The 58,619-nt window shown below is 34.5% G+C and overlaps 3 protein-coding genes across 3 annotated transcripts; 1 reads left to right on the top strand and 2 right to left on the bottom strand.

Annotated features, from left to right (window-relative positions):
• Positions 1-22,218: 22,218 nt before the first annotated feature.
• On the bottom strand, positions 22,219-29,328 carry LOC145594510 (uncharacterized). The gene is made up of 7 exons (XM_081650819.1): positions 28,726-29,328; positions 24,172-24,503; positions 23,751-24,090; positions 23,224-23,372; positions 23,050-23,143; positions 22,581-22,652; positions 22,219-22,478 (listed from the first exon to the last, which is right to left on the bottom strand). The coding sequence occupies exons 1-7, from the start codon at positions 29,257-29,259 to the stop codon at positions 22,434-22,436; spliced, it is 1,566 nt and encodes a 521-aa protein (XP_081506945.1). The 5' UTR covers positions 29,260-29,328; the 3' UTR covers positions 22,219-22,433.
• Positions 29,329-30,837: 1,509 nt separating this feature from the next.
• On the bottom strand, positions 30,838-36,303 carry LOC145595111 (uncharacterized). The gene is made up of 3 exons (XM_081651473.1): positions 35,806-36,303; positions 32,506-32,586; positions 30,838-31,800 (listed from the first exon to the last, which is right to left on the bottom strand). The coding sequence occupies exons 1-3, from the start codon at positions 36,182-36,184 to the stop codon at positions 31,379-31,381; spliced, it is 882 nt and encodes a 293-aa protein (XP_081507599.1). The 5' UTR covers positions 36,185-36,303; the 3' UTR covers positions 30,838-31,378.
• A 10,854-nt stretch (positions 36,304-47,157) lies between these two features.
• Positions 47,158-50,327, top strand: LOC145594641 (D-amino-acid transaminase, chloroplastic-like). The gene is made up of 5 exons (XM_081650967.1): positions 47,158-47,811; positions 48,027-48,073; positions 48,255-48,433; positions 49,120-49,793; positions 50,010-50,327. Exons 1-5 carry the CDS (start codon positions 47,616-47,618, stop codon positions 50,102-50,104), a joined length of 1,191 nt encoding a protein of 396 aa, XP_081507093.1. The 5' UTR covers positions 47,158-47,615; the 3' UTR covers positions 50,105-50,327.
• Positions 50,328-58,619: the final 8,292 nt, after the last annotated feature.

Genomic DNA, 58,619 nt, shown 5'->3' on the forward strand with positions numbered 1-58,619 from the left:
GTATGTCAATGAATTTGAGTATTGGTTTGTGACTATAAGTAGTGTTTTACGACTCATTATTATGCACATTGAGGAGGACGAAGGCGTTCATTCTATTAGGTGGCCTTCAGACGATATTAGATATATTTGTTCCCTTCTTGCTACCCATGTTGTTGCTTGTACCTTTTTATTGTTTATTTAGCCACATTACAAGCTGATTCTGCCCCATTGGTTACTAGTCCCAAGCTTAGCTTGGGGGAGCTATTAGTGAGTGAGGTAAGGGAGTTTGTAGTGTGCTTATTTTTTGCACAATTTGGGTGGTTATGAGAAGTTGTTTATTCTTGATTGTGGTTTATTTTTGATGATTATGGAAGTTAAATCTTTTGAGAAAAAATAAAGCATGATGTTGATAAAAAAAAACAAAGTTCAAGAAAAAAAAGTGAAAAAATGAGAAATTTGAGTAAGAAAAAATTTGAGTTTCAATGAAAAATTTCAAATTTGAGAGTTAAAGTTTGTTATTCGTTCAAGTGTTACATTATTATATTTTTATGAGTGAAATTTGTAAGTGTTGGGATTGTTTGATATGTTTGGAGTTATATATTTGGTGGATTTTTGGTGGAGTTGAGTATGTTGGAGATGATTGGTCATTATTTATTTTTGACTTTGATTTTGTTAGGATTTGGCTCCCTTTTAGCATAGCTTTTCTCTCACATTTTCCCAAATATTTCCTACCCATTACCCTAACCTTACATTACAAGCTTTAAAGACCTTCCGACCTTTGTGCATAGAGTTGTGTGAATGTGAAGGTAGTTACTTATCAATGCAAGGAATGACTTGACATATTCCGAGTCGACTATTAGGTTGAGTGTATGTCTTTTTAAACACACGAGTGCGTGAGTTGGGAGGGCATCGTTCACATGATGGGATTGGGATGGAGAGCGATCGAGTACATCTTTTACTCGCCACATAAATGAGAGTCAAGTGTGTGAGCACTAGTCTTGAATTCTATATGCTCTTGTGGTTTGCTCTATTTGACAATTGTTAGGGAGGATGAGTGATTGGATGGATGAGATTGGTTGATTTTGAAGCATAATTGTTAGATTTACCTTGAATTGGTTGTTCTTGATTTTGATTAATTTTGGGGTGAAGTATTGATTTATTTATTCATTGCTTTACTCGAGGACGAGCAAAGGTTTAGCTTGGGGGAATTTGATAACACGATATTATACATGATTTTATATGTGATATTTGGTCATATTTTATTGTGTTTTCTTCATTTTCCTAATCTTTTTGAGCTATTATTCTTCCTATTTCGATATTGCTCTTCTCGGTATGTTTGCTTTTGTTTTTATAGGATTAGGGCTCGATTTGCGTGGAATTTATTCTGAGCGTGAGATAGTTCTTCATATGGAGCGTTTCTAGCACCAATGGAGCATCGATGGAGCATTTTGGCAGCCTGCTCCACAGCTCGGTTGTGGCGTGCAATATGTTGGCCACAACCTGGTTGTGGGCGTCGATATTGGAGCAAGGAAGAGGCAAGGACAGCCCGTTCCACAGCCTGGTTGTGGCCGTTTTCCTCGTGCCACAACCCACTTGTGGCAGCTCGTTTTGGTGGCGTTTGAGAGTCCTATTTAGATAAAAATACCTAGTTTTATGCTAGGATATAAATAGGTTTTAGATAGTCTTTTATTTGATCACTTTTTATTCATTGTTCAGATATTATTTTTAGACTTCTTTTTGGGTATTACGTTCTTCCATATTATTTCCTAGGGTTTGTTTTCAAGATTCAAGATTTCATAATTAATTCCAAGTATTGATTTCTTCTCTCAATTCTCTTATTTTATTATTGTTAATTATGTTTTCTTTATTGATTATCATTATTGTTTTCATTAATATGCGTGAGTAGTTTCCTTGTTCCAAGATCTAGCGGAACCCGAATATGATTAATGCATGATTTAATTCTTTAAATTCTTTAATGATAATTGCAATTGATATGCTTAATTGATTGTGCTCATGCCAATATTAGATTAGGGATAATTAGTATTGTTATTAATCCATTGTTTTAATCACAACGGGAGTTGGGTTTTGACGGGTTTGAATAAATCAATTAAGGGTTTGAAGTTCATCACGGAAGTAGGTGAACGGATGATTAGGAAGTTAGAGTAATGTGCTCAAAGTCTTTAATTTGCATGATTCCACGGAAGTAGGCTTGATTGTGATTAGAGAAGCCATTGGTAACTCGGGAGAGACCATTGGTATTATATAGGGATTACTTTTCCTCATTAATCAATTGAATTATATGTTAGGGGTAGAACGACTATTGCATTAATTGTATTCGTGGTGATGCTTGATCTTGGATGTTTGTAGCATTGATTTATCATATTATTTAGTTTAATCGCTTTAATTAGTTCTTTAGTTATTGATCCTCATTTGTTTGATTTGGTTACTTGCTTAGTATTTGCTTGAGTCTATTTAATTAGTTAAACCATAGTCTCTTGGGATCCGACCCTTGCTTGCCCTTCTACATAGTAGTGGTCTTGTTAGGTTATCTTTGTTAGGTACGCGACACGCCTATCATTATTTTCGGGCGAAATAAAAGTAAAACAATTCCAAAATTGAAGGCTAATATCATGCTTTTTAAGAAATTTCAAAGGTTTAAAGACCAGTGTAGAAAAGTCTTGATATTTTAGGGGATACATGTTGGGGTCATATAAGGCCGTTTGGAACCATATGTGATCATTATATGTTGTCATAAATGTTCGTAGTATGCTTAAGTTAATGAAATTTGTCCAAGTTGTAAACCGATAAATTGGTCGTTTAAAGGGAAATTGGATGGTTCCACAGACCCAATTGGACTCTCGGAGGATATTACAGACCGTGGTAAACATTTTGAAAATTTTTATTTCCGGGCGAAAAAATCAAAAAATTCCAAAATTAAAGACTAATATCCACGTTTTTTGAGAAATTTCGGAGATTTCGCGACCCGAGGTCGAAAATATTGAAATTTTAGTGGATACATATCCGGGTCATATATTGCCATTTGGAACCATATATGATCATTATTCGTTGTCATAAATGTTCGTCGTAGGCTTGAGTTAATGAAATTGGTGCAAGTTGTAAACCGGTTAATTGGTCGTTTAATGGCAAATTGGATGGTTCTACCCACCCAATGGGACTCCCGGACGGTGTTAGCTAGGGATCACGGTAAACATTTTGGCAATTTTTATTCACGGGCAAAAAAAGTTAAAAATTACAAAATTGAAGGCTAATATCCACGCTTTTTGAGAAATTTTGGAGGTTTCGGGGCCCGTTATCGAAAAGCCTTGAGATTTTAGGGAAAACATCTCAAGGTCATATAATGCCGTTTGAAACCATAAATGATCATTATATGTTGTCATAAATGTTCGTGGTAGGCTCTAGTGATGAAATCGGTGCAAGTTGTAAACCGGTAAATTGGTCGTTTTAAAGCAAATTGGATGATTCCACCCGCCTAATTGGACTCCCGAAGGATATAAAGGACCATGGTATACATTTCGGCAATTTTTATTTTCGGGCAAATTGATGAATCACATTTATATAGAGTTTATAGGCACATTTATGCTAGTTTTATAGTTGCTTTTTAAGTCTTTTAGTCGTTTTTTAGGTCGCAAATGCATAAGTTGTTTGTTTTGTGCTCTATTACGCTTCGTTTGTGTTTTTCTTAATGTTTCAGGTGATTTCATAATCATTTGAATGCTTTCGGAGTGGTTTTGGAAGAATCGGACAATGAAAGGATGAAAAGTCGATGAATCGAGGTCGCTCAATGAAGGATATGTGTTTGTGGAAGCTTAGGTTGAGGTTTATATGAATGAGTAATGAATATAGCATCCACAAGGGTTGTTATGCACTTTACGGAAATGAATTTGAGTTAGAAATGAAGAAAAACGAAGTTCTACAAAGTGGCAAAACTAACCTTTGTCCACTCTTTTGATCATAACTTGAGTTCTACAGATCGGAATGAAGCGATTCAAAGTGCATTGGAAACTAGACGTGAAGAGCTTTCCAACGATAGGTCGCACTCCCCTACACGCTTCCTAGATCTCGAGTTACAGCCTCTGCAAATCTGCCCTGAGAACCAGCGGACGACCAGCGCCCGAAGTTCGTTTCTTGCAGCCACGAGTGAGCCTCTGCCTGGCCCGATGGATACCCAGCGGGCGCTGGTTTGGGCGTGGCTGGCAGCTCGTCATGGCCCTCGTTTTCCGACCCTTGCAAGCTTTCTTGACTACGATTCCACTTGTCGCCTTAGTCGGCCAATCATAATATGACTTATGTAGTTTTATCTTATTTTATTTCTTTAGATTAGTTTTAGGATAATATGAATACTCAAGGGATATTATTTTCCCTTATGCCTTTTACATCTTTTTTTTATTTTACGTTCTTTTAAGTTTTCTCTCTAGAACCCTAGTTTCTCATGGCATCTCCACGGATTCTTCCATGGATGATTCTTGGGTTTATGATTTTAATTCATTGAGGTATTTTATTTCTATTTTCTTGCTTTTAATTATGTTTTATTCCTTAGATCTAGTTTTATTTATTTATTTCATGCTTGAGTAGTTTTATTTCTAGGGTTTGGAAATCCATGTTTATATTATGAATTTTGATTGATAATTTTAATATTTTGATTATTGATTTCTCTAATTGATAGTGTTTTATTGTTAATCTTGCAACCTGATCAATTGTATGATTAATTCATGTTAATAAGAGTTTGAATCGAAAGATCTTACTTTTAGAGGCTTCCCTACAATTAGGAATTCTGATTATGTTAGCGACCGAACTACATATGTTGAATTGAGAGCGTTAAGACCCGACCGTAGGCTTAGCAATTGCTCTAGATAATTGATTGATTGAATTGTTATTGATTTTTGATAGATTTAGAACTATAAACATGGTGAACCATAACCCTAGGTCTTTTTATTATTTGTTTTATTCCTATTTTTATTTAGACTACTTCTCTTTCCCAATTTCGTGACATAGGTTAGTTTCTCCAATTTCTTAGAGGTTAGATTGAATACCATCTCTCTGTGGATTCGACCCTACTTACCCTACTACATTGTTAGTTGGATTCGTTAGGAATTTATTTTTGACAGGTGTACGACAACCTATCACAAATAAAAGTAAAAAATTTCCAAAATTAAAGGCAATATCCATGCTTTTTTTACAAATTTTTGAAATTTCGAGACCCGGTGTTGAAAAGGCTTGAGATTTGGGGGATACATCTCGAGGTCATATAATGTCGTTTGGATCCATATATGATCATTATATGTTGTCATAAATGTTCATGGTAAGCTTTAATTAAAGAAATCGATGCAAGTTGTAATTCGGTAAATTGGCCGTTAAAAGACATTTTGGCAATTTTTATTTCCGGACAAAAAATTTTTAGGGGGGATACATCACGTCATGTCATACTACATGTTGGGTTTGGGTCGGTTTAATAATAGGTCGGGTTACATTTGGGTTTGGTGAACATTAGGTTGGGTTTAATTCGGGTTTTCACGGGTTAAAACGGGTTAGGGTAATTCTCGGGTTCGAGTTAGGTTCGGTTCAAGTCAATAATTTGCGGGTTATAATCAGTTCGAGTCATTCTTGGGTATATGTCGGGATCGGTTCAAGTCAATAATTTGCGGGTTATAATCAGGTCGGGTCATTTCAAGTCGGGTCTTTCTCGGGTTCAAGTCGGGTTCGGTTCTAGTTAATAATGTGCGGGTTATAATCAGGTTGGGTCATTTCCAAGTGACGTCATCATATTCGGGTTCAACTAACTATAAATAGATAATTATTATTTTTATCAAGCTTATTATTTCCTTTGACTATAATATATGGCAATATACTAGGGAACTATAGTCTATAATTTAGGAAGATAATTATCTCCTTTGACCATACAACAAAAAAATACTAGGGAAATTCTACATAATACCCCTGAGGTATTGACTATTCCACGTTGTGCCCCTCCCTTTGAAAAGTTTCACGCTGTAACCTCAAGGTTCCAAAAGTGATTAAGCTATACCCCTGTCGTTATCCTTCCGTTACATGTTGCCGTTAGTGGGGTCCACTTTACACCTATTTAATTTTTTTCTCGATTTTCATGCTAAAAAAATGACCCATTGAAGGTTTTAGGGGTCATTTTAGTCCTAAAGGACCCAAATTGAGCTCGGATTATGCAAAAAAAAAATAATGTAAAAGCCTCGTTTTGTGAATTTGAATTCCCACAGTTAAATTTAAAATTCATAAAACGGGGCTTTTATGTTATTTTTTTTTTTTTTTGCAAATCCGAGTTCAATTTGGACCCTTTAGAACTAAAATGACCCCTAAAACCTTTAATGGGACATTTTTTAGCACGAAAATCGAGAGAAAAAAAATTAATTGGTGTGAAGTGGACTTCGCTAAGTCACTAACGACAACATGTAACAGAGGAATAACGACAGAGGTGCAGCTTAATCACTTTTGGGACCTTGAGGTTACAGCGTGAAAATTTTCAAAAGGGAGGGGCACAACGTGGAATAGTCAATACCTCAGGGGTATTACATAGAATTTCCCTAAATACTATATTTAACTCTTAAATTTGAGGATGATGCTCCTTTCTTTTGCTGGCATGGACCGACTTGGTCTCCCTAGACATAATGCTTTGATTAACAATAATAAGGTGGTCTAAATTGCATTTAATTTGTAAACCATAAAAATTCAAACCTGCAATATACAAATAAAGAGTCAGAAAAATATACGGGAACTATTATTTCATTGATAATTTGTGGGGTTACAACTCTCCTAAATCTCTTGATTCCTCTCTCCAAAAGGCTAGGTTTTGATATGTGTTTATAGAACGGGCCTTGTCGGTTTATTCCATACTATGTACCTACAATGTTTGGTAGTAGGGAGGAGATGGGGTCTTTGTAACTTGTTCCATCTAAGCCTCATTAAACCCTAGATACGACCCTCTTTATATAGAGTGTCGCAGAGTAAAAGATAATAATCTATGAGATTCTGAAGATAAAAATCTTATATTTTTTGATATTATCTCCTTATTTACATATATCTGACACCTAATAATTAACAAAATTTCATTGATAATTTGTGGGGTTACAACTCTCGTAGATCTCTTGATTCCTCTCTCCAAAGGGCTAGGGTTTTGATATGTGTTTATAGTACGGGCCTTGTCGGCTTATTCCATACTATGTACCTACAATGTTTGGTAGTAGGGAGGAGATGGGGTCTTTGTAACTTGTTCCATCTAAGCCTCATTAAACCTAGAAACAACAATCTCTTTATATAGAGAGTCGTAGAATAGTAAACAAGATAGCTATCTAAATATTTTACGAGATCTTGAAGATAAATATCTTATATTTTTCGATATTATCTCCTTATTTACATATATTTGACACCTAATAGTTAACAAAATTTCGGTGTCAACAAGGTGATTTGAAATCGGGTCAGAACAATTCGGGTTGAATTTATAGGTTGGGTCAATAACAAGTCGTTTGATTATTTCGAGTCGGGTTAGTAACAGATTGGGTTGAATTTTAGGGTCGGCTTAGTAATAGGTCTTGTAAAATTCGGGTCGGGTCAATAACAAGTCGGGTTGAATTTGGGTCAGGTCAATAACAAGTCGGGTTGATTTCGGGTCTGTTTGTAACAGGTTGGGTTAAATACGGGTCGGGTTAGGAACGAGTCGGGTTAAATTCAGGTTAGGTAAGTAACAAGTCGGGTTAAATTCGGGTTTTGACGGGTTAAAACAGGTTTGGGTCCATTTCGGTTCAATTCAAGTCGGGATCAGTTCAGGTTAATAATTTACAAGTTACATTCGGGTCGGGTTATCTCCAGGTCAGTTCATGTTCGGGTTCGGGTCTCACATATTCGAGTCAACTCGGGTTAGGATTGGTTTCAGGTCAGGTTTGGGTCACCATTTCTTGGGGTTCTGATGGGTCGGTTAATAATCGGGTTTGAGTAAGCATTTTGGGTCAACTTTTGACAGCTCTACTAATTATATACTTGTCCCATTTTCCCAAGTATCTAGTGTTTTCTTAATTTGATTGTGTTTTGGCATGTTAGTTTATTCACCCCATGATTTGCCAACCAAAAGTTGCGTTTTACTTTGATTATAATCTTCATTGTAATAATGATAGAAACAAATGGTGATACGCTTGATGATTTACCATTGCACGCACGAGACTTCCAGCTTACCACTCATATATCCTTCCTTAATAGTTGCTCTCAAATAAGTACTACGTACATACAATTACAAGGTTGACTTAGTCCAAGTACATACACTTATCATATCCACAAGGTTATCTAGTATCAACTTATCTATCTGGTTTGTTAATTTGCTTGGTTGTTGTTCTTCCGAACGAGTTTATATAGATAAGACTTTTGCGCTCTAGCTTAATCCTCATCAATAGTTTTAATCATTGGCTCAACAACTCTTGATCTTTCCACGATCATTCAAGGCTAAGCAGCAACAACAAAAGCTGTTCGTCGTCCTAGTAGTAAGAGATGGAAGAAAACTTTGAAAGAATAAATCGAAATTTTAAGTGATGCATCACCTATACTCGAGAAAAGTTTGAAGGACGATGATGCCCTACCACCCGAGACTATTGCAAATCCACCACCTACTTTAAATGCTGAAATGTTTGTGTTTCAGAATCAAACCCCACCCAAGATACTTTATAATTGTATGTTGATATAACAAAAAATCTAATTATTCCGAGGGCAACAAGATTTCTTTATATTTTTTTTCCTCATTTTCATTTTTATTAACCTAGCTTCAAAAAAGTACCCTTCAAAAATATTTATTTTCTTAATATTATTCTTAAATCAAAATATAAACGTAGCTTCCAATTAACGAAACTAATTTTCTTTGAACTACTCCCTCCGTGTTTTTATAAGTGTTACAGTTTGACCGGCACATAGTTTTAGGCAATTTAATTGACTTAAATAAAATAAGAGGTTTATGGGCCGGGGTTGTTGGGGTATTAAAAAATTATAAAAGAAAGATATTGGGGTTAATAGTTTATTGAAAAGTAATGAATGTGAGAGGGAAAATATAATTAAAAAAAAAAAAAAGTAGTAGTAGTGGGTTTAGGCCGGTGGGACCATGAGAGTACAGAGATATATTATTTTAATGTAGCTTTTTGCCAAAAAAGGAAGGGTAACACTTAAAAAAAACACGGCCGGAAATGGGAAGTGTAACACTTAAAAAAACACGGAGGGAGTATAGCTATAAGGGTTTTATTTCTCTCCGAATATTGTTGTTAAGTGTTAAACTGGAGAAATGACAATATATCTCAATATGCTTCGGACGTTCATGAAACACCGGATTCTTAGCTATATGCAAGGCCGACTGACTATCACAAAACAACTGCATAGGCTTTCAATGATTGCACCAAGAACAAATAACAACTGCTTCAACCATTTCAACTCACGAGCACTACTAAAATTCGGCCAAATTGAGACCGTATAACGGTAGTTGAAAATAGCAAAAACGATCGCTGAAAATAATTGTGACCGTCAACAGTCGTAACGTGGTGGTTGTTATTTAAGTGGACATAAAAAAAAAATTACGACCGTTTGACGGGCACAGATTTTTTTGTGACCGTTTTTAATTTTTTCAATGACAGTAAGGGAAACAGTTGCAAATATTAATAATTGCGGCCGTTTTAAGTGGAGATCGCAAATTTAGATATTAGCGAACGTCTTAAGGGGAAATTCCCTGTTTCTCATGGTGATCAGAAACGATATTTGTTTCTCATGAGGGCATTTTCGTGAATAAATCAACAACTTTTTCAATATTGTGGGCTCTATAGTTGAATAAAGTTGTTGATTTATTCACAAAAATGCCCCCATGAGAAACGAATTCATTTCTCACCGTGATAAGCTAGGGCATCCTCCGTCTTAAGCCGTCGCAAAAAGTTTAAAAAAAAAAACAAAAAAAAAAGCACCACCTTCCTGTACATCACAGCCAGCACCACCTCCACTACCAACCCAAACCACCAACAGCCACCCAGAATACATCACCAGCCACCCCAAATACACCACCTTCACCCCCGGTAACTCCACCAGCCACCACGGAAATTACAGCCACCCTATTATTCACCCAACCACCACGGATTTCCATCGCTTAACCATGAAAACCCAAATCAAAAAAACGAAACATAATTCAACCACAATTAAACCCACTTAAATTAACAAATTCAAATCCAAAATTAACAAAACCAACAAAAAAAAATAAAAATTGGAATTTCAAAGAAAAACAAAAATTAACTAAAAAAACAACCAAAATTAAGCTGAAAAATAAAAACAAACCCAAAAATTAGACATCAAATCAAACCCAAAAACAAATGAAAAACAAAACACGAAAAAAATTAACAATAAGCAACCAAACGAAACATAAATCAAACAAAACAAAGTACGACATTAAAACAAGATTATTGAACAAGACGATACACATATATATTTATATATAGTTCCACAGAAAAAACACAGGACATAAACGATTACAACTTACATTTTGTTAAATTTCGAAAAAATATGAAATGGGCCTGGGCAACCCGAACAAGGAGGAGGAGAGTTTGGGCCACAAACAAGGCTTTGGAGCTTCCATACTAAAACCAATTGGCAATAGTAGGAGGTACTCCTCTACCAATAGTGAAACCATCTATCCTCTTTCTCCAATGTGGGACACTTATAAGTGGGCTACAATGGGATTCAACACTACCCCTCACTTATGAGTGTCCGATTAAATACCTAGTTTAGAAGAGACCCGCAACCCAGGCTCTAATACCATGTTAAATTTCGAAACAATATGAAATGGGTCTGGCAACCCGAACAAGGAGGAGGAAAGTTTAGGCAACAAACAAGGCTTTGGAGCTTCCATACTAAAACCAATTGGCAATAGTAGGAGGTACTCCTCTACAAGTGAAACCATCTCTCCACTTTTTCCAATGTGGGACACTTATAAGTGGGCTACAATGAGATTCAACACATTTTCCCAACTTAATTTGAACAACCAACATTAGTACCTTATGTACTAAATTACAACATTAGAATTGAAGATAGACAACTTATATTAAAACCTCACTTTAGGCTCAGCAATAAAATACACGTATATATATATATACGAGTAGTATTTTATCGCATGCAATAAGGTATATAAGCTAAGCGAGCAAATGAAATGATACGGTTTTAAGGTGCAATTGATGGCGGAAGCGGCTTCACTACAGATGGCTTGTCATTATCACCTTCATTACTTTTAGTTTCGGTATTCTTGTAGTAATCAAGACTAGCAAGTAATGGGTGAGGATTGAGTTAGAGCAAATGCCTTATTTATAGCCTCATTGAATTGGGAAAGCTAGCAAGTAGCAACCATACATTCAAGTTAAGATACGTAGATGAAATGGATTACTTGGATAAATACAAATTAATACTTGTGCTACGATATATACTTGGTCCATCTTGTAAGAGCAAGTGTGTAGTGACGTGGTTTTTGTTTAAGTGTGCAACTTGCTAGAGATTTTTAGGTGCAACTTGCAAGCGATTTTTAAAATGACGATATGCCATATGCATCACATATATGATGTCACTTGGCTTACATATATATGTATGACGTTCACCGGCTTTGTATTTCCATATAAATTAGTTTAATGATCGCTAGCTCAATCTTATTAGTTGCATATATATCAACCCAATCTTAGACTTAGGGTCTGCTTACATACATTTACTGAATTGAGTTGAACTAAACTGAACTGAACTGAACTAAATTGAATTGAATTGATTGGAGCTGAGCTGAACTGAACTGAACTAAAATGAAATGAAATGAATATTTTATGAAAGAAGGAAATTAGGAGCTGAACTGAAATGAACTAAAATTAAGCGAAAGTGAACATGCCCTTAATAAGCTAATCATGTATTAGTTTGACAAATATTCTTTCTTTTAGCACCTATGGATTGAGTAATGAAGTAAAGAGTGGTCGTGGAGACTAGGCAATACAACCCTATCACATTCGCCAATAATAATAATTGAAGGAATTATAAGATTAAAATAAGTAAATTATTTTATTTTGGCTGGTTATATGTAGTTAGTAATTTGTATATATAGCTCTTTTTTTTTATCAAGGAGCAAAGGTAAATACGAGTATTAATATTGTGGGTGCACTTAATTGGTGTGTATAAGTTAATAAGGGGCCGTTTGGTTGGGGGTAATCAGGAAAGGGAATGGGAATCAGCTGGCCTGATTCCCTTTGTTGATGTTTGTTTACCACTTTCTTTCATTCCCTTTCCTTTCTTCATTACCCCAAATCCCTCTAAGTTCATTCCCCACCCCCCCTAGACTTTTCCATTCCATTCCCTAGCCACCACCACATCACCACCTTCCTACCTCCACATACCACCGAGAAACCCAACCACCGCACCACCCATTGCTTCGTCGCCTCTCCGACGACGTTCGTCGTGTCTCCGACGACCTTTGCCGCGTCTCCCCCTCCCCGTAAAACTCTCTTTTCCTCACGCAAACTCTAACCCAGCCCCTAGAAATCCCTCCCTCTCCCCGTAAAACCGTCGTCCGACCCTCCCCTCTAGCCGCGCTAGGGTTTCGAGGGTAGGAGAGGGTCGGACGGCGGTTTTGCGGAGAGAGGGAGGGATTTCTAGGGGCTGGGTTAGTTTCTAGGGTTTCGGGGTTGATTCTCGGGGAAGAGAGTGTTGCGTGCGCGGTGGAGGGCGGCGAATGTGTGGCAGAGGGCGGCGAAGGTGCGGCTGGTGGTTTGGTGGACGGATGGTGGCTACAAAAGGTGGAAAGTGGATGAATTAGGTGGTTGTGTGGTGGTTGTGGGGTGATTGTGTGGTGGTGGGTTGATGGGATTGTTTCCCTTTGTTTCTAAAACAAACAATATAGAGAATATTAGGTATTTTCATTCCATTCACTTCCATTCCCTTTGTTCATTCCATTCCGTTTACCCCGAGTGAACCAAACGGCCCCTAAAGATATTGAGGCTAATCAAAACGGAAAAAAGAGGTAATGCAATCCAGTGGGCTTCTCATATTAGTCACCTATTTGTGACTTGACTTTATATATCCCGTAGGGCTTTTTATTTTATTTTAGTTTTTGATGCAAGAAAAGTAGTCTTTGGTCTTATGCATGGTGTGAGATTGTTAGAGATATTGAAAAATACATGTGTTATATTTTTCGATATTTCAAATCTCTAACTATATTTTCCAATATCTATAGTTTGTTATGTTAGACTTTGAAGACCAGCAAATTGAGCTAGATAGGGGATATGACTGGGCCCAAAATTGGTAAATTATTACAAAATTATAGTTTGAAACATGTTTCTCCCTTCCCTTCTACTCGTAGAAGTTTTTTTTTCTTAGGTAAAATTAAAATAATTATCAACTCTGTCCTAGTTTGTGTCCTAGTTAATGTTTAGACATTGCTCAACTTTAATCTTCTTAATTATGAGCCGTATTAGTTTGACAAACATTCTTTCTTATAGCAAGTATGGATTTAGTAATAAAGTAAAGAGAGGTTGTAGAGACTAGACAAAGTGACAGACCCGGCCCTATCAAATTCGCTAATAATTGAAGGATTATAAGAATAAAATTAATAAATTGTACATAAATTACTTTATTTTGGTTGGTTATAAACCCTTGTTGCCCCACTTGACACTTGTTACAACTATGTAAGTGTATGTAATACGTAGCATTTTGGCATGATACTAGCAGATTTTTATTTAATTTATTTTGTTTTCATTTGGAAAACCAAAGGAAGATCAGATAGAGAACCCGGCGGCTAAGCATGTACCTCCAACGAACATGCTACGCATCTACCCTTGAAACAATTCTTGCAATTTGCAACCACACAATTAATACATTTTATTTCAATAGTTACATAATTTGATTAATATCTTCCATTATAAATACAACACTTCACTAGCTAGCTAAGTATACTCAAATAATAATCAAACCTCCATAATTCAATTAAAGAAAAATGAAGAGCTATTGTTGCAAAAACAACAACTTGGTGGCCATGGGATGGTTTCTTGTTATCCTAGGCCTGGTGATCACTAGCGGGGTTGATGGTGCGGCGTTCAACATGGAGGGCCTTGAGGGCCTTGAGGGATTGAGGTTTGGTAGTGAAAATGCGGCACAAGACGCAAAAAACGCCGCAGCCCTTAAAGAGTTTCTTAAGACTCAGGAGACGAAAGACCATGCTGAAGATATTCCTGATTTAATGAATCCGGAAGAATATTGTGAATTGCCTAAATTAATAGAGGAAAGGTACCCCGCAGCAATGAAGAGTGCTAAGTACCAGACCTTCCGCAGCTATGTCCAAAAGATCTGCAACAAGGATGATTAGTGGCAGCGATCCAGGCCACCATCAACGTATAACTGAAGCTGTCGCGGTCATTCATAATTAAGTTTTACTCTCTGTCTGTGTGGAATTAATTGTCACGTTAATTAATATAAGTCATCCTAATGAACAATGGGTGTATTAGGTTGATGTTATGTTTTTCAATTTCTAATAAGCTAGCATAATAAGCTAGTGTAAGTCATTATTATTGCTCTTCAATAAAACACAAATTATTATTATTAATCTTTTATTTTTTTGGGAAATTCTCTCTGGTAACCACAAACTTTAATTTTTTCTCAATGGTAAATTCTGTAACTTTTGATTATCAATGGTAATCACGAATTAATATTACTAAACAAATGGTAATATTTATGATAATAAAACATCACTGAACTATTAACCTGGGTTAATCTTGAGTTAAGTAACAATAGATTTACATAAATACCCTTCAAATTATTAAAAAAATTAAAAAAAAAAATCCAAACCCCTCCCACCAACCTCCAGCCCCCCTCCCCTCCCCTTGCGGCGCTCACCTCAGCCCGACTGATGGCGTCACAACACCTTCACCCGCCGGAGACCCTACCACCGACATCCCAATTCCAAAACAAACACCCTCTCTCTCCTCTCATCACCATCAAAACCGGCTTTTTAGGGACGCACCATCCTTTGCCTGATTCCCTCTGATATCCTTCCCCAATTCACTTTCCTTCCCCGATTCCATCTCCTTCACCGATTCCCTCTCCTTCCCCTGATTTCAATCGAAATTTCTAGTGTTTTTGGGGTGAAATTATCAGTTATTTGAATCATTATTTGTTCAATACAGAGTATTTTAAGGGGGTTTTGGGTCGATTTTGTTCGAAATTAAGGGGTTTTAGCTTGGATTTGCTCGAATATGGGGGGTTTAGGCTTAGATTTGCTCAAACAATGCAAGTGCTCCAACTACAAGCTAAGATTGACCTAGATTTAATCTACCCATATTGTCTTTGTTGTGAGCCTTCCCAAGGAGACTATAAATAAGGCTTTTCCTCTAGCTTAATCCTCAGTCCTCACCCATCACCCACATATTAAGCAAATCATACAATACTCAGCATTGTAAACACCTAATTTCCTCCACACCAAAAAAAAACCTTGAAAATGGATGCTAAGATCCATTTCTCAACCTTTGCATGGGTTTTCATCCTTGCCATAATGTCCTCAATTATCATGAGCTCGGTCTTTGTCTTGGGTGCCCGATCACTACGATCGGAGTCTGAGCATAAGACCGGTCTTCCTTTAACCCCTTCTACCACGACTACTAACCAACATGATATGCCTATGATCTCTCCGAGTAAAGTGGTGCTAGGTGGGTATGTTGGATATTCACCTCCCGGTAGCACTCATCACCGCAAGAATTCCAAAACTTCTATTAATGATCAACAAGCTTTCAGCAAGCCAACTGTAGTAAACCAAATGTCGCCATCAACTACACCTTAAAAACACATGATTTCGCTACTATAACGTACTATTGCTCGCCTTGCTTATAGTAGTATGTATCAGAATAAAACAAGTTACTCTAAAATGATGTTGTACTGTATTTTGTTGGTGAGGGTTTAAACCGAAAGCCCTTAACGTATTAATATGTTTGTTGTAACTAGTAAGTGAAATTAGATATGTCCTGTGTTTTTTCTATGGAGCTATATAATGTGATATTCCATGAAATTTGATCCTTATCACTTCATACTTCATCTTAATAACATCTAGATTAAAAAAAAAAAAAAAAAATAGAATAACTAGCTAATATAGCTTGTGTTATTCAAAATAGGCTAAAAATGTTCGTTCCTAATATGATGGTGTTTTTAGTCTTCTTGCTCTAGCTACGATGAATGAAAACTAAGCTCAACTATGATTTCCAGATTTTGGTTGAGTCTATCAAATCACCATTAAAGATGTTATGTACCAATTCTCAATAATTCGATCAAAAGCCGACTTAAAATATAGTCACGTTCAACATACAACACGGCTTGCCTACTAGAAGGTCCTAAATAAAAGTAAATAAAAATAAAGTCTTCTTCTACTTCCTTTCGACTTTCCTCTGAATTTCCATAACATGTCCATTATCTTCTGTCAAACAGCTTACTCCCGATCCTTAACGTACTTGGAATAAACATGGTTTCGTTATTGATACTCTCTTCAACCCTTTTTGTTAGTCCAATTAAACATAAATGTTTGAGGATGGACCAACTCAACAAAAAACTTAAGCTTAATTCCACTTTAATTTGAATGAGGGGCGGATGAGATTCGAACCCATGACCTTTGTGTCACGCTGGCTCTTGATACCATGTTATTAGACCAACTCAACCAAAAGTTTAAACTTATAATTGAGGCACAGAAATATGTTTTATACTCGATCAATAACGAATAAGCCAAGACAATAAAATGGCATGTGTAACCCTTCTCTAGCTTGACCACATGAAATGATGAAATTTTTTGTCGCTTCCTGACTGTTTTGATCTTTTTTTTTTTTTTTTTTTTGACATCCCTGACTGTTTTGATCACAGTATATAGATCTAGGCTCTTTTTGGTTCATTTTCTATTATCTGAAATTTTTTCATCTTAATTTTAATATTTTATATGAGCTTATTTATTTATATATGAACTTTTTTTATTTTATCTAAACTTATGTAAAATAATATTGCTTATTCTAAATTTATTTTACCTAAAAATATTTCATTCCATTTTTTAATAAAAATGTTATATTTACCAAATGCGACCATTTTTTAAGTGTTATACTTTTAATTTTTGGAAAACTTTCCCATTTTAATTTTATCAAATACCCCTCTCTTCCCATGTTCCCCAGTCAAACCCACCATTATTTTTTTTATTAGGAGTTTTTCTTTTCCTCTCACGAGCTCCCTTACTTTTCAATTAATTAATGGCCTCACCATCTTTTTTTTTATATAATTTTTTAATACCCGACCCCAACTACATAGCCACTTATATCTTATTATATTAGAGTTAATTAGTTCACCTAAAATGATGTGACATTCAAAGTGCAACACTTAAAATAAAGGGATGGAGTAGCTAAATTTATATTTTTTTTTCGTTAAGGTAGCTAAATTTATATTACATAAACATACTTGATTTGAAAATATTCAAAAAAAAAAATCTGAAATAAGATTTTAATAAAAATTACAAAATATAGATGTTACAAAACATACCCTTATTTAATTTTCTCTCGCTCAAACCATTATTTTTTAACGAACTATTATGCCTTGTTCACTTTACCTTTTTTTTTTTTTTTTTGAAGAATTGTTCACTTTACCTTAAAATAATAATATTCAGTAAATATTAATTTAGTTCAATCACAATAAAGTCAAGTCTAATATTTTCAGTTCAATAAAGTTAATTTCAATTCAATCAGTAACTATAAAGAAAAATTATACTCACTCCGTTTTTAAATACTTGCTCCACTTTCCATTTCCGATTGATTTTTTAATACTTGCTCCATTTCCTTATTTGGAAAGTTTTTACAATATTTAATTAATTTCACTCACCTAGCGGACCCAACATAAATCATATTTTATTAATTTCACATTCTCTCTATTCCAATTCTCTCTACTACTTTTGATTTTTACAATTTTTTTTATTCTTCCACCAACTATCCCCACTACCTCCATATTTTATTACTTTCTCCAATTTCTCCTAAAACTCCGCGCATGGAGAAATTGAAAAATTATTTAAGATCGGAGGATGTAATAGAGAATTAGTAAAAATAATTTCTGTTCATAAAAATATGGTGAAGAGAGCAAGACCTGGCCTTAATCCATCCTTTTCTACATGTATAATTTGAATCCCAACAAACCCAATCATCAATATATTAACACATTTAAATTCACCACCTAAAATACGGGAGAGTTTACAATACATGACGTGCAATGCTATTTACTAGCAACTGACATGTACCGCTATGTATTAGGAACTTTTTTTATATATTTTTTTTATATTTCTTTTTAAAGTTAATCCCTTTTTAGATTCCTTTTAAATTTATATCCCCTTGTTTTTAGTTGGATTTTTTTTTAACAGTGACAGTTCATCTCTATTAATATAAATATCCCCTTGTTTTTACGGAGGATGTTAGTGCATTATTTTAACTTTAAAACATTAATATAAATATAAATAAAATAAAATTAAAAAAAATCCATCTTACAAAAGTTTTTATCACTAGCTATTTATGTAACAACAAATCTCATAAAAAAAATGTCTTAATTACATTAAAATAAAAAAATAAAAAAAATAAAAAAAAAAAAAGGTTACAGTTACATATATAAAGAGTGAAATAAAGCTCAACAAGTTAGCTAGTCTATGACGGAAGTGATAGTCTTCATCAACTTTTTATTATGTTTAGTAATTAAATGGTCAACATTATGCATTGAAAACCATGCTAAATGTAAGTAGAAAAGTATTTACACAATCAAGGAAATGCTCAATTAAATTATTTACTTTGCCTCAAATTATTTTCCTTTTTATTCGTATTAAATTAAATGACATAGAAATAATAAAAGCCAAAAGCTAACGAACGCCTCGAGGATGAGTTAAAAGTAGAAAGATTAAATTAAAATGAACATTAATTACACCTACCGTAGCGTAATTTTGTCATACTTTCCCAAATTAATACCACTTTAGTTAATATTTTAAAGCTATTTTAAATGTTTATCCAACGCCGCCTTGAGAGCGTTCGTTAGCAAGATCCTTAAAAATTGAGTTTACGAGAATGAGTAATTATAAATTTGGTGTATCTAATAAGTACATAAGGATTCAAAATTGATAAGTAGTCCTACCATTGGTTTAAAATATTATAAAACTATCTTATCACAAAAGTGTTTTATAAGATAGTTTTTCACAAAATCGATAAGTAGTCCTACAAATAATATATGCCAATTAATACGACGTTAAAACAAAATCCGTTAAGTGGAATCTATTGTGCAACGTGTCATCGTATTATTAGTTTATTTTAGGAAAAAAAAATTATATATGCCAATTGATACGACGTTAAACAAGATTATTGAACAAGACAATACACATTTATATATATATATATATATATATATATATATATATATATATATATATATATATATATATATATATATATATATATAGTTCCACAGAAAAACCACAGGACATATGCTCAGACTCCGATACTAGTGACCGAGCACCTGAGACAAAGACATTAGAAGACACCTTAAAACCTCACTTGTTAAATTTCGAAACAATATGAAATGGGCCTGGGTAACCCGAACAAGGAGGAGGAGAGTTTGGGCCACAAACAAGGCTTATATCACTCTAGCCTCAAGCAATAAAATACAAGGACATCACAAACTAGTTAATCAACATAGGAGGTAATTCATTATAATACGAGTAGTATTTTATCGCATACAATAAGGTATATAAGCTAAGCGAGCAAATGAAATGATACGCTTTTAAGGTGCAATTGATGGTGGAAACTGCTTCACTACAGTCTTGTGATTATCACGTTCGTTAAACCAAGGCCGCCCATTAGCCATAGCTTGTTGGTAAAAGTTAGGAGAAGGGGTATTATCACGTTCATTACTTTTAGTTTCGGTATTCTTGTAGTAATCAGGACTAGGTGGTACAAAATGTCCGATGATATGTGGTGCCTCGTGGAATCCAGCACGTCCAGCTCGTCCAATCCAGGGCGAAAAAGGGATAGCTTGTTGGTTAAAGTTAGAAGGGGTTGGATTCTTGCGATCATAGGTAGGAGTCTCAGCGACTGTAAGACCGGTCTTATGCTCAGACTCCGATGCTAGTGACCGAGCACCTGAGACAAAGACCGGGCTCATGATCATTGAGGACATTAGGGCAAGGATGAAAACCCATCCAAAGGTTGAGAAATGCATTTTCAAGGTGTTTTTTTTAAGAAAAAAAGGTGTGTTTGTTTGATGTTTGGGTAATGGGTGAGGATTGAGTTAGAGCAAATGCCTTATTTATAGCCTCATTGAATTGGGAAGGCTAGCAAGTAGCTAGCAACCATACATTCAAGTTACGATACGTAGATGAAATGGAGTAGTTGGATACAAATTTATACTTGTGCTACGATACTTGGTCCATCTTGTAAGAGCAAGTGTATGTGTAGGGTTTATTGTTTAAGTGTGCAACTTGCAAGAGATTTTTAGGTGCAACTTGCAAACGATTTTAAATTATGACCACCTATTCTCTTCACCGCTTCACATGAAATAAGGAGATATGATCTGATTTTAACATGCAAGGTCGGATATGTTCTCATCTGAATTTTAATTATTTGGTCTTGTTTTGTCTCATCTGATTTATCAATTAGATTAAACATTAACTGCAATTTAATAATTATCTATACAGAAAAACATTATCAAATTAGAATTTATTAAATTCGTCCCATCATGTACTTTCAACTGTGTAATTTTTATAATTTTTTAATACACAATTTGGGATATGTTGCAATGAACATGTACACATAGTACATCAAGATATGTTGCAATGAACATGCTCACATCAAACAACATCAGTAGTAATAGGAAGAACGCAAGCTTCATTGCCTTAATTTTAGAAAAGATACTCATTATCTAAAATTAAATATCCCGCATTAATTGTCAAATCTTCTCAAAAGTTTAGTTTTCCAGATTTTTTTCTCAATCTAAAATTATTTTCTCCAAAATTAATTCAAGATTTCACATTTAAAATTCAAAATTAATTTTAAATATAATTTTGAATTTTAAAAATGAAATCTTGAAATAATTTTGGAGAAAACAGTTTTATATTGAGAAAAATATCCCCAAATGACACATCAAAATAAGGGAATTTGTGGGAAATCATGAAAAAAAAAGTCATTTTTTAAAGTCACATGAGAGGTCAACGTTAGAGAAAAAAGTCAATTATTGTCAAATCCTGACTTCAAGGTCCCTCCAAACAACAAAATCAACTTAAAACTAGTGTGTCACCCGGCCGTTGCCCCAGGATGTTACTTTGAGTAATTTCTTTTCGTTTTTTTTTAATAAAGTGTTTGAAGTATTACTAATATGGAATGTAATGTTGAATATTGAAGAGAATATAAAGAATAATATGTGTCTCTTTGTTTTTGAGTTTGGATCGATGCAATTTTGTATTATGCATTTAAATACATTTATGTGGAAGAATAGAACATAAATAGTTGGTAGTTAAGATGGTAAGGCATGTGGTGTTTCCTCCATGAGGTTAGGAGTTCAAACCTCTTTATATGCGTTTTTAATTAACACATCCATGGATTATTGAGTGGCGACATGGCACGATGCCATAGGATATTGAGTAGTGATGTGACACACGTGGCACATAAACGTTTTTAGGAACGCTTTTTAATATATAAGTATAGATTTTTCTAAATGTAATGAGCTTAAGATTTCATGACCTAAATTTGATCCTTACTTTCCTATCACTTCATCTTATTACTACCTCTGTTTTATGTTATTTGTAACTTTGGAATATTTTATATCTCACAAATAATTTCCTAAATTAAAGTTGCAAATATAGTATGAAACGAAAGTAGTATATAAAACAAGCATAGCTTTAAAATTTAGAATAACTAGCTAACATTGCTTGTGTTATTCAAAATAGGGTATATGTTGCATCCAAACAGTTGTTGCTCCTAGTCTGCTCACTCTAGCTACGTTGAATAATAACTAAGCTCAATGACCATGAAACTTGTTACGTGCCACTTCTCAATAATTCGATCAAAAGTCACCCAACATAAAATATTAAGTCATGTTCATTTAAGACCCACATATATGGAGTTAGATCTGTCATGTTGTAAATGTACACTTTCAAACAAAAAACATTTCAGTAAGGCATTAAACTTCCACATAAGTCAAAATTGCTTGAGATCAGAACTATTTTTCCCATCTAAAATATAGATTCCATCTCACAAAAGCCAACTTTCCATCTAACCAGATTTCGAGACTGGAGGGGAAAATAATACTTCCATAAACAAAAAGGTACACTGTAAGCATCACAGCGTCATAAAATACGAGCAAAAGGAACAGGCATGAAATAAATTCTACAGATTGAACAAAATTGTGATCTACTCCAACTTTATCCTGTCCATATCATTCATCACGCCTTCGAGCTGCAGACAATAAAATCATTGTATCAGCTTTGTATCAAGAAACTCACATACAACACAATTGCTAAGGACTATAATTTTGAGCTCCATACGGGTAAAATTTACCTTTGCAATTTGACGCATGAAGTAATCACCATATCGCTTGGGTGGCTTTGATTCGACAATATGGACCATATCCTGAAACATCACCAAATCAATTTCAAGTCTACTGAAAATTACAACATAAATATTAATACTTGCTGTGAAACAATGAAAGATAGTTGTCTTGGTATATAGTGACAAAATGAGCATTGCAATTTTATGTTCTCCATAATATTAAATGCAAGGTTATTTAAAAAATAAAAAATATTAGGGGAAACACTTTTTGCAGTTTCCAGTTAATCATCAGTTACAAAAGTGACAATAACCAATCCTTAATAGTTGTATCAAGATTTTAAAACTTGTTAAAACCAAAACAAATCAATAGAAAAGGCAGCAAGACCTTTTCAACTGTATGTGTAAGAAACAGCAGATAGTATATGCAGAGATGTTGTACCATAAACATTTATCCTGAAAGAAATTAAAATGAACTTACATCATCAATATAGAAGTCAATATCAGCATTAGATATGATCTTGCCCTCAGCATCAACAGTATGTGTCTTGTGCTTGTATGTCATCAAAATAGTCCTGAAATTGCATAAGGTCACAACTAGGTTAAGAAATCTCCAAACACAAGCAACAGTAATAAAACATTTACAAAGTCTAACCTCAATGTAGCTTCATCCACTTCCATGTATGTAGCAAGTTTCCCAAGAGATATGGTAGAATAGACCTTCAAAAAGGTGCGAACACCAGAAAGCAATTGTTGTTGCTTCACTTCATAAAGGAAAAGCTTCAGTTGAAGTCTGTATGCATCCTGCATTGAACAATATCAGATAGATTATAAGATGACCATGGATCTCTAAGTCTCGAGCACTGTATAGCAATCATCATGATATTTACATACAATATTTTCATTTGTTGTATCTCGAAAAAAAAGATCTATCATTTTAAAAAAAAATGCCTAGAAAGAAGCTAACAGTTTCCAAGGACGAGTAGCATCACTCTTTTTACTAATTAAGCACGCAACAAGAGAAATATATAGTACAAGCCTGCAGAAGAGAATGGTTCCTGGCTTATCTCTCACAGTTCAACAAATGTTAGTTAACATCCTTAATCCAGAGCACCAAAACAAAGTACTTGCACTGTACTGCACCAATCAAATAAATGCAAGTAACTCAAGCAATTAACCAACCTGATTGTAATTGACTAACGGCTCGTCAAAGTTAGGGGGTGATGGAGTAATAAATTTGGGACACGCATATGAGAAAAGCTCGTCATACAGAGCAAATGCCTCGTCGTCATATCTTTGCATCCTACTCATCTTCTCACCATACTTCTCCCTAAGCTGAGAGTTTACAGTTTCCTCAACAAGTTTGGTCTGGGGACATAGTGAAAGACAAATTGCCAGCAAAGCATACATCTGCTCATTTTTCTTCAGTATTTGCTCATACTGTGGAGATTTCTGATGATACTGTTTTGTCTTGTAGATATACAATAGAATTTTATTAAATTCACGAATGGCCACAACATATCTGCAAAAAAAAAGTTCCCAGCAGATTAAAGAAAAAAACATATTTCAGTAAACATGCATACAAGCAAAGCAGCAAACATACCTTCGTAACATAAGATTGGCAAAACCATAATGATAGATAGTAGTGATGTGGCTTCCAATTACAGTGGTATATACACCATGCTGGCTAATGTCAATTGGAAGCATGCATTTCAATCCAGTGTGGTAATCCCCCAACAGACAGTGAACTCTAAGCAATCCCACCATGCTGAAGTAACCCAATACCCGTAAAACATTACTTCCACCATTATAATCATACCCATCATCTGCAGTGAAATTTTCAAGTCCCTCTTTCTCCCGCTCCAATATATCAATGATCGATGACTTGTCAACAAGTGCTTGCAGATAGTTGAGAACACCATACACACTCCAAGCCTGGAGCAGACCAATTAGAAAAAATGAAAGAAGATTTTTTAACTTCAAAACATATATACTCCAGCAAGACAAGGAAAGGCATAAAAAAAAAATTAAGTCCCTAATACAGATGAGTAAAACTAAAAACATGAAAGGAACAAATAGGGATAATAACCATAAACAGTAGTAAAACAGCAGAAAAACAGGAGATCTAGAATTAACTATTTAGAAAACTACTAAGTGTGCGAGAAAGCTATCCCCTAAATTCCAATAATTGCTAGTATCTTGGCATCTATAATTCCATAAAATAGCTTCTTTTGAGTCAACAAGGATACTCAAAAGTACTTGCTGAAAGATAGCAATCCCAACCTAATAGAAATATAGAAGAATCTCATCAAAGGATGGATATCAGAAGATGCAAAGGCAAGCTTCAACCACCACCACCACCAAAACCAATCAAAATAAGTCCTTGCCTAAAGCAGCAGAGTAACTTCCCATTAAACAACTGCCGGATCAGTCATCAATTCAGCATGATCTGGCCTCACAAGACAACTAGAATTTAAGCTCACAGGACTGATAAAACTCACTCAGAGAAACTTAAAGATACTTTTTTTCTGAAAAATCTAATGGGTTGGATACTAAGTAGACCAAAAACATATTTGTGCCAAACAAAATCATTTTTATGCATGTTTGACAGGAAAGGATTACTAACTCAATGCCCTCTCTGATAACCTCCCACCAAACATACAATAGATAAGCCCAAATCACCCCCCACCCCGGTCCCCACCAAATCAATCAAAGCCTTAATCCAAAAGGTGGGCCCACCACAATAAATAAATAACAAATTCCCTAAAATTTTCACGAGTGAAGACAAAATGTTTTAAACCAAGACTGTCTGCTCCTAAAAACATGACAAAGAGCAATGACTTATTAGTAGTTATAAGTCGAATTTGAAATTCCAAGAAATGTCCAACTTCCATTTATTTCTTCACTATGATATTAACGAATCCCCAAATCAAATTGATACCTTAACAGACCAACACTACATAAAGTGAGAAAGTAAATGATATATTCCAAGTCTACATGAAAGCACCCATCAATTTAATTTAATTGCGAAGTCTTGAGTCAATCCTTTAGAAGGTGACCAAAAAGAATGATGTATGATATTGGATCTATAGTAACTCAAAATGTTGAATAAGCAAAAACACCTCGACCCTCCTCAAATGAATCCAGCAGAAAGACCAACATATACCCACACGGCCACACTACCAGAAAAGGAAACAACAACAACAACAACAACAACAACAAAGCCTTAGTCTCAAAATGATTTGGGGTAGGCTAATATGAATCGTCATAAGGACCGTCCAAAAGGAACACTAGTAGAAAAGAAAAATTCTAGAAAATTCACCACACCCTGCAAAGAGGGAAACATAGAAAGGAACACAAATTCCTCACACCTACAAAAGCAAGAGAAGAAATTCAAGCACCCAAGCTTCTCAAACAATGAGGTCTAGATATAACCTCAGCCAGTCTACTGCAAAATCTCACTTCCACTAGTTCCAGGTTTCAAGCAATCAAGCATTGACAGAAAGCCACATGTCCCCAACTTCAAAAATACAAAATCCCCCATCCTCCAATAATAGTTTCCGATTCTGAATGTTTGACTTCTACATAATATTAAAATTCTAACCATCTACATTAAAAATCCTAAAAATATTTAACTTATCAAGTCCATAGCCTCTTAAGAGACTCATCAAACTTTATGAGAGCCCAAAAGCACAACATTATGTAAATTAAAAATCTTAACTTCCAAAACTTCAGCATTTCATATCAAGAAATTGTAGATGCTCCAAATCAACAATGCACTAAAGAACGATTTCCACAAGACATATACAGCCTGATGAACTTCCTAGTGGCAAAAAATACCCAAACATAACATTCACAACATCAGTCTCCTCAAGCAACCCCTAAAAAAGAACATAGAAAAACACAAATCCCTTAAATCAAATAAACTCAACACTAGCCAATAAAAATCGCCAACATTTCGACAACTACTAGGTCTACTACATGTCAGAACTCTAAAAGCTCAACCCCTGTCAAGCATTCCAAAAGTCAAAGGCTTCCTTCACTCACTTAGATTAGCAAGGATAAGATTATCAACAATTCCCCAAACTTCACAAGATTCAGCTCCCTAACCCCCAATAAACAAAAACAGAAATAACCCAAATTACAGCTTTCAAGCCACCATATAAACTGACGCCAAAAAATAAAAAGAAAAATCTTTAAGACCCTCAAGTCCACAGCACAGTTGCTTCTCAACTTCACAAAGTAGTGCTTAGCACAACAAGGATATACTCTAAAGACAGAATATGTTGTAAACCCAAAAACATAGCAGAGAGCAAGGCCTTGTTAGTTGTTATATGTGGATTTTGAAATTCCAAGAGCTGTGCTACTTCTATCAATTTCTTCACAATAAGATACTAACAGCATCCCCATAGTTCTCATTGATACCTAAACAGACCAGACCTGTGACAGTATGTAAAGTAAGAGCATCGATTTGATATGATTCCAAAGTCTACAAGAAAGGTGACCGTCAATTTGATATAAATAAATCCATAGCCTATAAGTCAATTCTTACAAAGTTGAATAACAAAGTGACCCAAAAAGAAAGATGTAAGAAATTGTATGCAAAGTTACTCAAAACATTTGGAAAAAAATAAATAAATAAAATAAATAAAAAAAAAACAACACAATCCTCCTCAAAGAAATGCAAAAGCATGGCCAAAAAGTATATGCCCAAGCAACTAGAAAGAGAAACTCTACAATATACAGCACACCTGCAAAGAAGATAACACAAAAGGAACCCAAAATCCTCACAAATACAAAAGCATAAGAAAAAATTCAACCCAAGCTTCGCAAATGATGAGAGGATATATATGTATATCAAGACCTGGGCCGATCCACAGAATAATCACATTCCTACAAGTTCTAGGTGTTTCAAAGCATTGACATTAAAGTATTAAACCCCAACTTCAACAAAACAAAATCCCTCATCCTCAAGCACAACATTAAACTTAATAACAGCCCAAAAGCACAACATTATGTAAGTTAAAAATCTAAACTTCCAAAACTTCAACATTTTTAAAACAAGAAATTGTAGACACTCCTTGTCAACAATGTACAAAAGAGCTCTCTATTATATATACAGCCTGATGAACTTCGGGGTAGCAAGAGATCTACAAACATAACATTCACAATCTCAGTTTCCTCAAGCAACACCTCACAAAAAACAATGAAAACCCAAAATCCCTTACATTCAGATGATCTCAACACTTATCATGATGGATCACCAGTATTTTGACAAAAACTTTCTACTACTACAAGCAAAGCTCTAAAAGCTTATCCACCGTCAAGCAATCCAAAAATCAAAAGCCTTCTTACCTAACTTCTATGAATAAAGATACAACTATAAAAAAAATTCAAAGATAAGTCCCAAGCATCACAGAGTACAACTCCCTACCCCCAATAAACAAAAACAGATAATATCCCATACGAAGGCTACTATATAAATTGATGCCTCCAATATACAGAAAAACTCTTTAGTCTAACCAAATATTCTATGATTGAATGGTTTATTGTTGATATGATAACAGAGTCAATTATCTTGATTTCTCTTTCAAAATCTACCCCCACTTCGAAATATAACTCAATAATTGTACTCCCATATCTGTTTTTCCGCACCAAGAACTGCTATTAACTCATAAAGAACATCCAAAATTCCAGACAATAACTAAATTACACCTACCATCTCCGCTACACTGAATGCCACATACTCATTAAAGCAACACAAGTTCTCTCATCACAAACTGCAAACCATTGCACCTAACATCCCAATATCCTCAAACAACCCCAACACAAAAACACCCAACAAACTTGAACCCCTTAAATTCAGATAACCTCAACACATTCGACCAAAATCACCTCTAATTACCATAAAGTTCCAGCTACATTAACCCAATTCTCAAAAAACCACCTTAAATTACCTCGAACACACCCAATTACCAGAACACCCACATAACTATTCTCAACAAAAAACAGTAAAATCACCTTTTAGCTAATATAATTCAATTCTCTGAAAACCACCTTAATTCGCCTCGAATGGCACCCAATTACGCATAAAATTTCCAATTAACACAATTCCAAACAATTAAATCAAAAACACAAAATCAAAAAAAGAAAAAACCTGATCAGCTTGACGAAGCAAAGCAATCTCCTGCTCAGTCTTAGACTTCATCTTAGCCCTATACTGACAAAAACTCTGAAACTGGTACACAAACTCATCAACCATATCCCACAACCACTGATTGGGCAACTGCATATTAACAACCCCATGAAGCACAACCTGAAAAAGGCTACAATAATTATCCCAGCTATCAACCCGCTGCTTAAGCGTCGGCTGCATCCGCGCGTACAAGTGACGGAACCACATCTCACGATACAACAAGCAAAATACATGATCGTTATCGACGAAAGGAGCAATGGCGTCAACAGAAGGCCAAGGAGTGTCCTTAAACAGGCGATCACTGAGAGTGTGGAAGGAGGTTTCGTACATCTGGTGGATTTCGTAGACGTTCTTCTCGCGGATGTGGCGGTAAAGGTGGACAACGAAGGATTTGACGGAGTCTGGTACGAGGTTGGGGTCGTAACCGGTGGTGTCGAGGTTCGATGATGGTGGCGCGTTGCTGTGGTGGTCATCGTGGTCGTAGGAAGGCGCCATTGTTGCAGAGGTTGGAGAGAGGAGAGAGAAAAGGGATTTTAGGGTTTTGGGAGTGAATAAGGAGATTGAGTTGTGGGTAGGGATGGCAATATTAAGTGGATATCCACGAATCCGCTCCACCTGCTATAAATAAATGGACGAAAACCCGAATTAAATGGATGAGAAGCGGGTGACGGATGAAGCGGGTGATGGATCGGATCGGATGTGGATGATACTTTTTTCACCCGCTAACCATCCACCCACCCGTTTAACATATATTATATTTTTTAATCTAAGAATTTTAATAATAAAATATGAAATGTGCAAGAAAATTACTTATTTTTTTGTTGCAAATTAATTGTTCAAACAATATATTGTTATTGTTTCATTTTGTATTAATAAAATAAAAAAATTATTGTACAAATAACCGAAAATTAGAGTTTATGTGAGTTTTTTTCCACTTTAATACTCATCCATTAGTCATCCGCTCCACCCGTTTCATCCGCGGATGATGGACGGACGGATATGGATGATGGGTGAAGCGGATGACGGATGGATGTGGATGGAGCGATTAGAGTAATGGATGGATGCGGGTGAAGCTCCACCCGATCCGAATCCGATCCATTGCCATCCCTAGTTGTGGGAGGAAAAGAGTGTGAGAGAGGATGACCCGGGTTGTTATTCGGGTTGCACTTTATTTCTATTTAGGATTTGTTCTTACTTTTTTTTTTTTTTTTTTTTTTTGAAACAATTGTTCTTACTTTATTTTTTTGTAAGAAATATTCATATTCTTACCTAATTTACATTCACTCAACTTGTGGGGAAAAATAATAAAAATAATTGTGTTTTTTTTTTATATATATATAATTATAAGAAAAAAATTATTAATGAGTTGAATTCTTTTACTTTTCAAAAAAAAAATGTTGAGTTCCTTAAGATGTGTAGTTTTAAATTATAAAAAATTTGTTTTTTTTTTTTTTTTGTCGCATAGTTAATTGAATTGTACATCGAAAATTAAGAAAATAAAAAGGGAAAACTAAATAGTACAGTAATAATTCCTAAAAATAAAAATAGTGATGAAATAATAAGCTAAGTGCTAAGAAGTGTCAATTAGCATGTAAAAATATAATGGATCTTGCTAACAATTGCATCAGGACATTGACTAACAATTTAATATATTTCCTAAAGTTGGTATCGATTTTGATGTTCATACCAAAATCACGTGTCTACTAATATAGTTAACATCTATTTCAATTCAGTATTTCCATTATTAGTAATTTTAACTAACATCTGGAACATTCATTAGCTTTCGGCATTAGGATATCACTAGAACGTGTAGTTATAATCTTCTAACACATGATTGTTTTAAAACAATTATTAGGGGTTTACGATGTGATGAATTATAATAATAGGTAGGTGAAATTAATAAAAATTTGATGTAATGGTCTGAAATATGAAGTTGAGTTACACCCTAACAATAAAAAATAAACAAATAAATAAAACAACTAATGTATTTGCTAGAAAGACATTGGAGAAATTTAAAGTCTCTTGTTGATAAACAAAATATGGAGTACTATATGTTTTTTAAATAGCAAAGTCGTAAATAAATGCAACATTTTCACTATTCATTAGTAAAACCCTTTATAAATGAATTTTGTTTCTCAAAATGAAAAATTGGGGCGGCCTCAACATATTGAAGGATTACAAAGCTTTACAATAGTCTTTATCAAAGAGACATTCAACACAATATGTGATCATTTTTTCTTTTGGACTAGTATATGTGAATATGTGATTAATATTGAAAATTTATAGGAGCAATTTACAACTTTCTCAAACCAAAACCATATTAATCTCATGCAGAAGATTGACAGTTAGATAAAATTCACAAGTCAGTGAAGCCAAATTTAGATTATCAGCGCCTTCCCTATGTACAGACCCCTCGACGCTGCTCTTTGTTGAATTCATACTTAGAGACTGTCCAACACAAACAGAGGCAACCTTTAATGGACTTATCCATGAGGAACTAAGTGTCAGAGCCCATTAGTATTTGTTGTGTCTATGAGCAGAGAGATAATCCCTACATCACCGAAATCCTCAACTAAGATGGCAGAAAAACCATAGCAAGAAATTGAGAATGTTATCACGTCAATAATCTCTGTCTGCTTTGACTGATACTAGTACGAGGCATTCCTTCATGTTCCTCTGATTCTTCTTCTTCGTCCGAGGATAAGAGGGAAGATCCCATCCACGTTTTAAAGCCTTCATTGACACGTCTCTCAATATCTGGTGTGACTTCCCAAGGATTTGCTTCCAACATTTCCAATCCAAGATTTCTTCCAGAGAAGTTGCCCTCATCCAGAATTGTAGCAGCTTTCCTTCTCAGGAATATGGCAGTGGCTCCAAATAAAATCACAAGTCCCCATGAAGCAACCTCATAGCACCAAAACAAGGGCACGGAACAGCTACTCCCCAACGTGAGAAGACTAGAACCCAGAAAAAGTGCAAGAAGACCAAAGAGGATGGCAAACACCATATTAAGGATGGCTAGACAACGTACTCCACCTGCAAATCAGAGTGTAAACATTAATGATATTTTTTAGAACTCGCAACAGATGTCTTTTGTAACTCTTAAAGCCGGCCCTTTGACTATATACTTTGACCATCACATGAGCATTTGTTCATTTTCTTGTGTATGAAGAAATGCATTTTCAAAACATTAACCATTTTTGTTTGAAAGGTAGGTAAAACCACTCATACAGCATCTAACTTTTACTCTCAAGCAACAAGAAAACTTTTACTCTCGACCAACAGAACCAACGAGAAACCATATTTCAATTTGCGTGACATTATCTTCCAACTGTTAAATGGTAACACAAAATCTATCATTAAAATCTAAAACCTACTTATGTAGTACTACTTTATACCACATTAATATTCTCACAACATAGCTTCGAAACAGAGAGCTTTCTCACAATAATACAATTGTAGTGCGCAACTTCCAAACCTAGTGAGCAGACATTTGTTACTGACACTAGGGAGTATAACTAGATGAGTTCCATCCACCGGGAAATAGAAAGAGAGCTTAGAATGGAGAGGGACACTACAGCAGACCTGGATAACTTGAAATTTAGCTGGTTTTCACCTCTTTATTAATAAGCCCCCTTCAGCCCACAACCATTTCCTAATGTTATTACCCTTGACAAAATAATTTATCACTGTGAAGAAATAAAACATAAGATGATCAGAGAAAACTAGAAAGTAGCATACCCCTCCTTGAAGCACAATAGTTGTTCTCGACCACCTTCAAGCACCAATGCCTCTGAGGTGCAGAGTAAGCAACCAAAAATCCTGCACCATAAACAAAATTAATCACCAAACTGGACACTAGATTAAACACCAAATTGCAACCCTAAACACCCCTTATTATCAATGGCAGAAGCAGAAAATGGATTCAACAGAGAAAAAGGGCAAATTTGTAAAAGGTCAAAATTATTGATTACTCAAGTATACAACCACGAGAATGAAAGAGATGATTTAACAGTCCAATTTCCATATTTCAAAGCAATCTAAGGCCCCTTACACCTCTTTAGTCCAGTTTCCATCTTTCACAATAATCTGGGTTTTGTTTGGTAGGATAACTTGGATGTATGCGACCATGAAAACTCCATTTATACTAAAAAAAAATAAAAACATTATATTGGGTTACTTTACCTAAGAAATCCAAAGAAAGATGGCAATGAAGTGATGATGAATTTAAACTTTAAATACAGAAGATAGTTTGAGTATTTTACCTAAATAAAAAACTAAAAATGACCTCAAATCATTGTGGTAGATAAAGCATTTTATCTGCATTTCCTTAGAAAATTAAAATTGGTTTTATAAACTATTTTCATAGAAAATCACAGCTCTCATGGATTCATCTTTCAATCCCTCGATGACTTACAGCATACTGAAAGAAAAAAGTTTTTAAACCAAATAAGTCTACAAGGCGGTCTTTGCCATGATGTACAACAAACTAATACTTTTGCCAAACAAAGGACAATTAAGTCAAAGGCTTCATGCAGTGCAAAAACTTGGTTCTATATGCCATTTCACAAACAGAGTTGGCACCATTTAAAACCCCCACTTCCATCCATGAACCAGCAACATGAAAAGATTTCAGTTGACCATAACAACATTATTATTTGCTTAAAATAATCACTAAGCATACAAAATAACTAAAGTGCCACTGTAAAGTTAGATATTGAAAAGGACTCAAGGACCAAATAGATGAATGGGTTATAGTATGCAGAAGGGAGTCAACCAACATGCTTCATTTTTATATCACACGTTAAAGCAGCGTACTATGTTAATATACAAATAGAATGAAACAATGCTTTTACAGAAGCAACTGAATCACAGTAAACTAGAACCAGAATCCATTATCCAATCTCCAATGCTTCGTAGCCCCAAACCCTTCTTTCTCAAAACTAAACTAAAGATCAAGAAAAAGCTACTCCAAAAGAGGATTTTGCAAGGAAAACAGAAAATGAAATGGTAAACCATCCTAACCCTCCTAAAAAGCTAACAGAGTTTTCTCACCCCAAAACATAATCACAGAGGACATTTCAAATGATTTAGCTACACCAAGCCACATTAAATCACAAAACACAACTTTTCTTACTAAAATCACTAGCTCTACTGACTTCTAAATTTTACCCACCATGAATCCTCTTTCCTGTTAAAGTTTAAGCATTTTTAAATCATTTCCAAATGAGCCTGTCACTTTTTAAAAGCTATGTCAATAAAAAAATTCATACTCCCATAGTTCCATTTCAGATCTAACGTAAATGTCAATCCCATATGCTTCGCATTCAAGATTACTTTCTTTTTTTCCTAATATTCTGCTTTTCATAGAAAACAAGAGTAATTACCCAACAAATCTCCTTACTCAGTTATTCATATTTCATTTACTTCTTCCAAACCAAGCCTACAATCATCTGCAACGGACTAAAAGGGTGGACGCTCAACTCAAGGGTCAAGGCAGCCTTAACCCTTGTTTTTTCATCTCGGCCTACTGAATCAGCTGAGGACCAAAATTTGAATAAATAACAAGGACCAAATTCTAGAGCTTCAGGATCATCCCGACACCCCTATAAGTCTACACTATAACTACCACAAACTAATACAGTTGTCTATGAGAAACGTTTTGCCTGGTATGGTTCATGTTTACATCTCCTAAACAATCAGCAGAGCTGATAATTATGATACCCAAACCTCCTTGAAAAAAATTCAGCTTCTATAACCAGCAGATCTTAGACTTTATTTAGAATTAACTTCTCTTTTTTAATTTATAGAATTAAAAAAAAAAGGAAGCACTCAACTGCATGTCACTTCTATTATGCATCTTGCTATCCTAATGCCAGGTTCATATGCTTCCTTCCCAAATAATCCCAACCAATATTACCCTTTGAACAACAATTAACAAATCCTATTAACTTCGACATACTCACAAAACTTTAGTAAGAGATCACTCAAGAGTTCAATTTTGGCAGACTGAAGCGTCATTATATACATACCCTCTCAGCCTCTCTAATATTTATTAGTACTTTATAAGCTCATCCTTCGATTTCAATTCAGAATGTTAATGACATAACAGGCTGCATTCTATAGGATCTTTGAATCTATAGTTTCTCAAAGACTCAAACACTCTACTACTAGATATTATCAGCCTTTATTCACTCCCTATTCCTTCTACACTAGATTGATCAAATATAATGAAACAAAATGTCAAAGGCCCACTAGCAAATAAAACTGCAGGAAGATCCTTATAGAAAAAAAATTATTCTGAGAAGGTATACAATTATACATCTAGTATATCTCCAACATAGGTAATTCAAGTGCGACATAAAGTTATAATCTGATCTAGCTACCAATAGATTACACGATGCTAATGTAATACAGCACAAGAGCAAAATGCAAATCAGTCCATCCACAACAGAAACCAAAGCAGGGGACACATATGGAATGTGAATACTCACTAATCTAGTAATCTCTTAAGTAAACAAAGTCCTCTGTACTTCAAAATTCGATTTTCCACCAATTACTCAAAGCTATAATCCTATCTTTGCTTCCCTTAAGCAAGCCGCCATGAACTCCAAACTTTCATAACTAAGCTAAGCTAGTAAACCTAGCATCTCAAAAACCAAATCAAATCAATATACTTCAAATGCAATACTCCACCAATTTGCAACACGAAAATCCTGCCATTGCATTACTTGAGCAAAATCTTAAATTACCACCCTCTCAAATCACAATTACCAATGTTGGAAATGAGACAATTATATAGTAAATTTCAATGAACGATTCAATTGAATAATCTTCAGTAATATAACCATATAATCACAAACGATAAACACAATCAAAGCATAATGTACTCTTCAATTGTTCTACACATACATATCATCAACAATGCTTGAAAAAATCAGTACTAAGCATTAAATACATTTCCTAAAAATGCTGCTCAGTATTTCATAAAATTACGACAAAATCACGCGTCAATTGATGTAATTAAACGTTCCAACTAACCTGCAACAAGATAAATGACGGAGGCCAAAAACAAGATCGACGAAGGAAGAAACAACACCATATAATAATAATCAACAGTTTCTTGATCCGTAAGATAAAAAGCTCCAGGAAGAGAATCAGAATCACCAGAAGTAGTAGCATTAATCGGCAAAGGTTGAAGACGAAGATCAAAACAAAAAGGGCGATTACCAGAATCACCAGGAAACACTATCTTCAAGCTAATAGCAGTAGCAACAACAATCGCAAGAGAGATAATACACACAATTGACACACAAATCGGTCGTTGAAGCTTAAGCCAAGCTTTATCTTCGTCTCTGAGATTTTGGTACTCGTGTTTCGGCATGAAAGCTTGGCGAAGTGCGTCGCCGATTAAATCCATTGAGAAAACCCTAGAAATTTGGGGGAATTGCAGGGGAGAGAATTGGAGTGAGGTTGAAGGTCGGAAACCCTAACAATGGCGGATGAGGAGAGAGAAAGTGGAGAAATGGCGGTTGCTGGTGTTGTTAGCTGCTGGTGGAGTGACGAATTCAGGAATGTTTGTTTAATTGAAAATATTTTGAAGGTGGTGAGTTTTTAATTAGTTGGAATTTATTGGTGATTAGTGTAAAAATGAGTTTTTTAGAGTGGGATTATGTGAAAATTGGGAATTATAGGGAATCTAATCATTTACTCCACGTAGAATGCACGATATGTTTGGCTTATTTAAGGAGGGGTTGATGTGATGACTTGAGTAGGAGATTACTCGGTTAGTTCCCGTGTCATGCACGATAATTTTCAGTAACCATTATTAACTTATAATTGTAATACTTCGTATCTTTCTAATTAGGTTTTTTATAAACCAAAAAATATCTGAAAATATAGTTGACAAATTTTGATTAAGACGAATAAATGTATTAGATATAAAATAATGTGTTGTAAAAATATGAAATAATATATAAAGATTGAAATGTATGAGAAATAAATTTTATTGGTTGTAGGAGATTTGTAATGATTAATGAACAGTGACGTGTGTAATATTATAGTTAAGGTTCCTCTATTTTAGTACATGTACAGTAGATTATTGACAGAACATTATTATTATTATTATTATTATTATTATTATGACAATTAGTTATCAAAGGGATAATAAAATATACGTTGTTAATTTTCTATAAATATTGATTTTATATGAATATCTTGTAGTAGAATTATGAATTCTAATAAATAACTATATAAACCATTTTTAGAAAAAACAATAAATATGATATATTCTTGTAGTGTAATGTACTTTTTTTTTTTAGCTATAAATATTTGTATTGAAGATATGTCAAAATATGTTACTTGAGTAATTATATTGTATAAGATTACGAAAATATTTTTGTATAAGATTTGTTTCCTTAATAATAACATTAAATTCAGCAAAAAAAAAAAAAAAAAAAAAAAAAAAAAAAAAAAAAAAACTAAGGACACACCAGGAGATGACACGTGTCATTGCTGGTGTGTCTTTTAGTATATAGTTATTGATAGGACTTTTTTTTCATTTAGTTATTTTATGAGTATTTGGTTTCATGTAGAGATAGTAATGGATCGAAGGTGGGTCGGGTAATGCTTCATCCGCCAACGATTCATCCGTCACCCGACCCATTCATCACCTGATTTTCCTTCCTCCACTTCTGATCCATCCATCACCCAATCACCCATGGATGAATCGGGTGGATCGGGTGATAATTCGGGTGAAATAAATATATAAATACAACTTTGCACTTTCATAATTAAAATCAAGATTTAAAAAAAAAAAAGTAATCAATTTGATAAAACTTTTATACATCATTCTAATACTTGTTTTTTTTACTAAATTTAAAACACATGTCAATTCTTAACATTACAAATAAATATTAAATCATTAAAAAGATATTTATTTTTATTTTTTATATTCATAAATTTAATGGGTGGATGGATGGATCGGGTGATGGGTTGGATGTATCTTCATCCGAATCCGACCCGATTTGTCACCCAACCCATCTACCATCCATCTGTCACCCGCTTAAGATCGGGTTTTCATCCATATTTTGGATGGGGGGATGGTAGCGTGAAGGAACCGGACTTTTGACGGGCTAGGGCTAGTTATTTTTGACACGTCGCTTGGTTATCCATCGGGTTTGGATATTCAGATATTGTCATCCCTAACTTTCATGGCTAGAATTGAATAGGGTTGTTCACATTAGGTTAACCGTACTGTTCAGCCTTAACGATGCGGTTAAACCGCTAGAGCGGTTACTTTAAAACACAAATCGTAATCGTACCGTTAGAGCGGCCAGTTAACCATCTCTTAACGACACGGAGTATGACATCATCATCGGGATCAGTATTTGGAAAACCCAAGTCCTCACCCTCCCATTTTTCTGTAGAAAGATTAAAACAAGACATTTGAAGATGTTTATTATCTTCACCCATTAAATTACCTTCCAAATCCAAATTTACTTGGGATACATTATCGACCCCTTGGAGAACACGATGTAGCATACCATTTCTATACATACTAGGACATTGAGGAACATAAAACTTTTTTTTGGAGAGGTTCAAGTCGAGGTGGTTGTGAACAAGTCGTTTGTCGTTCTCCATGAATTTGAATTCAAATTATAAATCCAAATGTCTCTAACTTCTCCCAACATTATCATGACAATCTTATAATCAGCATGTTGACTATCATAGCCAAACCCATATTCCATACACCTATCATAATAATTCATCACGGGGCAATTGCAATGGATTGGTGTAAAAATATGGGTTAATGGATTGAATATAATATATGAATCCCTTATTATTAACGATCTCAAGGCAAACCAAGCCATTGCATGTACCTATAACACAAATGTCCAAGTCCAAATGCCAACTTATATAATTTGTAGGCACCAAATTTAATATAACAACTTGAGAGGGGGACTCAATATTTAGGGTAAATTAAAATAAATAGACTATCATGAAGATGGGAATCGATTTCCATAGATTTAGTAAGATGATGTTGAATATAACTATAAAAGGCGAGCTATTAATGAGATTGTACCACTAGCTCTTTGCATACACACTTGAACTGCAACAAAGATTTTGCTGGTAGCCTTGCCAATATATCAAACATCACATTTACAACAATATAGGAGGACGCCATTGTTAGCACCTAAATAAATAGATAAGTGAATAAATAAAAAGTACAAGTAGTATACAATTAAAGCCTAGATGATTGGCTTTATATATACTAGTTTTTGTCCATAATAATAAGACTTGTAAATCATAGAATTAAAGTCAATTAAAATAAAGTTAGTTTAAATGGAATGAGTTATATAACATTTTTTGTAAAAAACTGAATTCATTTAATGTCTACTTAAAGCTCTTTTAATTTTTTTTTTATTAATTATTGTAACTTTTTATCATCATGTTATTTTTAAAGGAAAAGAAAAAATAGAGAAATTTGGCAGAAAATTTTGTTGTTAATGCGACACGTGTACGAATCAATAGTTCATAGTAACAAACCTTTTAATTTTTTTAAATTATCAAAAGTGTTTTATTTGTTTAATAATTTAAGAGATAATTACCAATTTAAAGCAATATCCAATCTTCATATTTACGTTCAAGAATACTGTAACAAACTTTTTTAAAAATAACAAAAAAAAAATGTGAAAAACAAACTCTTGGCGGGAAAATTTTTGCTGAGAAAGTGACATGTATACTTAGGGGATAATACCGGTGATTACTTTAGTATAGTAGTATTGAAGTATTGATTGATGATAGGTTTTATTATGAAAAAAGAAAACATAATTTTTTTTTTCTGTTGACGGGATTCTTGATTTTTTTTTAAAATCCCTATCTTTTACTGTATCAAAAAAAAAATATGTAAAAAAAAAAATTGAACCTTGTTTCTTGATTTTTTTTTAACAATAAAAAATTCTAATAATAAAGAAAGAGTAATTAGTATTTTTTACAAATACAAACTAGGTTGTCGATATATATTTTTGTCAGTATTTGAAAACATTCTGACAAAGAAAGTGACCAAACTCAGAAAGAGTTTTCCATTTTTGTCAGAAAATCAGTTAGTCAAAAGTTCTGTAAAGAAAGTAACCAAACTCAAAAAACCTTTTCAAGAAAAAAGTATATCACGATGGAACGGTAATAAATTTTCGTTCAATTGTTTCTTATTTATTTTTTCAAATGATTTAATGGAATAGCCTAATTTTAATAGTGATTTGTAAGAAACTTTTATGGATGAAACCAATAATTATAATGTATTGATCCTAAAATATAACGTATTAGATAATCACTTAGCCAACACAACGATGTTTTCAACATGTACACCTCCAGACTTACAATGGGAGGTTAGAAGATTAAAAATTATTCAAGAATTCAAATATTATAGACAGGTTTGCTTTGCATTCAAAAACATGTGATGAGAGCTCATATCTCTCACTTTCTTAATAAAACCCTTAATTTTTATCAACCATTGGTTGAGGCGTTGAGCTCATAATTAGCTTACCTCCTAACCCTTGCACAAGCAACATATTTATAGTTGTTGTTCCCCACTCTCTAGATTTTCTACACTTGTCTAATATTACATATATACAATTTTTTAATTACACGTCTAGATATTTCTAGACTAACTTCTAATACCCCTAATCTTGAAAAATCTTTGTTAAAAAATCTCCGTTAATGCTTCTTTCTTCGATGATCTCCAAACTTGATTTTTTTTTGAAGTTTTCTTGTTATGCACGTTGGTGCCCATGTCACAAACAATCGATCTTTTGTGTTGGTACCCATGTTACCAACTATCCCAATTTAGTTTCTTCATCACATCTCGTTGCTCTTCAATGTCTTATGTTGATATCCGTGTTTACCAACTTGCTCCCTCTAATCGTAACTTTCTCAACTTTCTCGTTGGTACTCATGTTACCAATAATTTTACTTTGTTAGTGGTCATGTCACCAACCATTCCCGCTAATGCTATTGTCATTAATTAGTAAACTCTAAAAATCTTTTTCAACATTATGATACTCTTTCCATCTTTTTGTTAATATCACAACAATTTGCATTTAAAATTTGTTACAAATATTACAACAATTTTTACTTTAAGAAGTTTCACAAATATTGTAATATTTTCCGATATGATTTGATCGTATATCTCTAACACTAAAATATGTATAGAGGAAGTATAAGATAACATTAGGTTAATGAGTAAGCTGTTAAAGCTCATGAGATCACTACTACAAAAAGCTAATGAGTATGCTTTAAAATATGGGGAAAAATCAATTTAATAATCTTAACTTACGTCAATTACTTATAATAATCCCAATTTGCTATCACTTCGCCTTTAGTAATGAACACTTTACTTATAGCCCCCCCATAAGTTCACTAACTTTATAATTTTTTTTTTGGGGTAAGGTCATCTCCAACCCTTGTCACATACTCACATGATGGAATGAGTAAATTAAGCAAGATTGACTAATTTTTTTTTTAAGAGAAAGATATTATTTTTGGCTAACATGTATTGCTAAATTAATTACAAACTAGTTGGCTAACATGTTTAAATTTAGTTCTTTTAATAAAAATTAATACACAACTAACAATAACCGTGGAATGGTAAACGTCGCCCTCAAATCTCAGCTAACGCCCACGTTTATAACATAAAATTACGTTTTTACCCTTGTTAGAAAAAATATGGGTTAATGGATTGAATATTATATATGAATCCCTTATTATTACCGATCTCAAGGCAAACCAAGCCATTGCATGTACCTATAACACGAAGTCACGAATGTCCAAGTCCAAATGCGAACTAATATAATTTGTAGGCACCAAATTTAATTTAACAACTTGAGAGGGGGACTCAATATTTTCTCCAAGATAAAGGAATCCGCCCTGGGTAAAAATAAATAGACTATCATGAAGATGGGAATCGATTTCTATAGATTTAGGAAGATGATATTGAATAAAAGACGAGCTATTAATGAGATTGTACCACTCTTTGCATACACACTTGAACCGCAACAAAGATTTTGCTGGTAGCCTTGCCAATATACTCCGTATCAAACATCACATTTACAGGAATATAGGAGGACGCCATTGTTAGCACCTAAATAAATAAGTGAATAAATAAAAAGTACAAGTAGCATACAATTAAAGCCTAGATGATTTCCTTTATATATACTAGTTTTTGTCCCGTGCCATGCACGGTTACATAATAGTAAGACTTGTAAATCATAAAATTAAAGCCAATTAAAATAAAGTTAATTTAAATGGAATGAGTTATATAACTTTTTTTTTAAAAAGATTTGAATTCATTTAATGTCTACTTAAAGCTCTTTTATTTTATTTTATTTATTAATAATTGTAACTTTTTATCATCATGTTATTCTTAGAGCATCTCCAATGGTTCAATTATAAGGACTTGCTTGCAATTTAAATAAAGTTCCTAGCTACATGCTTACCATTGGAGAATAAAAAATTAAGCAACATGCTAGCAATTGTAGCCCAACCAAGCTACATGCTTGATTGAAAAAAAGACAAATAATCTCCATTCATATTGGAACATGTGTATAATTATCTATTATTTTTTAAAACTTTATTTTTTTTTTTGCAAACTACAATATGTTGTGGCTTACCATTGAAACAAGTTGTTGCTTAAAAAGTGTTGTAGCTTAGAAACTTATGTGGAAAAGCAAGCTACACAGCATTATAGCTTGCCATTGGAGATGCTCTTAAAGGAAAAGGAAAAAAAATTGGCAAAATTTTTTTTGTTGTTAATGCACACGTGTACTAATCAAAAGTTCATAGTAACAAACCTTTTAATTTTTTAATTTTTATCAAAAGTGTTTTACTCTGTATTTGTCTAATTATTTAAGAGATAATTGATAATACTGATAATAACTTTATTATAGTAGTATTGATTGATTGGCACAAAGAAACCTACTCCCACTACAAGTATACTATACATACTAGTATATCTTTTACAATAACAAAAAAAAAAAAAAAAAATCTTACAATAAAAAAGATAACTTTTGTTATTAAAAAAGAAAAATAGTTAGAAAGAGTAATTAGTATTTTTTTTTTTTTTTTACAAATATAAACTGCTCTGTCGATATATATTTTTGTCAGTATTTGAAAACATTCTGACAAAGAAAGTGACCAAACTTAGAAAGACGTTTCCATTTTTGTGAAGATCGGTTAGTCAAACATTCTGTCAAGAAAGTAACCAAACTTTAAAAAAAACTTTTCAAGAAAAGAAGTATATCAGGATCGAACGGTAATAAATTTTCGTTCAATTGTTTCTTGTTTATTTTTTCAAATGATTTAATGGACGGCTAACCTAATTTTAATAGTGATTTGCAGGAAACTTTTACAATTATTTGATGAAACCAATAATATAATATAAAGATTCTAAAATATAACGTATTGGCTAATCACTTAGCCAATACAACCAATTGTACACTTCCAGACTTACAGTGGGAGGTTAGAAGAGTAAAAATTATTTAAGAAATCAAATACTATAACGCAGATTTGGTTTGCATTCAAGAAATTGAATGTTATGGCCCACAACATGATATTAATGAAGTATTTAATCAATCAGAAATGCAGAAAATGGGGTAAATTTTATGAAACAGCAGAAATTTATGAAACAGCAGCCACAGAGGAGCAAGTTTATACGAAAAAATAGAGAAACAAGATTGGTTAATTTCAATTACATGCTTCATTTTAGGTACACCTGTACACTTAATTCCTTCGTCATCTTATGCACATTTAAAAGAGTCATAGCCATTTTTCACCAAAAATGAAATCCAGAATTGCATCAATTGTTGCTCATATAGTCCCACGTGGTAGAACCACCCAACGAAAGGTTAGATCAATTGCCAAAAATAGAAAATTTGTCCACAATATTCTATGACCTAGCATCATATCACTCTAATGCCTAATTAATTCAGTTTCAAGAGGTGTCTACATGTCAAGGATGTTTCCGATAACTCTAGGGAAGTCGGCGACTAGGATATTCAATTTTCAATGGAAAACTAGCTATTTTATTATATAATTTGGACACGGGTAGAAGTTTAATGGAACCAAATATCATATACATGTTATGAGATATCTCTCACTTTTTTAATAAAACCCTTAATTTCTATCAACCATTGGTGGAGCTCATAATTAGCTCATCTCCTAACCCTTGCACATACAACATATTTATAGTTGTTGTTCCCATACTTACGATTTTCTACACTTGTCTAATATTACATAATTTTTTCATTACACATCTAGATTTTTCTAGACTAACTTCTAATACCCTAATCTTGAAAAATCTTTGTTGAAAAATCTCTGTTAATGCTTCTTTCTTCGATGATCTCCAAACTTGATTTTTTTGAAGTTTTCTTGTTATGCACGTTAGTTGGTGCCCATGTCACCAACCATCAATCTTTTGTGTTGGTACCTCATGTTACCAACTATCCCAATTTTGTTTCTTCATCACATCTCGTTGCTCTTCAATGTTTTATGTTGATATCGATGTTTACCAACTTGCTCCCTCTAATTGTAACTTTCTCGTTGGTACTCACATTACCAATAATTTTACTTTGCTAGTGCTCATGTCACCAACCATCCCCGCTAATGCTAATTTCATTAATTAGCAAACTCTAAAAATATTTTTCAGCATTATGGTACTCTTTCCTCCTTTTTGTTAATATTACAACAATTTGCATTTTAAATTTTTTACAAATATTACAACAACTTTCACTTTAAGAAGTTTCACAAATACTGTTATATTTTCCGATATGATTTGATCGTATATCTCTAACACTAAAATATGTGTAGAGGAAGTACAAGATAACATCAGGTTAATGAGTAAGTTGTTAAAGCTCATGAGATCACTACTACAAAAAAAGGTCCTTCGAGAACGGTTTAAATATGCTTTAAAATATGAAAAAAAATTCAATTTAATAATCTTCAACTCACGTCAATTACTTATAATAATCCCAATTTTGCTAACTTAAGTAAGATTGACTACTAATATTATATATATATATATATATATATATATATATATATATATAGAGAGAGAGAGAGAGAGAGAGAGAGAGAGAGAGAGAGAGAGAGAGAGACATTATTTTTGTCTAACATGTATTGCTAAACTACAAACTACTGTGTAAATGACTTGATCAAATCATATTTATTGATATTGTTTATAGTTAGCAGTCCCTTGATTTACTCTTTAGGTTGATAGTCAAAGATATCCCTTATTCTTAATTAGCTAATGTACCTAGACAAGTACTATGTATCTAGTCGTATTATATTGCTTACTCATTCATGTAATATATATATATTCATGGAATCATATCGATATAATTTAAGCTTTTCACTTTTTCTCTTTCTCATAACTCTATCATGGTATCATGATCTTTTAATTTGATCCAACTTTTCTTGCTTTCGCTACAACCATGGCTACACTATCAAAACCCTTTGCCGATGTCGACAAATGATAGTGACCATATTTGTGTTCTCTACCCTCTCGAGAAGCTTCAAACCCAAATCAAATTTCCGCTCAACTCTTTAAGCACCCCGTATTTCATATACCAAGAGATGCTAATTATCCTTTTTTTTCTCCAGACCTTTTTTGGAGAAACAATCCCTTTTCGACACCCCGGCCCATAGTTTATCTACCAATTAGTTTTGTCGAACATAAATTCAATTCTCTAAACCCCCCCCCCCTCTTATGAAGAAACAATCCCCTTTTGGCTTACATAGTCTATCGATCTACCAAGTATTGCCAAATATAAACTCACTTTTGCAAACATTTATGGAGATCCTCAAACTCTTTTCTTTCAATGATACTAAATGTAATTCTTCTCCTATAGAAATGATCAAAATTTCATCCCTCCTCTATATCTCAATTTCCCTCCCCCCTCCTTGAGAAAAAACTAATAATAATAAGATTCCTAAAAATTTGGAAAAAAAAAAAAAAAAAAAAATTTCTCTTTTAACTCCCAAAGTCCCAATTTGGTACATACAACTCTCAATTGAAAAACCACCAACATCTTGAAGTGGCAATCAACAATCAAGAATAACATTCATTTTACAAGATTGTACTTTTCTTTTGGTCGTCCATCTTGCGGGGGCGTGTAAAGGATTTGGTCAAATCATATTTATTGATATTGTTTATAGTTAGCAGTCCCTTGATTTACTCTTTAGGTTGATATTCAAAGATATCCCTTATTCTTAGATAATGTTCCTAGATAAGTACTCTAATGTATATAGTCGTATTATATTGCTTACTCATTCATGTACTATATATATACTCATGGAATCACATCAATATAATTTAAGCTTTCCAACATTTTCTCTTTCTCATAACTCTATCATACTTGGCTTTACATATTTAAAAATATTATTTTTAATAAAAATTAACGCATTATTAACAATAACCGTGGAATGGTAAACGTCGCCCTTGAATCTCCAGCTAACGCCCACATTTATAACCTGAAATTACGTTTTTACCCTATTATAAAAAAATATAATATACCTCAACTTACCGCTCTCACAGTTGTAAAAAAAAAAAAAAAAAAAACTTACTGCTCTCACCGTCCACCAAAATTTGATAATAATAATAGCAACAAAATTAACACAATAAGAAAAATTATAATAATAATAATAAGTAACAAAAACAATTATAAGAACAATAACCACAACAACAAAAACACAAGAACTTTTATTTTTATTATTAATATTTTTGTAGCCAAAGTACCAGGCTATGAAAGTTTTAAGTAATAAAAAAAAACAAGGAAAATACACTTTAATAATCCTAACTATTGCCGATTTACCTACAATAATCTCAACTATCGATTATTCTACAATAATCCTAACTATTGGGTGAGTTTTCCTCCGATCCAGCAGTCCCAAAAACCGGTTACTTGCTAAAAGGGTAAACTTTTTTTTTTTTTGTTTTTTAAATGACACATGTCGGTACATGAGTGGCATAATATTACAATAAAAATTTGAAAAAAAAAAAAGAAAAACAAAAACCATCCCAGCCACCCCTAGCCCACCGGAAACCGCCACCAACCCTTAGCCACTGGGAATTTGACCGGCCAACCTCCAGACCGTACCACCAGAAAATGGCCGGCGAACCCACAAACCACCGGAAAATAGCCGGCAGGCCCTCCCAATCCCCAAGAGCACCAGCCACGATCCATCCCCAACCCCAATTGCTCCTCCCGCACGGCTAGCGACGCCAATTACTCCAATCCTCCCACACGACCAATGACGCCTACACAACCACGACCCCTCCTCAACGCCTGCTCGTTGCCAGATCGCCGCCAGCTTGCCGCAACTACAGCCGTTTTCGGTGTTTTGGCCGTTTTCGGGGGTGCGGCTGGTTGTGGGAGTCGTTTCCGACTTGGGTAGCCGGAGAAGGTGGTGTTTTAGGGTTGCGCTAGGAGGTGGAGGTGGTGGTGGTGGATAGGGCTGGAATGGTGGCTACCAGAATTTTTTTTTTGGGTTTTTTTTAAAATTTTTTTTTTTGGAACCACTCACACGCTGACACTTGTCAAACAACCTATAATATTAGGTTGTTGACTTTTTTTTGTCCGGTTTGGGACCGTTAGAGGAAAACTGACCTAACAGTTAGGATTATTGTAGAATTATTGATAGTTGGGATTATTGTAGGTAAATCGCCAATAGTTGAGATTATTAAAGTGTATTTCCCAAAAAAACAGTACAAGTTTTGATTACTTGATTAAGGAAGGGGTCGTTGACTCAATCACCTATTAGGCTAATACACACACTTTCCTCTACCCGCCAATACTCCCATGGCTGCTTGGGCTGCGTCTCTTCGAATTTCCCCAAATCAAATCGCACAAAATCAGCTAATTTACAAGAATTCCTTTTACCAGCTTTATAATTCCCATTTTTCTGCTACAATAAACCACCCATTTCCTAGATTTAGGCTTCCAAGCTCTCATCTTGGAGTTGTTAGACTCTCTAATCAAGCTCAATCTTTAAATAGTAAGTCCAAAATCCTACCTTTATTTTTTGGGTTTATGGCATAATATATATAATTTCCTTCAATTATCACATTTACTACTGTACTTAGTTAGCTTGATTGTTGTTTGTTTGTTGTACAAAATTCTTGCTATTCAGTGTTAATATCTTGTCAGTTGATTAAAGTTGCGAATTTTATTTATGTTTATTATTTAATGTAAAGAACTTTGTTGTGACAGATTTTACAACCCCAATTATAGAAGTTCCACTTTTATCATGTGAAGAGGTATGATGTATTCTTTTTATGTAAATTGTTAGGTTAATTGGTAATATCATAAATTAGACTAATAATACAGTATCTTAATTGGTCAATATGATCCAGAAGTTAATTATATACTAGAAGCAAGTCTGTTTCTCCTATGATAATTATTGGAAGTAAAAAATTTCGATTTGTTGGAAAATTTCAGGCAATTGAGAGGTTAAGATTGAGTAGAGAGAGGCATAAGGGCAAACAGCAATTCTTGGCTATGTACTCTAGTATATTTGGTGGAATTACTACAGACCCTGCGGCGATGGTCATTCCCATGGATGATCACATGGTACATAGAGGTCATGGGATTTTTGACACCGCGACTATAGTGGAAGGGTATCGTTTATGATTCTTTGTTGGATGACATTACATTGTTTTATATGCTTTTGTCAAATTATTTTGATTTGATTAGATAATTTAGATTGTGCAAAAGAGGGGTTATGACTTTGTGTAGATAATAGTTTGGAAACTATGTTATATTCCTCCTCATATAGGATTGATTAGGTTGGAGTTATGCATAAGCTTGTAGGTGAATTGCCTGAATGTTGAGGGATTTATAGCAGCAGGGGAGGAAAGGGTAGAAAATGACACAATACTCATTCTTATCTGTGCGGTGTAAACTTTGTGCATATTCGTCCTTGTAGTGTATACGACTGGTTTTATACCATTGAGTTAATTGTGTATAGACAATCACAATGTGCTTTATAGATGGGTTAACTATCCATCTATGAGTTAGTTTGAGGTCAACTTATCGAGGCTAACAATTGTGTTTGATGGAGATTTTAGAGTTGAAGCTGCAGAAAGATCTAATGCCACAAATTTTTAAAAAATGAATCAAACTTAATTACTGAAAATGTATGATTCGTTGATGAAATGCCAAATGTATAATACTTGATGAAATGTCAAGTTTAGTTTTTAGTAAGCTAAAATATCTCTATTAATGATCTTATCAACGTTGATTAGATATCCCAGTTTACTCATAGGAAAGGACTCAGCCCCGATTTATTACTTCTTATGTGCAGTCATCTCTACGAATTGGATCAACACCTTGATCGTTGTGTGAGGTCTGCATCTATGGCAAAAATCAGTTTACCGTTTGATAGGGAAACCATGAGAAGCATACTGATTCAGACAGTAAGTGCTTCTAAGTGTAGAAATGGCTCTTTAAGATATTGGCTTTCTGCAGGACATGGTGACTTTCATCTCTCCCCATCTGGGTGTGCTGAGTCAACATTTTACGCCATTGTGACTCAAAGTTCAACCTCATCTGATCACACGGGGATCAAAGTAATTACATCTTCCATTCCAATAAAGCCTCCTGTGTTCGCTACAATGAAGAGTGTCAATTACCTTCCGAATGCACTATGCCAGATGGAAGCTGAAGAAAATGGTTGCTTTGCATCTATATGGCTGGATTCTGAAGGATTTGTTGCTGAGGGTCCAAATATGAATGTGGCCTTTGTCACGTATGATAAAGAGCTTATGATGCCAAAATTTGATAAAATCCTTAGTGGTTGTACGGCCAAGAGAGTGCTTAAGCTTTCACAGGAGCTGGTTAAGAAGGGTGACATTCGAGGAGTAAGCACTAGGGATGTGACCGTGGAAGAAGGGAAAAAGGCTGAGGAGATGATGCTTTTTGGCAGCGGTGTCCTAGTGCTTCCAATTGTTCAGTGGGATGACCAGGTCATTGGTAATGGTAAGAACTTTGTTTTGTTTAAATGCTCTTAAGGTTTACATGTTACAATGAGAAAGTAGAGATGTTAGCTCTGATTATCCTGGTAAAGTCTCTAGAGGCTAGTACATTAGACTTGTGGTTAGAACCTGTCTGCATTGTTGTTGATCAGCTCAGTAACGTACAGAAATCATAAGAATTTGGATTTACAATGCCTTTATGGTGCTGATTATATTGCAGGAAATGAAGGTCCTGTTGCTCGAGCATTTCTTGAACTCCTTCTGCAGGACATGAAATCAGGCCCATCATCAGTTCGGACACCTATTCCTTATTAGTCACAACTCAGTCAGCATAATGCACTGTTTTTTGCTCGAGTCAATGGTAGGAAAATAGATCTCAGCAAGTACCCATCAGCATGTAAATTGTCCTCTGTATTATTGAATATTCTTCTGATTGCTTGCAATTATAATGTGATCTCTTCTGTATATTAGTATGGTACTTGTGATTACGTAGCTATGTACTATTCTGGACATCAAAAGCTTAATAATATTGTGCATTTTGGACTTACTTTTGCCTTTTTTCTGGTCCCCTCTCCTAAAGATAAAAAAAGGGCCAAAGGAGATGGTGCTTATGGGCAGAGTGGTAGCTATGTACTGATGTTTGGAGCATCCAGTTATTCAGTGGGATGAATAAGTTTCCTGCTATGGTTGACGTTAAGAGGGTACGTCTTTTTTCTTCTCACCATTAAAAATTTAGAGGTTAAGAGAAGAGCTGTTAAGGTTAAAGAACGGCTACCCAAGTTTAATTAACAACTGGTAAGGGCAAAAAAAATTCAGCTAAAGGCTAATAGGCGGATTAGACGATAGTTGTGTTATATTTTCCTTTCTTTCTGTTGATGTTTCCTTTCCCTAAAGGAATGTTTGCAAAGAGCACAAGTTGTTTTTGCTTTATAGTAAAGTTTCCTCCCATATCAACCCTAGCATAATTTTTTGTTGTTAAAGATAGTTGAAAAAGCTATTACAAGAATAAAGAATTATACAAGGAGCTGTACACTAGAATGACATACTAATTTCCTTATAATACTTTGTTTACTTCGTATTTAAGAGAAGTAAGAATTACTTTTGGAAATGAGAAAGCATCTAGCATCTCTGCATCATAAACAATGTTTGGTTTTAACTAAGCTTATCATGAACTCAGCTTCGCTTTCCTTCACTCCTTTATTCCATCCAAAAGAGAAGTTTTCTCCTCGAGTCCTTGACCATATAACATTGTCGATATTGCATATTTACATATACTAAAATCGTTTATGGTTTCCTCAATTCAAATAAGTGTACATAATACTTCTTCGTCCCTAAATAATAGACCACGCCTGATCGCGGATGTTTATAAAAAATATATAATTATTAACTTATTATTGTATCAAGTGCTATAATGCTATATGTATTGAGTGCTCAATGACACTTATTGCATATAGGATGCTGACATTGCATGAACTTTCAAAGGCTACAAATGGACAAACATATTATAAAGTCCACCAAACAATTGAATTGAGATTTAAGGAGGAGAAGAGAAGTAATGTGGCATAGTGGGATTCCATAAAATAAAATTGGTATGTTTGTGGTAATCCTATCCCCACCAAAGTTAAGGATTTGTTCACATCAATCTTCAATCTTCAATCTTCTTAACCTTTCATATTTTGTCAATTATTAGTTCATGCAACTTTTGCAATGTTTTTCAATCTTTTTTGCGTGGATTTTCATTTATGGAGCTTTGAAAAAGAACGAAAACTAAAGTTTAAGCAATCTTCATACAAAGAACTCGCACAGAAGTATTGGAAGTCTAATCAAAACCTAAAAGCGACAATAGCATGTAAATACGTAATAAATACAATACATGATGAATTGAAATTCATAATGCATGAAAAAGAGACGTTCATGTAAAAACACATCAACAATAACAGGTGATTATGAACGGAAGAACCAAGATATATGATAGACCATTAGACCCAACTCATCACAAACATCGAGATTTGGGACCAAACATCCATCTTATTTTAAAGGTGAGAAAAAAAATAATAGAAAGCCTTTTTCACAAGGAGAATTTAGGATTTTTGATATTTTAATTAATCGTCGTACCTATATATCCTAAGTACTTAAGAATTACCCTTCAAAAAAAAAAGTACTTAAGAATTAAGATCATGTTTTAGGCTGGATGGAAGACAACGAACATTGATAGGGATGAGCAATACTACCTGAAAAATATATATTTCACACGAAAGTACATGAAAACATAATAACTACATAATTAGTTGTAAATTATATCATAATAACTACATAAATTATATCTTATTGGGTACTCGATAACCGATCCAAACGGTTCTGAGTATGGGTATCACTTTTAGTGATTTTGGTTATCGGGTACCTGAACCGTTAGTACTAACGGTAGAGGTACCCGTCCCATGCTCACCCCTAATAATACATTGATGCCATGGCACATGCACTATCCTGCTATACAATATTTGATGCCAACATGCTACTACAAGTGGCATAAATTAATACATAACCGAGTAAGCAAATCAATCAATTGGTCTTAATTAAGCCTATCTTTAAGGTTATTATTATGATCATAATTGAGCCTTGGCTAGCAGCCATAACAGGAAATGTAATTATTGCCAGTCAATGCTATCTGACAATGGACAAATCTTCATCTTCCTATATGATTATTTTTTTTCCTAATTATAACTAAAGTTAATTACTACCTCCGTTACAGGTTATGTGCAACGATTTGACATAAAGCAGAGAGGGAAAATGTCTAATCGCTACACATAACCTGTAACGGAGGTAGTAAATGAAATATTGAACTGAATATATTGAATCATTGGAATTTAAGTCAATACATTTCCTCCTCTACTTTATTTGATCCGATCTCTTGTAAAACAATGTGTTAAACAATATTAAATCGAGTATACGTACTAAAATGTCAAATCTCATGTGACTTCAGAACAATAAAAAATACGAAGTACAAATTATATATTTTCATGTACTTTCGTGTGAAATTCTGACTTTTTTTTTTGACAACAGCAATTCTCACTTTGATGGATCATGTAAATAGTCTTTCCTAGTGGGGTATTATTGGGGTGTTTGCAAGTGAATTATTCATAGCTTGGACCATAGTTATCAGTTGTATTCGTTTGACAATAATCTTTCACTATCAAGGTTGGTCATCAATGAGAAAGAGGTTCAGTTTCTTCTACCTATGCTTGTCCATTTTAGTGGAATGGTCAGTTAATATAGTACTCGTAAGATACCTACTAATGGCATGTGATATAAAGATGATTCTTCTGGTTATTTTACTAATCGTACATAAAATGTCAATAAAAAATGAAATTCATCACATATTAAGACTATTGTAAATCTGTAAGACATTGTATAATACGGAGTTCACGTTAATTTAGTTAAACTTAAATTATTATAATGATTAAAATTGTTTTATACTAATTAACTCATATAACATTTTTAAAAAAAACCTCTTTAGTTGGTTGTTCTTAAATTGAGCCTACAAATTCTCACTTTATCATTTGCAAATGCTTTAAATTCAATTTTTATTTTTTAAAAAAATTGCTATGAAACTTCATGCAAAATGTCCGTATCCATGTAATCAAACAAAAAAAAAAAAAAGGGTTTTTCTACATTATAACCCTGTAACTTTTGGTTTTCTACGTTGTGCCCTCCCTTTTTGGGAAATCTACGTTGTAACCCCAAAATTTGAATTTTGTCTCCACAGTACCCTCGCCGTTACTACGCCGTTAAGTGATTCCGTTAGTTTAATGAGGGAGTTTACTTTATTTGTTTTCAGTACGTTTTGGGGGGGGGGGAATTTTCCCTCCAAAAGAGACAGTTGCTCCCCTCTCCCTCCTTCTTCTTCCCCCTTTTATATATCCCCCATTAAAGTGAATTATTTCTCTAGGGTTTCAATTTTCTCAAATAATGTCTTCTTCTCGGTCGTCATTTTCTTCCAATTCAACATGTTCGTTGCAATTTTGCAGCCCCCGATGTTTTTGCAATCCTTCAAGACAAGCGAAGTTGAAGATCTCGACAACTAATCGCAATCCAAGAAAAGCGTTCTTCAAGTGTAATGTTTGCGGATTCTTCAAGTGGCTTGATGAAGGTGATCTGCAAGGCCTTGAAGCATTACGGAGTGATGACAGTGAAATTGCAACTGTGAAGGAGAAATTAACAGAGCTTAATTGTTACTTTAGGGAAGTAGTTAAAATAGGTGTGATTATGTACGTTGTGTTAGTCATAATTGTGATGTTAAAAAGTGTGGGGTGAACAGATATTATCTTTGAGATTCTAAGTAGTCCTTCTACTGTAGTTGTTGTTTTTATGTTGTAGCTAATTAATGTGTTAATGAAATGAGTATTGTTGTTTATGAAGTAGTTGTGAGAGCAATGTATGATACAATAACACAATTATAAAGCAAAGTAGTATTTATATAGAAATAGACATAATAAATCCATATACATCATCTGAAATCAGTGTTTGACACCCAAAAACTTTTGTAATATGGACCCAAAATAGCAGACTACCATCAACCTTAAATTCATTGTTTGACACCCAAAAAACTATAGTGCTGTACACCCATAATTACTGATAGTTTTATCTTACAAATATTCAGACAAAATGAAGCATACTGCATGATTCACCCAAAAAACATCTTGTTCTAGAGAGGAACTCAAAACATGGACAACCTATTCATGATCTTTTGCCTCTTAGGGCTGATGGGGTTACCCATAGGCCTTGTTGTTGGGGCAGGCTGTGTGTGAGGGCCTTCATTATGTGGTGGTTGCCTTAATGGTTGTCTTGGTAGTGGTTGGCTTGAAGACTCACCAGCTGTCTGACTTGAATTGATACCCATTATTTGATCAATCAAGTTGCCTTCTGGAAGTTGTTGCCTTGTAGTCTTTTTGGCCTTGGTAGTGCTGCTTGATGACTTCCCTTGCTGCTGTAACATTTCCTTCTTAGTAATTCCACCCTTACAAGTTGCTGAATTATGTCCATACTGTTTGCAATTCTTGCATTGTACAGTAGTCTTCCTCTTCCCTTTTCTTTTCTCACCCTCTTCCCTCCTCCTGTTTCTTGAAGGTCTGCCAACACTTCTTTTCATTGGGGGTGGGACTAGCTTGGGAACATCTAACTCAGGCCATTGGTCAGGATCAGGGATTGGCATAATATTCCCACTATAAGCTAACTTATACCTAGCTACAGAATACCATTCACTGACATAATCATTTGGATCTTTACCAGCATCTAGGATAGCCCTAATTCCATGCCTACATGGAATGTCACTAATCTGCCACCTCCCACAAACACAAGTTTTGCTATTCAGTGAAACAGGGAGCATACTCATACCATCAGATATCTCATACTCCCCCCTTCCAGCAGGATAGGCATGGCATGATCTTGACTCCTTAGTTAAAACTCTGACCCTCTCTCTAATGTTAGGGCATATTCCATCATCCACCCATTTGTTAGCCAACTCTTGCCTTGTAGCATGCCTAACCATGGCAATTCTCCTTACTCCTGTATTAACAACCAAAAATGCAGTTAGTAAAAGCCATGTTAGAATGATTCTCATGATGCATTAGGGGGATTGTAGTTACCTTCAAGCATTGTTAGTATAGGGTATGACCTGTCAACACCAATTGTGTTGTTGAAACTCTCCACAAAATTGTTAGTGTTGTCATCTGAACACAATTGGCAATCAAATTTCCATCTGGTCCATCTATCCAGAGGCCCCACATCTTTGAACCATTGTACAGCACCAAGTCCAGCAGATTGTGCAACCTTGGTGAGTGCTTTTTTGAAGCTAAAAGCAGAGTATGCATTAGTTACTGCCCAGAATAACTTGTGCATCAAAATTCCTGGATAATCTTTCTTGAAATTTTTGCACAAATGCCTTGCACAATACCTCCTTGCAACCTTTGGCCATATTTCATCTAATGAAGGGTCAATTCCCTTACAATGAATTCAACACAAATGTTAGAAATTATCAAGCAAATATTAAAACACTTTGAACAAAATCAATACTAAAGGAAGACAAACCTTTTGTCTGTCTGACATTATTGTCCAGTCATCCCTTCCACCTTCAGTCAGAATGGTTTTCAAGTGGTGGAAAAACCAAGACCAACTACTTTTGTTCTCAGAGTCAACTACAGCTACTGCTACTGGAAATATTTCAGCATTTCCATCTAATGACACAGCAGATAACAACACTCCTCCATAATTGCCTTTTAAATGGCAACCATCAACACCAACAAGCCCTCTACAACCTTGAACTAGTCCTTGAAACTGAGCTGCAAAACTGATGAAGATTGATTTGAATTGGAGAGGCTTGTCTGGTTGTTGTAGTGTCTTCCATGTGCAGAATGCAACAGAACCTGGATTTCTCTCTTTCACCAAGTGACAGTAGGCATTCAGATTTAGGTATGATTCATCATGACCTCCCTGAATCATTTGTAGTGCAATAGTCTTCATTTTGTACAAAGTTGAAGTGGCCATTGTAACCCCAAATCTTTCCCATAGTAGTGTATTCAATGCTCTACCTTTGATTTCTGGACTAGCTCTTATATCTTCCAACAACTTTGTAGCAGCCCACTTGCAATTACACATAGGATTGTTGGTCATGTTAAGGTCACAAGTGTGCTTATTTTTAATGCTTTTGATTGCCCAAGTTAATCCATCTAGGAGCACACTTGCATGTATTCTCCATAAGCATCTACTATCAGCACACTCAGCAGTGTATCTGTCATGCTCTGCCTTCCTAACAACCAAACTAAACCCCTCCTGGATGCAATAGTCTCTTAGGGCATCTTTGAAGTGATCCCTATCAACAAACAACTGCCATGCTCTCAAACTAATTCTACCTATTTCAGCATCATCATAAACCTCACCAGTATTTGAACTCAGTCCCAATTGTCCCCCATCACCATCATAGTGATTCTCATAACTACTAAATGGCTCCCACCCACCATCAACATAATTCTGTTGTAATAAGTCAGCTACATTCTCCTCCTCCTCATCTAAATCAGCCTCCTCATACTCACTTTCAATCTCATCATGCTCTTCAGGTACATACTCCCTATCACTCTCAGAAGCACTCTCATCATCACAAAGCACACTGTTATGATTCACAACCCTACTAGCATCCCTTACCCTTTTCCTACTACCAACCTTATCATTTCCAGTACAAGGCATGTCTTGGGAAGTCTGACTAAAAGGAACAAACAAACCCTTACCCCTAGCAGTTGAATTGGGCATTTTTTTACCATGAGGAAACAGGTTCACTTTACTTTGACATGACCTGTTTTTTTTTGTAGTGTCTACATTGGGTTCAGGTTGGGTAATTTGGGGTGGTGGTCTTAAAGGAGCCTTTCTGAGATTTGGACTTGGATCAGCTTGTAATAGCCTAGGGCTTCTTCTGGGTATAGGAGATGAAAGTTGAGATGCAGAATTATTAGAAAAGAAATCATCAGCAGAAAGTAGTATCACATGTGGGGGAGAATCAGGAGATATTTCTTCTAACAACATGGGTAATCTCCTACTATGACTGGGTGGAGAGGACATGTGTGGGGGTGATTGGGTCAACCTTGGGCTCCTCCTAACAGGTTCAGTAGGGGATTCAGTAGCCAATGGTTCATTTTGTCTTGTTTTTGGGTTTTTTCTAGTGGGTAATTTTGGTCTGCAAGGGATTGGTGGGCCTGTTTTTAGTGTAGTAGATGGGCCTGTTTCATGTGCAGATGGTCCAGCCTCATTAGTTGGGCCACTAAAAGGTGGGGCAGTTATGACATTCTGAGAAGGTGCTACTACTGGATTAGGCTTCACTTGTTGGGGTTTAACTGTTTTTGCCAATCTAAGTATAAAGCTTGGCTCACTCAAACAATGTACCCACAAATCAATCTCTGTTCTTTCAATATTCTCAAACATCTTCATCATTGTACCATCATCAACTAAGTCATAAGCCTTCTCCTTAAAACAGTAATGCAACCCAGGATATTCAGGCAACTCATACCCTCTCCTTGCAAATTCCTCACACATATCATTAAACACATCTATTAACAAACACTTATCAATATCATCCACTGTTATATCAACACAATTAGCATCATAGTGGATTTTCAAAATCCTTTGTTCTTCCATCTGCAATTTTTTACCAATAAATGTATCAACAACAAACATTCACCCAGAAAGATCCTAACTTTACTGAAGATACTCGCAATCAAACCCCCCAATTCCCAGACAACAAAGACGCAAATTTTACCCATTATACCACACATAATCACATATAATTTCACTAAATAAAACAATAGAACCTAGAGTTATATAGCCACACAACAAATCAAGCAAATACCAAAAAATCACCAAATACATGAACTCAAGGGAAACGATTACATACGACAATAATGAAGCAGCAACAGAGGGAAATGATTACATACCTTACTTGATGGCTAGACGCTAGTGTCTGATTGATCTCCAGTCAATTCGCTACAAGAAACCGCAAATTCTCCACACGGCACTGCTTGATTCTCTGAATTTTCTGAGTTAGGGTTTTATGATCAAATATGGAACAACAGGAGTGATGTAATAAAATAGGAGGGAATGTTGAAGGAGAGAGAAATTTAGTGAGTTGTGGCAGGTAGGTGACGGAATAAATGCCAACTACCAACGTCCGTCATAAATGCTATATGACGTAGGTTATCGTGGAGACAAATTTCAAATTTTGGGGTTACAATGTAGATTTCCCAAAAAGGGAGGGCACAACGTAGAAAACCAAAAGTTACAGGGTTATAAT

The sequence above is a fragment of the Chenopodium album genome, chromosome 19, assembly GCF_948465745.1.
Source record: "Chenopodium album chromosome 19, dcCheAlbu1.1, whole genome shotgun sequence".
In the NCBI taxonomy this organism is placed as follows: domain Eukaryota; kingdom Viridiplantae; phylum Streptophyta; class Magnoliopsida; order Caryophyllales; family Amaranthaceae; genus Chenopodium; species Chenopodium album.

What these genes read in the sequence shown, in the direction of transcription:
- LOC145594510 (XM_081650819.1), bottom strand. Translation starts at nt 29,259, where the DNA reads ATGGCGCCTTCCTACGACCACGATGACCACCACAGCAACGCGCCACCA. An exon ending in CGTTAGTCAATTACAATCAG is followed by an intron (nt 23,373 to 23,750) that starts GTTGGTTAATTG and finishes TGTTCAATGCAG; the next exon opens with GATGCATACAGACTTCAACT. An exon ending in GTGGATGAAGCTACATTGAG is followed by an intron (nt 23,144 to 23,223) that starts GTTAGACTTTGT and finishes ATGCAATTTCAG; the next exon opens with GACTATTTTGATGACATACA.
- LOC145595111 (XM_081651473.1), bottom strand. Translation starts at nt 36,184, where the DNA reads ATGGATTTAATCGGCGACGCACTTCGCCAAGCTTTCATGCCGAAACAC. An exon ending in CGTCATTTATCTTGTTGCAG is followed by an intron (nt 32,587 to 35,805) that starts GTTAGTTGGAAC and finishes TTTATGGTGCAG; the next exon opens with GATTTTTGGTTGCTTACTCT. An exon ending in CTATTGTGCTTCAAGGAGGG is followed by an intron (nt 31,801 to 32,505) that starts GTATGCTACTTT and finishes TCTGATTTGCAG; the next exon opens with GTGGAGTACGTTGTCTAGCC.
- LOC145594641 (XM_081650967.1), top strand. Translation starts at nt 47,616, where the DNA reads ATGGCTGCTTGGGCTGCGTCTCTTCGAATTTCCCCAAATCAAATCGCA. An exon ending in CACTTTTATCATGTGAAGAG is followed by an intron (nt 48,074 to 48,254) that starts GTATGATGTATT and finishes GGAAAATTTCAG; the next exon opens with GCAATTGAGAGGTTAAGATT. An exon ending in TGACCAGGTCATTGGTAATG is followed by an intron (nt 49,794 to 50,009) that starts GTAAGAACTTTG and finishes ATTATATTGCAG; the next exon opens with GAAATGAAGGTCCTGTTGCT.